The sequence below is a fragment of the Lissotriton helveticus genome, chromosome 6 (genome assembly GCF_964261635.1).
Source record: "Lissotriton helveticus chromosome 6, aLisHel1.1, whole genome shotgun sequence".
Classification (NCBI taxonomy): Eukaryota; Metazoa; Chordata; class Amphibia; order Caudata; family Salamandridae; genus Lissotriton; species Lissotriton helveticus.
In genome coordinates, this window is record NC_136067.1 from 1,131,915,765 (window position 1) to 1,131,987,853 (window position 72,089).

A 72,089-nucleotide genomic window follows, 5' to 3' on the forward strand; every position below is an offset into this window, starting at 1 on the left:
ATCATTGGGGACTCTGGTCTTACCTGGCAGCCTCACTGTTTTAAATATCTGGGGTTGGACTTCGATAAAGACCTGATTTCCACTCTGAAGATAAATGAGGAACTAACTTTAAAGAAGATAGCTACACTATTGGAAGGGTGGTCACCAAAGTTCATCTCCTGGTGGGGCAGAGCGGAGACGCTCAAGATGATGACTACTCCGTTGGTCAATTATCTGGCTAGCATGCTCCCTATGTCGTTTTCAGACAACTTTATTGCTAGAGTAGACAAACTGTTTGGTAACTTCCTGTGGCGTGGCAAGAAAGCCAGGATTGCGTTAAAAAAGCTGCAATTAGCGAAAGATAAAGGCGGCCTGGGCCTGCCCTCTTTCAGGAACTACCAGACAGCATTCCTTTGTAAACAAGGTGCCCAATGGTTGACAAAATCCCCAATCTATACACCGATATGGATCAATATTGAGGAATCATTAGTGGATCATGCCCCTCTTGCATCCTTACTCACTATGGACCTAAAACATTTACCACACTCCAAATATATAATCCTAAATACTAGACGGGCTCTACTTAGACTTGACCTCACACACAAAACAAGGTTAACATTCACTAAGTCATCTTTCATGTCCTTGTGGAGAAACCCCTATCTTAAGCATAACGTTGATAGACTATGCTGGGAATCATGGTCCGGGAAGGGCATTAACTTAGCAAAGGATCTGTATGACGGTAAAGATCCAATCCTGTTCTCGACCCTACAACAGAAATATGACCTTACTCCGATGGAATTTTATGAGTTCTTGAAAATCAAAGCTGCACTGACCGCTCGTAACTTCTCTCCCTATACCCCATGGTTATTAATCCATCTCCCTCGACTTATGTATGCGGGTCACTTCGTCTCTAGGGTTTATAAATTGTTGTTACCTCTACCCACGAAAGCTCATAGAAAGGTGGAATTGAAATGGGAAGCTGAACCGAACTCAACGGGAATATGTTTTGACTGGGAAATGATCCATAAGGCTGCTCTTACCCATAAAGTATCTCCCATCCTATTCCAAACAAAATACATGCTTATAAACCGGGCGTTCTGGACTCCGGATAAACTCTTCAAATGTAAATTAAGAGATTCACCAACATGCTGGAACTGCCAGTCAGGTCCGGGGGATCTTGCTCACATGTTATTTCACTGTCCCGCTCTAGGAGCATACTGGGGTAAAATATTTGACTGCATTTCTTACATTTTCAAGATCAAACCTGCACGGACCTTTGTATATGTAATCTTAGGAGCCCTTGACCCGCAGTTGTCGAATGATCAGGACCGCCTGCTTCTAGATTTAATGCTTACATTGGCCTGTAAGGTGGTTCTGTGCAAGTGGAAAAGTGCAAATGAGGTGAACTTCAAAATCTGGCAGGAGTGGTTATCATTCCTGAGGGGTGCTAACAATCCGGCACTTCAGGCATCTACATAGAGGCTGACAAATAAGAAGCTGTGGAAATCATTGGACGCCTGCTCATTTCACTATAAGCCTCCTTGAGGTAGTCACTGTTGATACTGTCACGTTCCCCCTGTAGTATTTGAAAATGCGCATGTTGTACTCCTATGATCCCTATGCCTCTACCTCCACACACTGAGCGTTATGTATGTACCTGTACTTCAACTTTGCAAGCATTATCTTACTTTATACTTTATATTCTTTGCTTTTGTGTAATTGTACATCGCTAACTGAATCAATCATTTATGTAACGGAAGAATTATTGTACTGTGTTTCTTTTGGTTTCTTTACTTCAATAAAAATGATTTGAAATAAAAAAAAAAATCTGATTTGCCACCAGGAATCAGACCACAGGTTAACAATAAGGACTATGGTTTTGTTAGCATGGAGCTTGGTAGTGTTGTGGCACATCCAGTGGGAAACTGTCAAATAATACTTTTGGAAACAAGTTTGAATTTCAGAAGATTGAAACTTCAAGTGTATGATTCTGCCTTGTGTCGCCTGCATAGGTGAAAAAGAAAAATCCAAAGCATATCAATCGTAGAAAAGAGGTGATATAATGTTAAAAAGTGTCAAGCTCGAGAAAGACAGTGAGCATTCTACAATTCAATTTCTTGAGCCTAGAGCAGTAGTAGGGCTTGGTTACTGTTCGCCTTTAGTCTTACAAGACTAATGGCAAAACACTGCAGAGTGTGGGCTTCTATATGGATCAAGTGAAAACACTCACTAAAAACGTTTTGGGAAACAACAGTGAAGGTGGCAGAGAAGTCCAACAATATAAGGGCAGCTCTTTGATCCACGAAGGGCCATACAAAGTTCACGAAATGCAGCAGCATAGGATCCATTTTAAGAGCCAAGGGGCAGATCCAAGCCCAAACAGCATACTAGGCAATGAAACATGATGAGACAAATAGAAGAAAATCCAGCCACTGTGCAAGCTGCTATTAGGAAAAGGAAACAAACCAATAATATGGATATATATATATATATATATATATATATATATATATATATATATGTATATGAACACCACAGTCCTGAAGTCGTGCTGGATGCGCAAAAATCAAAATATAGTAGACTATCCAACACCATCAAGAAAATTATTAACACACAATGACCCATAGGGGGAACATCCATTACGACGCTGTGTTTACACCGCACTACCATTACAACGCTGGTTTTACAACGCAAGTCGTTACCACGACTTGCGCTGGAGGGCGCTCTAGGCTAAGGAATAGTAGATTTACTATTCCAACACCTTCCCTACTGTACGTAGGCTGGTGTTGGAATAGTAAATCTTACTATTCCTAAGTCCAGCACCCTACAGCGCAAGTCGTGGTAACGACTTGCGTTGTAATACCAGCGGTGTAATGGTAGTGCGGTGTAAACACCTCGTTGTATTGACATACAACCGCCCATAGTCCTTACTGACTTGATTCTCCAGCAAATACTCCCCAGTAAACCGAATTTTATCTACCGCAAAGGACACTCTATGCGCAGTGATTTAGTGAAAACTAGTCCGGACCTTTCCATCAAAAGCAGTTGGCTTTCCCCCCAAAAAAAGCTTCTTTAAGTGTAGCACGTGTCGGGCGTGTAAGTTTGGGGTCAATACCTCTTCATACACCACTGCTTTTTACGATGTACCCATCAAATTGACAGGGCATTTCACTTGTCACACTGAATACGCAGTGTATGTCCTTCAATGTGTATGCGGACTCAGATACATAGGGAGTACTAAACTTCAGGTTCACGCACGTATTTTGCAACATTTGAGGGCAACTGTCAACTCTGACTCGACTTACCCAATAGCGAGACACATCAGACTGTAGCACAGTAATAATCTTAGTGTGCTCCAGTATTTTGTGATAGATAGTGTCCCACTGAACAGCAAGGGGGGAACAGGGAAAGAATTTTGAGACAGTTAGAGACAAAATACATTATTGAGCTTGATACCAAATGTCCCAGGGGGCTCAATATTTGCGATGATTTGCACTACTACCTGTAATTTATCATTCATGGACAACCAGTCTTATTAACGTATTAGCCTTGCTGTATTGCCTTTCCATTTACTATACTCCTTAGTTTTTAATATGGGCCCATAGTGTGGCATATTTTCATGTTTCTTGGTTTTAGTCTCTGCTGTACGACCGATTTTTAGGCATTTTTCCATTTATTTATAGTTTTTATGGGTAGATGGTTTCATGCATTTTAATTGGCGTATTTTGCACAGACTTTTACAGTGTCCCGGTTTGACTGTTTTTTGATTCCTATTACCATTGCATAATTACAAATTGGGTAACATCTTGGCTTTGTTTGCCTATCTCCATTTCTTACAAGAGGGGTTTCTTGGGATCATTAGCTTGGGGGGCTATCCAGGTGGGGATTCATAGAATCCAGTAGTATTATAATGATTACCCAAATTGTTTTCTGTTTGAATAACATATCAATTCACAATGCTATGAATGAAATAACTTGCTGCCTTCTCTCTAGGAACATCTATCAGCACACCCATTTTTTTAGCCCAGTTTGGGTTTTGGTAATTCTTCATCACTTTGCACTTTATTCACTTCCTTTGGGCCGTTAACTGTAGGTAGGGCAAAGTTTGCTTAGCAAATGTATAGGGTGTATACTTATGACCAAGATGTCAAATGTAGTTATTTTATCCTGTGGCAGTGTTATATTGGGTATTGATCATCTCTGTATGTATATTGTAATTCATTGTTATGATTTCGAGTATTTATATATTTTATATTAATAATATATTCTTTAGATTATAATGAATTGGGTTACATAAGGAGAGTATTTGCACTGTCATTTACCTTATTGCTGCTGCTACCAATATAACTTGCTATGCTATGTGCGTTGCCAGTGCCTTATAGTGAACTACAAATAGGATTTCTTCTATGTTCACTATTAGTTGAGTGTCGGCCCATCACATGACCTTCTGGGGGGGTTTTAAATACTTGTTGTAGAGCACAATGGTGTTTATGTGAGCAAGGCGACTGGGATCGCCGAAACGGTCTTTACGAATTGCACTGATTAAAGAATAAAGAACTTTTCATTGCACCAGCAACCAGCGTATGAAAGTGTCTGTTACTCTCCGGACGGTGCTCGTCACAGCATTTGGAGCATTACCTGATATATATATATATATATATATATATATATATATATATATATGAACACCACAGTCCTGAAGTCGTGTTGGATCCGCAAAAATCAGGTACGGACCACAAGATGAAAAAGGTGCAATAAAGTGCTTTATTCCTACGAGGACAGCAGCATGACGCGTTTCAACCGGGTAAATCCGGTCTTGATCACATGACATGCCCAAAAAAAAACACAAGTTTAAATACTGTTTTATTCTCATGCAATGCTCCACCTACTTAGTCATAGACATAAAAAACATACTGCAGGTAAGATCGGCATAAAAGTGCAATTCAACACATTTGGCATACACTTTGTTTGTACAAAGCAACTCAAACAGAATAAAACCACCGAAACATTATTCATGCCGAGGCGTTCTGGATTCGTTGTAATCGTCTCAGGAGCTTGGTTGTTGTTCCTGAGTAGAGGGCGTTCCCGTAGTCGAGTCTGCTGGTGATGAGGGTCTGGGTGATGGTTTTTCCGATCCCAACAGATACCCGCAGTGGGCATTCTCTTCCCAACAGATGCCCCCCTCCCCAGGGGAACCTACCGGAAACCTTACTCCAGCGTCAGGGGAATCCGGTAGCAGGATCAGCAAAACCGGCAGGAAAGTTAATCTGCATTCCCATGATTCATTCCAGCTTTGTGCTCCGCTTTGAATACAAGCCTTGTTATGAGAAAGATCATCTCAGCAATTTGGGATTTTACCCTCCATTGCCATCATCCACTTGACTGGTTTGTGGTCTGCCTGGACTACAAACTGGGTACCACATAGGTACGGTTGGAACATCCTCAATAATTACACAATTCCAAAGAATTATTTTTCACTGGCCGCCAAGTTCTGTTCTCTAGGAAGTAGTCTACAAATAATAAAAGCCACTGGATACTTTCTAACTTTGTCACCAACTTGAGGCAGTACTGCTTAAACTAGTTTGTCTCATCAGCCTGTACAATGAAGGTGTGACCATAGTCAGGCACCACCAACACAGGTTCATTATAAATTACTGTCTTCAAATACGCTCTGCAGTCAACATCTTTTTCTTAGGCAGCTTCTTGGATGCCAAGGCTTTCAAGGGTGCAACTATTGCCCCATAGTTTGCCACAATCTTCCTGCAGTACCCAGTCAGTACTATGAATGTTTTTACTTTAGCCTGGTGTTGAAAGCATCCCGATCCAACACTCAGAAGATCTTGGCATCCTACAGAGGATTGCTTCACCTGGCACTTGGCTGTCTTGATGGTCTGTTTTTCCCCTGTGACATGATGGACACCTTTTCAAAAAGTTTTGGGCGGTCCCCTTATGAACTGTGAAAGTTGCCAATGTTACCAAGGTAGGCCATACAGAACACTCACATCCCTAAGATAACATGATTAGCCAGGCACTGAAAAATGGCAGAAGCATTCATAAGGCCATAAATCCTAAATACTAAACTGGTACAATCCCAAGGGTGTAAAGAATGCAATCTTCTCGTTGGAACTAGATGCCTATGCAATGTGCCAGGAGACAATTGTCAGATCAAAGGTACTCAAGAAGCGAGCAGCACTCAGCCGGTCCACTAACTCATCAGCTCTGGGACTAGGGTATACATCTGTCTTTATCACCTTATTGAGGCCGCAATAATGCACAGAAAACAGCACGCCTGTGGATTCACACTTGGGATTAATACTGCTGGACTGGCTCAAGGACTACGGAACAAACAGAGAAAGATGTCACCCCTGGAGAGTGAAAAGAGATGGGAATATTGTCCCAGTACCTCTTTATACTCGCTTTCAAGCTCAGGAGTCAGTCAGGGGCAAGTGGAACCACAATCACAGAACCATCCTTACATTACTGTGCAAAAAGGCAGGAAGTGGTTCACTATTTTCCGCAACCTCCTTTATCATTGCCCTGATGCTTACTGTGAAATCCCTCTGGAGATATGACTTCATCTAGTTCCGAAGGAACACACACTTTTGCTCCCTTTTGGCACCTGTGTCCACTTGGTAGTTTACCTCAGAAACCTCTTTTACTACGATGCATGACCCACACCACTTGGACAAATGGGCTTTTTTGTCAATACCTCCTGACTCTCATACCCTGTCAATATCACTTTCTGGTCATACCATGTCTTCATCAGCTCTTGCTTGAAGATTTTCTTTTACCAGACTCCTGTATTGAGCCATCAACTTCTGACGCCATTCACAGTCCACAACATGCATCTGAGGTGACTCTGAAGTTCCTTCTCACCTTTCTGCGAATCAAATAAGTAGGCCAGATACTGGGTACCCAAAGAGAAGTTTGAAGAGTCTGAACCCAACTCAATTCTGTGGAATTTACCTGTAGGCAAATATTAGGCATTCCAGAAGAAGATTCCGCTTCATCCTGAAGCTTCTCATGCTTTTAAGGGTCTTGTTATAATTTCCTATCAAACCATTAGTTTGAGGATGATCTGACATGGGAAGGGAAAGCTAACACCATCTTGCTCTCTAATCTCTATCATGTAAGAGGAGACACAGTTGGTTCCCTCCTGTTTAATCACTGTCATAGGAACTCCAACACTTAAGATTCCTAGGAGTGCCCTAGCTACTACCTTCACAGTCATGCTCCTCGGAGGTACTCCTGGGTACTTGATAGGATGATCTACTACAATCAAGATATACTTGTTGCCTAATGCTGGGTGGGTCAGATAGAATAATAATTTCAATGAAACAATTCACATCTACCTTACCTTTCAGAAACCTGATCCAGACCCCAATCTCAGGTATAACAGAGAGAAAGAAAGTTGGATCTGTCGACATTATTTCCACAGAAACTCAAAAAGGAATGTCCCCTGGGAGTAATTTTGAACCTAACCTCACCACAATACACCATACATGAAGTCCTATTAAACAACAAAAAATCTTAATTCAACCAGAGGGATCACTGTTCCAATCAATTGTAAATGTATTGCCACAGAAACCTACAAATTATACATTGATATAATCACTTTAGTAAAAAAAATACAAGATTTAAAAACGCGTTGAAGCCTGTTTGCCATAAACCCACCGCTCTTAATTTACCCCAAATGTGGATGAATTTTTAGACATCAGGGTGATGTTGAACAGCTTATGGTATTGGTTATGGCACCTGATTACAAAGATGAATGTCTTCATTAACTCTTGTGTTGTGTTTTTAAAATTTGTGGTATTGTGACTGATATTGTTGTTTTTTGGGGGGAAATGATTTTTCTTTTCCTTTTTGTAAGAAATGTTTTTTAATCTTGTATTATATTTTTAATAAAGTGATTATATCAATGTATAATGTGTAGGTTTCTGTGGCAATAAATTTACAATTGATTGGAACAGTGATTCCTCTGGTTGAATGAAGAATGTTTGTTGTTTGAAATAGGACTTCATGTATGGTGTATTGTGGTGAAGTTAGGTTCAAAATTACTCCCAGAGGACATTCCTTTTTGAGTGTATGCTTCAATCCTAGTCCTTTGGGTTCCAAAGGGTCCCTCTCTTTTCTAAGAAGTCATTATTTCCCATCCATGACGTTAGAGTCTCTCAGCGACCCTTAGCAAAGTCAAGTCAGGATCACCTTCAGACCCAGCCCCCCCATACATCTTAGCCAAAGTAACCGGCCTGAACCTGCCCACCGTACATAAAATAATAACTCTCTTTAGAGCCGAAGGAATTGTACCGGAAACATGCCATGGTAAAAGCACTCCTTGACTATAGACCTATCTCGCTTCTCCAGCCCTTTGTTAACCTTGTTAACTAAACACTTGTCTGACAACACTGCAAGCTTTGCTGGATGCTTCTTTGTCAAGGCAGTCAGGTATTGCCTAAGTGGCGTAGAGCATATGCTACATAAAACTCGTTGTCATTCATTCCTCTCACCCATTCATTCCAATCTTGCAAGACCCTATGAATCCAAGTTTCACATGTTGCCAGTCTGAAATTATCTTTCTCTTAGTCTGTTCACCATCTCAACATTTAGCTTCCCTTATCTTTTTTCCTTTCTCTTTTACACTGGGGCTTATACCTCCTGTATGTCCCACCACCTTTTTTCTTATTCCTCGTCAGCTAATGTCAATTTCTCCCTCTTAAACTTCCTGGCCTTCTCCTCTTCCTCAGATTTAGGTTTCTGGAGAGCAAACTGCTCTGGGTCTGAGTCAGACTGAACCCACCAAAAATAATAACTCCTGGAGTAAGTGGCGAAAGGACCCTTGAAATTAGAGTTGATGTCTTGGAGAAAGCACAGAAAACAAATGCAGAGTCACATCTGGGGAAAACCTGTGCTAAGTGGTTAAGAGAGCTTGACACTTTAGCACTCCCTCCCCGAATACCTAACATGGTATATTTACCAGAGCCCATCATAGTTTATTTCCTATCACCCACTTTCTATAACTGGTGCTTAATAAAACCCACAGACTTCTCTATCCTTGCTTCTGGGAGCCCTCCTCCCTCTCTTGAAACACAAATCCATTATGGGACCTAAGGACAGGTGTCAAGTCTGTTTTCGCCAATTTTGTAGCGGCCATTTTACTGCACAGGAATTGTTATGTTTAAGCTGAATGTATGCTCCTGTTTAAGAAGGTAGAACTGGAACTAGCAGATCTTACATTGCTTGTCACCAACTGTCGGACCACATTTATGGAGCCACAAGGCAAACCGGGGCAACACAGCCCCAACCATGATGGAGGAGTTTGTTTGCCACTGGTGTCCCGGGGTCCATCTACTATGCTCTGCAAACTGGGCATAGCACAACCCTTTCCACACTTGAATCTCCAGGCATCCATGGAAAGCAATCACCAGCTTGTCAGGGAGGAAGTGTCAGAGTTGAGAGCTCAGAACAACAATCCACCAACAGACACAGTAACGTAATGTACAGCCAAATGCGTTCACTTTTTCCGCAGGGACGTAAGTACTTACTGTAAAGTTAATTGAATAGACATACAGAGTTGAAAACTATTTTTTGTTAGGCTATGAGGCACTACAACCAGCTACCTACTACTTCCCTGCACCTTTGTATTATCCCACTCCTCCTCTCACCATGGTTGAGACCCCGTAACTATGGTCCTCAACACATTTTGGGTATTACGCAAAGACTAAGCAGGTGTAGATGGCTCCATTTTTCTGACATGTACATTGTGCGGCTTCAGTTTGATGTTTCTTTACCCCCATCCTGGCAAAAAAGTCTAAGAAAGCATGGCACACTTCTCTGAATGCATTTAGTCTCTAGTCACATTTGCAAGCTAGATCCTGCGTATTTGCCTGCTGAGATAAGTAGCAGTATTGTGGGTCCAGGTTGCCTCCTGCCCTCACAGCAGGAGCGCTTCCCAGGTCTTAGCCACACAGGCAGCCTTACTCAGGGCGATGGTCACAAAGGTAATCCGTGGGACAAGCCTGCACAGCAATGCCTGGTCTCCGCACCTCCAGCCCTTTTGACCAGCTATAGCAGCATCCTGGGGTTTCATTTGGGTAAACACCGTTTACCACACATGCGAGCCAATGCATACCTTTACAACGCAAGTCGGAACAACGACTTGCGTTAGGGGGCAGAAGGTGTTGGATTTAAAATCCAATACCTTCCCTACTGTTGCACAACTGGAGTTGGAATAGTAAATTATACTATTACAACATCCAGGGCCCCCTATACCGAGTCGTTGTTCTGACTTGCGTAGTAAAGGTATGCGATGTAACAACACGGGTGGGGCTGTAACGACCGCATTGTAAAGGCATGCGTACTAAGTGGCTTATCCTGCATTTGTGCCCTCCAGGCCGATTTCCTGGTGGTGTTATCCACTGGCAGTTGTATCCTCCGGGCTGATTAGGTTTTTTCCGCAGCAGTGGAGTATTCTTTCCTTACTTCATCAGCAGCATCAGCTCCCATCTCTCAGCCTGCAGCAATCTGTCAGAAGACATAAGGATTTGTTCTATTACAGCCTTAAATGTAGCGTACGAGGAAAGTACACAGAGTGACCGAGATGACCCAGTCACATCACAGGTCACTCTGGCTTCAAACTCTGGACAAACTCAGCTTTCTCTGGGTGCTGGTTATGCTTGGAACACAGGAGGCTTCTCCTACTGGGCAGTCTCTTTCGTCTGTCATCAGGCAGGCAGTTTGTATGAAAGTGAAGACGTTGTGATGTCCCCTTACCTCTGGAAGTCTGGCAGACACCAGGCCTGAATGCATAGCAGCTCTTTAAGGCTCTGTGGATTACTTCCTTCCTTGACCAAGAAGAACCTGGGTCTACAACCAAGTGGGCTGGTTTGCATCTCATTTGTATATACATTTTTCTGACAGGGCCCTTGGAACCACGGTCTAAGGCTTCAGAACCGGTTTGGATTGGTTATTTTAAGCTGCTCTCCAGATGCAGCCTTTGTGCAAAATAATGGTTCTCAAAGCAGGTAAGAATCTGGCTGGTTCCAAGCAGGACTATCCATAACCAGGGACACAATGAAGCAGGAGATCTCTACACGTGGCTGTCATCGCCTTCATGAAGCAGTATTTAGGAACAGATAAAGGAGAAGGTTCTGCCTACAAAATTTCTTATCCTCCAAAACAGCAACTGCAGTTCAATTCCACACCGCTACAATCTACCAAATGACAGTACTCTGGAAGAACTACAAACCAGGACTTCATGGAATTTCTAAAAGAAGCCCTGTCTGCATTCTCCCCACTTCAGTGTCTGAGACTCCACCTTCCGACAACAGGAACTACACTTCCCATCTGGGAAAACTATCTTCATCGTGTGCCATGCTAACCCAGGGCATTCAAAATGGATCTAACTAGAATCAGTACTCAAACTCACACAACACACACAGTCCTACTACCATACACGTCCTTCATCTGGACTGCATACGTGCACTCAACATGTACGTAGATGTTGGCAAAGGTCTTGGGTTCACATAACAGCAGAACTTTACAGGATAGGGGTCAGTAGACCAACCTCTCCCTGACACAGAGAACATACATTGGCAAAGCCAATAGAGCTCACCTACAAGAGATATTGGCTATGGCAATATTTTGCAGCCATGCTGTACAGCACAATGTCTGCCGTGCAGAATGGGTAAGATTCATAAAAAGCAAAAGGGCTATAACGGAGACAGTGCTAATCAGTTTTTTTTAAAGCACATCAAAGCTAGGCCCCTTGCATGCTTTTTTTTTAGCAATCTGCTCCCTCAAGGCAACACGGAAGGAAGCAAAGAAGCACAGTCAATTGGAGAGCACACAGACAATGGAGGGCAGGAGGGATTGGGTGCAAGCAGACAGACAACGGAAGGTGGGCGAGAGGGGCTGGAAGCAAGCAGAGAGAAATGGACTGTGGGTGGGAGGAGCTGGGGGCAAGCAGGCGGACAACGGTGGTTTGGGTGGGGGGCTGTGGCAAGCATATGGACAACGGATGGAATTAGAGTAGGGGCACAGAGGGGGGTGAAGCACATGAAAGAACAGGTGAAAAACCCAGACTCTCACAGAGTGCATAAACATAAAGCAAAAAAAGTTCCTGAAAAAACATGCAGTGAAAGGACATAAGTAATGTGTTAATGCTCAAGGGGAAGGAAAAACACTCAAAGAGAAGGACGCTTACAGAAGCTGACGAATAAGAAGCAAGCACATGAGAGTGTCCATGAAGCTAACCAATGGTAATCAATGAGCTACCACTTAGGCCGTTGTAAAATATTTGTGGTAACCTGATTATATAAATTTATCAGTTTTTGCTTGTGTACATATCATTCTAATTACTTCAGTATTTCAATTTATTTTCAATATACATCTCTAGTACCTCTTTCCCAGAGTGGAAACAGTTTACTTATATTTATGAATGTAGTGTCTGTACAGCACTCTCTGGCACATTTTCCCAGGGTTAAGTCTGCGCCTTGGGAGACCTTTAAATAAATAAATAAATAAACCTATATGAGTATAAAATGCTATATTGCACTATAAAAATGGGATAATACCAGTGGTTTTCCTTCAGATTTTATTGAACCACAGACCTTTGGAAATCACCTGCAGTTGTTCTCTACAGGCACATAATCATTATTTAAAAGAATGTTGCTGCCTCTCAGTCACAGATACACCCTTTTTACACTCACAGTTTATTAGACTAAAGTAACATATGTTTATCAATTAGGGATCAATCTTGGTAAACTGTGAAAGTTCTTTTTATTTTTATTGACTCTTCACATGTTCTCTCTGGTATGTATTTGTTTATGTCGCTTCAGGGTTGATGAGTCAATGAACCTTCTCTCACACACATGACAAATATAGGGGTTTCTCGCCGGTGTGCATTCGCTGATGTTTTATACAGTGTGATACCTGCCTGAAAGTCTTCCAACATTTATCACAAGAATATGGTTTCTCTCCAGTGTGTAGTCGTTGATGAATCACCAGGGCATGTGACTCTCGGAAAGTCTTTCCACATTCATTGCATGTGTACGGCCTCTCCCCTGTATGTATTCGTTGATGTCTCATTAGAGCCTATGACTTTCTGAAACTCTTCCCGTATTGGTTACATGTGTGGGTTTTACCTTCCAAATCTTCCACTGCATCTTTGGGGAGGTAGGCTGACTGGCATAGAGCATGCTCACATTCACAGCATGTATATTTCTTTGCTCCTCCATGCTTGCTGACTGATTGAAAATGTTTCCGCACTGCCTACACATACAAATTTTCAATGCAGGGTCTATTTCGTCTTGAGGAATAGTGGCTGCAGAACTGTTGAAATTCTTCCCATCTTCAGGCCTTGCACATGTTCTTTGTGCTCTGATGGCTCCTTGGGGACTAACAATGTTTGATCCTTGATTGAACCTGCTGTCGGTAAAGGCGTATTCATTCCTGCCAGGATGGATAACAGGATGATTAAAATAATCTGACTTCTGGCTGAAACTTGTCCCAAGTTCACCAAAGTCGTATGTTCGCTCCCAGTTAGTGGAATGATGCTGTTCGCCAGCGTTCATGGATGATTTGTTGACACCTTAAACAGTCACAAAATGTAACAATTGAGCAATCACCATATAAGAAAAACTTTAAAACCACAAAACATTAAGTTGTTAGGCTCAAAGTCTGCCATTAAATTCACTAATCTTCATTTATGAAACACCAATCATGTCAGACATTTTCGTCATTACATATATTTGTTAACCAAAATTGTGATGCGCAGAACTGAGAAATAAAATAATTTAAGAGACGTATTTCAAGGTTATTTATTTCTGAAAAAAGAACCAGGAATGTACTAATTTATATGTGTTTTAAGCATCCCCGGAGAATGATATTCAGGCATATACCCTTCATCACTGTTACATTAGCTTTTGATCGGGTCAACTGGTCTTTTTTGTTTAAAGTAATTCAACATCTTGACTTAGGTGAAAATCTTTTGTCAGCAATCAAAGCCATTCATAAAAATCCCACCGCTAAAATCATGATCAATGGGAAATTAACTAGGTCAATACAAATAGGAAGGGGTACAAGACAGGGGTGTCCCCTGTCCCCTTTACTTTTTAACATTTATATTGAACCTTTAGAGTGCATATTGAGAGCCTGCCAGAACATTATCCCCTTCTGGTGTAATGGATGGGAAAAAAAAATTGGGTTATATGCAGATGACCTTATAATCTACAACAGCAATCTAGAAAGATCGCTTCCAGAGATATGGGCAAAATTAGAGAGTTTTGGAAAGTTTCCGGGTACAGTATTAACCAACAAAAAACCGAACTAATGAAATGGAATATCAATTTTAGGAGCACATATATAAAGAAGGAGATTAGATATCTTGGCATCTAAATAGTCCAAAACATCGACAAAATAGCTATGGTTAATTTTGAAAAAGTTACAAAAAAAGTTAGAACACAATTACAAACATGGGGGGGCTCTCACTTTCATTATTAGGTAAATCAAATTTATTGAAAATGTCAATTTTGCCAAGGTATACGTTCTTATTTAATTCTATTCCATTAGATTTTCTAAAAATGTGGTTTAAAAAGGTGCAGGGGCTTTTTTCAAGTTTGATCTGGGGAAACAAAAATCCTAGAATTTTCCTAAAGAAACTTAGAAAGAAAACAGCTTATGGAGGCATAGCAACCCCGACTTATTTTTATATTTCTGCGCTTTCCACTTAAAAGATTTTCGACCATTATTATTGGAAAGCAAATTCTCTCCACTATATAAGGCTCTAACAACAGAGTTCTCTAAACAAGCGGGATGTTTTCTTTTAAAATTTGGACGCCCAAAATATTTTAAGAACGTTAAATTAAAGATACTGGTCTCAGCTATGAAGCTTTGGGTTCAGGTTAGAAGCCTTCTAAAGATACCTTATTACAACGAGGTAGCACCCGTCTGGGATTCACCAGGAATGCCTTTGTGCTTGGAAGATGCCCTTGCAATTCCCCTCTGCACCAGTGACATCACTACTTGGGGGCAATTGATTGTCGAAGCGGAATTGATTTCCTGGCCCCATTTTTCGGCGGTTTGTGAGAACTCAGTCTCAAAGTTTAAATATTATCAGTTGAGCAGTTGGGAAAGATCTGTAGGTATAGAGTTAAAAAGGGAATTCGGGACTGGCGTTGAAAATCTGTTCTTACAAAACAAAGCCAAAATAAGTATCAGAGTGGTACTGGTTATTAGCCCAAAATGGAGAAGATATGCAGGCCTCATTCAATGAGAAATGAAAGAAGGACCTTCTGCATGAAGACCTCGAAAAAATTGGGCATGTATCTATGTCTTTTTTATGGTCTTATGTAAATGCTGCACCTTTAAAAAAACACCTCTTCACAGTACACAAAGCCTACTGGACACCCCAGAAATGATCGAAAATGGGAAGTCAAGAGTTTAAGAAGTGTCCAAAATGTGGAGAAGATAAAGCAAACGAGGTGCGCATGTTCTAGAGTTGCCCGGTAATACACTCTTATTGGCAAAAAGTAGGTAAGACTATTTCAAATGTTATGGGGTTTGAAATACAATTAATAACGGTGGCTATAATATTTGGGATACTTCCGAGGGATTTAATCAGTGGTTTTTTAACAAAAAAACATAAAGCATTTTTCTTTACTCTGATACTTCTTGCTCGAAGAGAACTGTATATCAAATGGATTTTTAGCATGCCCACCTACAGAAGATGAGTGGTTACACTCCATTCAGAGGGTATCAAATCTGGACCAATCTGGTACAAAGTTGAAAAAAACAAATTTTGGGAAATCTGGGATAAGTGGGTGGAGAGGAGTTCTTTGGTTTAGATTTAAAAAAAATTGGGTCGGGGTTGATTGAAATTTTGTTGATATTCAGACTAATTGTTTTCCCTACACATATATTTTGGTCACTATGTGGGACATGGATATAGTTTACTTTTTGTACTGTGTGGTCCAATGATTAAATAATATGCTATAAACAGACCCCATTGGTTGGGGAAGACACTGGAGCACTTCATTTTAAGAATCAAGATTAGGGTTGGACCCACCATAATGAAGCTGAAGGGGTAGTTTTCCGGAGATCTATGGTATACCTTCTCTCCATATGGAGTGACCGGAAACCCCCCAAATATTTGGCTATCTGTGTTGGGTGGAAAATTTCCATCCTTGAATTTAAAGCATATTTGAAGATAAATGAGGACTAAAAAAAAGAAAAAAAAAGAAATCACTGTGACATTTCCGATTGAGTGTGAATTGTAACAGAGTAAGGCAGTGCTCTCATGTCTGTGTGCCTTTGTACCTATGCTGGCTATACACTGCATGAGGCACCTTTCTTTTAGACAAACTTTGGCCTTTGTTAGGTCGAGCCTAGACGAAAGCAAAGCGAAGCTTTGCTGTCTAGAGCGAGACAACTTATGTGATCACTTTTGGGGGAATGTGGACAGCAGACTGCCACGCGCTTCTCCTGCCGGAGATTTTACCTCGTGGGCGCGCTTTGGCGCCCTGGCTGCTTGTAACGTGAATGGCTTGAAATAGTTGCTGTTTTATTTATGTGGAACGTGCACTGCCGGGCGCTTGCTACATAGTCAGTTTCAGTTTTAAAGGGGCTGGCGTCAACGCGTCTGGAAGTTAGTGATTCATGTAGAACGTGCAGTGCCAGGCGCGCGCTACATAGTCAGTTTCTTTTCTTGGGTCGGTGTTCAAAGGGGCTGGCGTCAGCGCGTCTAGAAGTTACTGAGAAGCCTTGAATAAAACGGGCTGTTAAACTGTTGCTAAATAGTGTAACGCTGTGATACTTTGCGCCATGCCATACCTATTGTTTTGTGTTAAAAAGGGCTGGCGTTGTGGGGTGCTCTCTACATGGTCAGTTGTAAGTTAACTTAGAATGAAAGTGGCTGGCGGCAATGCGTCTAGAAGTTATTAAAAGCCTTGACGAAAAGCTATGAGTTTTTAATGCAATTAAAAAGACCGTGTGGCGTGTTTGTACATTCAGTTAATTACGTGCAAAATCATATTTTTTGTACATTCAGTTAATTACGTGCAAAATCATATTAAACTAGGAAAGTGTAGCCCTTTAATGTACGTGCACATTTGAATTACAGTGTTGCTACATTTAAATTACTGCGGCGTGGTGCGTTCTACATTTAGTTAATTTAAAGAAACAAAGTTCAAGAAGTTGAATTTCAGTGCCACTTCCCGTGCCTCCCGACAAAGAATGTACATTTAGAGTGATGCAAAGATATGGACAAGGCTGCCTACTACTTAAAAGCGAAGGCGCTATATCTTGACTGTCTCAGGTGTAGTATTGTTGGAAACTAAGTTACGAACAAAGGCTGTTGTTTAATATTTTTGCCTACGTACTGCTGCTTAAACATGCATAAGTGATAAATGAACTGAAATTAATTCTTATACAGCTAGGCACACAATGTAGGGACTGACAGCTGCACGCAAAGTGCTAGTTTGAGATGCAACGTGATCATATGCAAATTTACATTAAACTAGCCAAGTGTACTCCTTTAATAGGATTTTCAAGTTATGCTATCAATTCAAGGAGTACTATAACATGCTTAAAGAATAGGCCTCATGAAAGCTGCAATGGATGCTTGTGGGCTTCGTGGTGCTTTGTTTGTGTCAGTCAAGTAAAACATGCAGTGTGTTCGCGGTGTGCGTAGCTAGTTAATGAAATAGCAAAATAATAATAGCAATAGGCAGCAAGAAAAAAAGACGGCACTTTAGCATAATAAGGCGCTTTTGTGATTCACATATACTTTACGCTGCCCCATGCCCTATGTATTGTGTTTTGCTTAGTGAGAAGCCTTGAATAAAACGGGCTGTTAAACTGTTGCTAAATAGTGTAACGCTGTGATACTTTGCGCCATGGCATACCTATTGTTTTGTGTTAAAAAGGGCTGGCGTTGTGGGGCGCTCTCTACATGGTCAGTTGTAAGTTAACTTAGAATGAAGGTGGCTGGCGGCAATGCGTCTAGAAGTTATTAAAAGCCTTGACGAAAAGCTATGAGTTTCTAATGCAATTAAAAAGACCGTGTGGCGTGTTTGTACATTCAGTTAATTACGTGCAAAATCATATTGTTTGTACATTCAGTTAATTACGTGCAAAATCATATTAAACTAGGAAAGTGTAGCCCTTTAATGTACGTGCACATTTGAATTACAGTGTTGCTTAATGACGTGCACATTTAAATTACTGCGGCGTGGTGCGTTCTACATTTAGTTAATTTAAAGAAACAAAGTTCAAGAAGTTGAATTTCAGTGATGGCACGTGTGGCGTGTTTGTACATTTAGTTAATTACGTGCAAAATCATATTAAATTTTCATGTACGTGCACATTTGAATTACAGTGTTGCTTAATGACGTGCACATTTAAATTACTGCGGCGTGGTGCGTTCTACATTTAGTTAATTTAAAGAAACAAAGTTCAAGAAGTTGAATTTCAGTGCCACTTCCCGTGCCTCCCGACAAAGAATGTACATTTAGAGTGATGCAAAGATATGGATAAGGCTGCCTACTACTTAAAAGCGAAGGCGCTATATCTTGACTGTCTCAGGTGTAGTATTGTTGGAAACTAAGTTACGAACAAAGGCTGTTGTTTAATATTTTTGCCTACGTTCTTCTGCTTAAACATGCATAAGTGATAAATGAACTAAAATGAATTCTTATACAGCTAGGCACACAATGTAGGGACTGACAGCTGCACGCAAAGTGCTAGTTTGAGATGCAACGTGATCATATGCAAATTTACATTAAACTAGCCAAGTGTACTCCTTTAATAGAATTTTCAAGTTATGCTATCAATTCAAGGAGTACTATAACATGCTTAAAGAATAGGCCGCATGAAAGCTGCAATGGATGCTTGCGCGCTTCGTGGTGCTTTGTTTGTGTCAGTCAAGTAAAACATGCAGTGTGTTAGCGGTGTGCGTAGCTAGTTAATGAAATAGCAAAATAATAATAGCAATAGGCAGCAAGAAAAAAAGACGGCACTTTAGCATAATAAGGCGCTTTTGTGATTCACATATACTTTACGCTGCGTTACACTGCAGCTAGAAGTTTATAATACGATTTTAAAAAACGGGCGTCGTTGTTCGTTCTACATTTAGTTAATTACGTGCACATTTAAATAACAGTTTGCTTTTTTAGGCTGCAACTTTGCTTTTTTCGGCTGCTCTACGTTTCAAAGCATTTTCAGAACATTTTAAGAAACAAAACTAAACACTTTGGATACTATAGTTGACCTTTGGTCTTTCGTTTACATTGATGTTTAGCAGACCACTTCCTGTCACACGTTGACATTTTCACACTAACCCTATGCATTTCTTCGCTTTTTTTTGCATTTTATTGCCCCTAAGGTCTTATCTGATGCCAAAGAAACGTACTTAACTAGGGTCATTTCCCCATTTCTAAACACATCGCTTTTTGGCCGCCGCTGAACTTTTCACTGTTTGCCATCTATTTGCAATAGGTAAGTTTCTTTGCCTTTTTCTACTAAATTTTGTTCAACATTTTATTTTACTTATTTTAAAATTTATCTAAAACCATTGATGGGATGTTTTTAATTTTACCATCACATCATGTTATGTTGAAAAAACTCACATAATGTTTACATTTATATTGTTGTTATATGTACAAACAATAATATTTTGCTGCTTTTCCCACAGAGTTAATTATTCGTGCACACTTCTGAAAAGCGTTTACTGAAAAAAATGAGAAATACATAGGAGTTTGCAGTTAACGTTTGCACTAACAACGTAAGTACAGTGTGGAATTCACAAATGTACTTTGTAATTTGATAACATGCTTATTATCTGTACATTTGTTTTTCGTGTATTAGCAAATACGTGCGCAGATAATTTCAGGCAACATTCATGCACATTACCTTTTACATTGTTAGCTTACGTTTTATTGCAATCATTTAAATTACATTAAGGGCTGCCTTTGCATTATTGCTAAGCTTCTTTTCGTGAAATAAACACCTGGGGCCTCATTTATGAAAGCCTTGCGCCACCGATGCGTCACTTTTTCCCATGTTAAAAGTGACGCACCGGTGGCGCAAGGCCTTCATAAATAAGGCCCCAGTTATATAGAAAAGCGCCTTTTGCACTACATTTTTCCTTTATGCTCTGCTACTGCAGCGTAAAAGTACGCTCTATATTCACTTGATCACGTACTTGCTGCATTTATTTATTTTATATTTAACACTGTCTTACTATTATTATTAAGCCTTTTTTTTTTCTTGTACATCTGATACAGTTGGCCAAAAAAGTCATGCTGCTTACGTGCACACTTAAAATTAAAGCCGCCATTTTACGAGCTTGTCACGTACATCTGTTTTTCGTGTTTTGCCAAATGCGTGCGCACATGAATTCTGGCAAAAATGGTGTACAATATTTTTTAAATTGCTATCTTACGTTTTGCTCCAATTTTTTCCATTACATGAAGGGCTAACTTTGCATTATCGCTAAGCTTCTTTTCGTAAAATAAACTGCAGTTATATATAAAAGCGCCTTTTGCAGTACACGTTTCCTTTACGCTCTGCTACTGCATCGTGAAAGTTCGGTCTATATTCACTTGCTCACGGACTTGCTGCAATAATTTTTTTTATATTAAAGACTGTCTTAGTATTATTACTAAGCCTTCTTTTTGTACTTGCACATCTGATTATGTTGCCCCAAAAAAGTCTGGCTGCTTACGTGCACACTTTAAAGTAAACACGCCATTTACGAGCTTCTTACTAGCCGCTACAACAACACTTCAATGATTTATATTATATCAAGCATTGTAATAGTAATATTACTACGCCTTCTTTTAGTACTTTTCTGTCTAACTGTATACGCTCAAACAGCATTGCTACTTTCAGGCACACTTCATAAAGCCGCCATTTTACAGCTCGCTTGGTGTCCGCTATAAAAATTAGTTATTACGTTATATTTTAATTAACAGCAAGAAATAACAATCGTATAAAATACGCTTGTGTATGTTAACATTTGCTGTGGTGTCAAACTATTTGTATTTGTACTTGTAAATGCGTGCGCAAATGAGTTGCCAACATTCATGTACATTCAACTTTCGGGCGCCATCTTATGCTTTCTTGCTAGCTTTTCAATTACATTAGATACTGCCTTTGCATTATCACAATATTTTTTATCGTAAAATAAGCAACAGTTATATAAAAAAGAGTCTTTTGTACTAACGTTTTTTTGGAGCTCTGCTACACTAAACAACGTGCAGTGCAGCATAAAATGCGCTATACATACACTTACTCGCGTATTTACAGCAAGAATATATATTTTATTAAACACTGTCTAAGTATTAGGACAATGATTTCTTTAAGTACTTTTACATCAAATTAAGTTGGCAAAATTAGTATTACTGCTTACATGCACACGTTAAAATACATCCGCCATTTTTACAGCCTGCTTACTAGGCGCTACAACAATTAGTTATCAAGCTGTTTTTAAAATTAATTGTGTACAAAAGCCACAAACAATTTTGGAATAAAGTACCAAATATACTAGCCGCAGCAGTCGTACAAAAAACGTATTTCAGCTTTTAGCATTTACATGCCATGTACTACGCTTATTTAATTGACGTATTATTTTGCATACTTTGAGTTAATCGCACCATATAACGCCTCGCTACAATAATTATTCAGAAAGCTCTCTTCTAATTAAAAGTACATAACAGCCGCATATTAATTAAATTCAATTATACAAAAAAAGAACATTAGGCAACAGTCGCATTAAAAGGCACGTTTTGTATTCATGTTTTCGTTAGTCTGCTACAGTAAATGCATTCATAAATAAGGGCTTTCGTTGCATATCTAATTTGGCATGAACAAAAAGTAAAACAACAATGCAGTTTGTTATTCGCTTACAAATAGCTGCTTACTAAACAACGCACTTTCTTAAAAAACATTGAGCCTTATTTATGAAGGCCTTGCGCCGCCAGTGCGTCACTTTTACCATGAGAAAAAGTGGCGCATCGGAGGTGCAAGTCCTTCATAAATAAGACCCATTGTTTGTACCGCTAATCAAATGTGCCATCTACTTGTTTTCATAACATAAACTGCACTTAAATGCAAAAGCGCCTTTTGCACTACACTTTTCCTTTATGCTCTGCTACTGCCGCGTAAAAGTACGCTCTATATTCACTTGATCACGTACTTGCTGCATTAATTTATTTTATATTTAACACTGTCTTGCTATTAATATTAAGCCTTCTTTTTGTACTTGTACATCTTATTCAGTTGCCCAAAAAAGTCGTGCTGCTTACGTGCACACTTAAAAATAAAGCCGCCATTTTACGAGCTTGTCACGTACATCTGTTTTTCGTGTTTTGCCAAATGCGTGCGCACATGAATTCTGGCAAAAATGGTGTACAATAATTTTGAAATTGCTATCTTACGTTTTGCTGCAATCATTTCAATTACATTAAGGGCTGACTTGGCATTATCGCTAAGCTTCTTTTCGTGAAAAAAACGCCAGTTATATGGAAAAGCGCCTTTTGCACTACACTTTTCCTTTATGCTCTGCTACTGCAGCGTAAAAGTACGCTCTATATTCACTTGATCACGTACTTGCTGCATTAATTTATTTTATATTTAACACTGTCTTACTATTATTATTAAGCCTTTTTTTTGTACTTGTACATCTGATACAGTTGGCCAAAAAAGTCATGCTGCTTACGTGCACACTTAAAATTAAAGCCGCCATTTTACGAGCTTGTCACGTACATCTGTTTTTCGTGTTTTGCCAAATGCGTGCGCACATGAATTCTTGCAAAATTCGTGTACAATAATTTTTAAATTGCCATCTGACGTTTTGCTGCAATTTTTTCCATTACATGAAGGGCTAACTTTGCATTATCGCTAAGCTTCTTTTCGTAAAATAAACTGCAGTTATATATAAAAGCGCCTTTTGCAGTACACGTTTCCTTTACGCTCTGCTACTGCATCGTGAAAGTGCGGTCTATATTCACTTGCTCACGGACTTGCTGCAATGATTTTTTTTATATTAAAAACTGTCTTAGTATTATTACTAAGCCTTCTTTTTGTACTTGCACATCTGATTATGTTGCCCCAAAAAAGTCTGGCTGCTTACGTGCACACTTTAAAGTAAACACGCCATTTACGAGCTTCTTACTAGCCGCTACAACAAAACTTCAATGATTTATATTATATCAAGCATTGTAATAGTAATATTACTACGCCTTCTTTTAGTACTTTTCTGTCTAACTGTATACGCTCAAACAGCATTGCTACTTTCAGGCACACTTCATAAAGCTGCCATTTTACAGCTCGCTTGGTGCCCGCTATAAAAATTAGTTATTACGTTATATATTAATTAACAGCAAGGAATAACAATCGTATAAAATATGCTTGTGTATGTTAACATTTGCTGTGGTGTCAAACTATTTCTATTTGTACTTGTAAATGCGTGCGCAAATGAGTTGCCAACATTCATGTACATTCAACTTTCGGGCGCCATCTTACGCTTTCTTGCTAGCGTTTCAATTACATTAGATACTGCCTTTGCATTATCACAATATTTCTTATCGTAAAATAAGCAACAGTTATATAAAAAAGAGTCTTTTGTACTAACGTTTTTTTGGACCTCTGCTACACTAAACAACGTGCAGTGCAGTGTAAAATGCGCTATACATACACTTACTCACGTACTTCTAGCAAAAAATTATATTATATTGAATACTATCTAAGTATTAGTACAAATATTTCTTTACGTACTTTTACATCAAATTCATTTACCGAAACAAGTATTAGTGCTCACATGCACACATTAAAATAAAGCTGCCATTTTACCGCCTGCTTACTAGGCGCTACAACAAGAACTTTTTAAGTTGTTTTTAAAATTCATTGTGTACAAAAGCCACATGTACTACAATCATTTTATTAAAATCTGTATTTGTAGATATGCTATAAAAAAATACTACGCCTATGTAGTATGTTTTCGTTTATGCAATAAAAGTAAAAGCATCTTTACAATTCGACGTACCACTTAATGAAATAAATATATTATTATTACAACTTTGCCTAAAATAATCATCGTTGCCAGCATCCGAACTCCTTTTTGCGAACTACTTTTCACAAACACTCCCAAACACTATATGCTTCTTACATACACCAATTACTAAGTTACGTTGCGTCATACAAATACTGCAATGTACTAGTTGCAAAAAAACAGCTAGACTAACATTCATACACAGTTGTTAACTCATTTCATGCTGAAAAAAAAACTAACGCACCTACGCAGTTAGTTATTTATAAAAACGTTTATTTTCTGCCATCGCTTACTGTTCTTCTTACTTCACCTACAACAACAATCATCGCCAGCATTCAAACTCCTTCACAAAAAAAATAACGCACAGGCGCGCTTTGTTATTTGTTAAAACTCCTTTTTTAATATCCTTTGCTATTATTTCTAATTTACCTTCAGAAGCCATCCTTGCCACTACGCGAACTCCTTTTACAATCACTAGCAAACACCATATGCTTCGGGCGTACACCAAGCATTCGGTTACGCTCCGTCATACAAATACTGCATTCTTATTGGTTCCAAAGAAACGCCTATCCTGACACAAGTATTAACCATTTCCTGGAACAAAAAAAAGTAACGCACGTAAGCGCTCAGTTATATGTGAACACATGCCTTATTCAACATTCACTTAATGTTTATTTTACTTTACATACAACAACAATCACCGTCAGCACGCGAAGTCCTTTTACAAAGAGTACCGTACAGCACACACTTCCTATGTACATTCATTATCCAGTTACATAAGGTCACGGAATACTGCACCATTATTGGGTTCATAGAAATGCCTACCTTAACAATGCTATACAATTGTGTACAAAATCATGCAAAATAACTAACGCACCCACGCGCTTACTTATTTGCTAAAAAAGCTCTTTTTTTCGCTCTCGTTTACTGTTATTTTGACTTTGCCGACACAAACAATCATTGCCAGCACGCACACATTTCTTTGCTATCCTTTGTTGTTATTTGACATTTACTTACAAAACCTATCCTTGACAGTACGCGAACTGCTTTTATAATAACAACTAAAACACTATACGCTTCATACATACACCACTTATTGAGGTCATTTCTCTCATGCAAATAATGCATTATTATTGGTGCACTTAAAAACAAAAGTGCAATAGCTTGACTATCTTAACTCAGGTATTGGTGAAAATAAGTTACGAACACAGGCTGTTGTTTAATATTTTAAGCTGAGTTCCGCTGCACGAACATGTAAATGTAATAAATAAACGGAAAATAATTTGTTTAGCTAAGCACACACGGTACAGGCTGCTTATTCAAAATAACTATGCTTTCGCAAGTGAACTTTGAACACAAAAGATAAGGACATACATTTAACAAAATAATGTACACATACATACAACTGCACACAAAGTGCTACAAAATTTGGAAATACAAAGTCTTTAAGTAGTCAAAAACATAAGTGTGATCTGTGATTTTTCATTCTGTGTTTCTACCAATGCTTCATTCTACAGGCTCTTTATCTAATCTCTCTACCACTCTTTCTAATCTCAATCACGCTTCTCACTTCACACCATTTCCTATACCAATCTGTCACACTCTTACTTTCTACCACCATCCTACTTTTTACAAGCAAACTTTGTCTCTCCCACCTACTGTCTATCACTACTTTTACTCAAGCTCTTGCTCTTATATACTCTAGCACACTTTTCACTTTCTTACATATTGTCCCTTTTGTTTCTCACTTACTTCATTTATTTTGCTTACCTCTCAATACCATTGCTTTTTCACTCTGTTTTTCTCTTAAACTATTCTCTCATCTCCCTGCTCTCGGTCTCTTTCATTGCTTACACTCTCATATCTATCCACACCTTTTCATTACAGCTTACAAGCCCTCTTTATGCACATATAATATACCTGTCTTTCAGTAACAATAACTATTTTAAGTAAAAGTCAATACCATTAACTAAAGCACTAGATTTTAAAAGCACAAACTTTTATCTATCTCTTGTAATGTGCAAGTAGCATTCTTATTGCTGCCTTGCAAGCAAAAGCACTCTATTTTTCAATGCATATATTTTAAAAACGTCCTGTAAAGTGAAACTAATTTCTGCCATCATCACGTATCACCATCTACAAGCCAGATTTCAAACCTCACACCCTATCATCCTCACTCATCCTTATCCACCATCACTCATCCTTACACCTCCATACCATCAAACACCTTCACATGTTCACATTTCACATCTTCACTGTCACTCACATCCTTACCTTCACTCACATCCTTACACAGCCTCACACACTTTCCCAGCCTCACTCTCTCACCCTTCCACTCTTACACCCTTATCGTCATACACTCTCACTCACAGTAACACCTCTCACACTCTCACTCACATTCACCCCTCACACACACTTACCTCTTTACTCTTCCATACTATAACTCACCCACACCCTCTCACCCTCACCTACACTCACTCACCATCCCTCACACCCTCTCGCTCACTCACATTCACACCTTCAACTATCCTCACACTCACACATTTTCACTTACTCTCACACTTCCTTGCGCATCCTTACCATCTCACATTCTCACATGCTCACTTACACCTTCACCCACCTTCACACTCTCACCCCTTATCCTCACTCACCCTCACACCTCCTCACCCTCATTCACCCACATGTTCTTACTCACCCATCCACACACACACTTACACTCAGAATCATCTTAACTCACCCTTCCTCATCTTCACACCTTCATCCACTTTCACACTCTCACTCACCCTTACATATCTTCACTCACATTCACATCACCACATCCTTAATACGTCATCCTCACTCACCTTCAAAACTTCTCATCATAACATACTCTTACATCCTCATATTGTGAATTGCCCCTTCACACCTTCACCCACACATCACTCACCTTCACACCTCTACACACCCTCAAATTCACCCCTTATACTCACACTCCTTCATTCATACACCCCTAATACACTCTCATTCTTACACAGCATCACTCGCCTTCACGCACATCACTCACCCTTACACACTCACTCACCTTTTCACTCTCACCTACTCTCACTTACCCACACACCTCCTCACCCACACACCTCTTCACTCGTACACATTTTCACCATCACACACTAGCAATCACACTATCACTTACACCCTCACTCTCATCTACCTTCACATCCTCACACACTTTCACTCACTTCCACACTCTCACACCCTAAACTCTTATCTTCATACACCCTCACTCACCTTCACTCAATTTCACTCACCATCACACCCTTACTTATTTTCATCACTCACACACCATCATTCTCACTTAGCCTTACCCTTACTCACCATTACACCCTCACTCACCTTCACCTCTCAACATTTACGTCTCACACACCAACAACCACGAACGCACTTTGACCTACCATAACTAACATTCACACCTTATCAACATCACCTCTTCATCTTCACACACCCTCACATTCACACCTATTACACAACTTCATTTACTCTCACCTCCTCACATGCAATCACTCAGTCTTACACTTCCTCACTCACCACCTCGCCATCATACATCTTCACACCCTCACCCTGACCCACCATCACACCTTCACACACTTTCATCTCTCACACACCCACACCCACCCTCACACTTTCACTCACCATCACTTACTTTCACATCTTCTCAACATCACCTCTTCATCCTCATACACGCTACATCTCACAACTAACACACGCCTTCACTTACCTTCATCCCTCACACGCAATCACTCACACTCGTATTTCCACACTCACCCCCTCACCTTCATACACCTTCACACCCTCACCTACGCTCACTCACCCTCAGACCTCCTTATTATCACACAAAATCACTTACGTCTTCACTCACACCATCATCCTTACCCACCCTCACATCCTCATACACCCTCATGCATCTTTACACCATCACACCCCTCATTGCCTTACCTTCATGTATCCTTACTCAACGTCACACTAATACTCACACTGTCACTCACCTTCACCCCTTACACACCATCATCCTCACTCAGCTTCACCCTCACTCACTTTCACCCCGTGCATGAACACCTTCACACTCTCACCCACTATCATTCACCTTCACACTCTCTAATTTTCACCCCTTCATCTTCACACACCTTCACTCTCACACTCCTCACACAATCTCACTCACTTTTGCCTCCTCGCACACAATCACTCACCCTCACACACTCTCACTCACTCCCCTCACCTTCATACATCGTCACACCCACACCCACCCTCACTCACCCTCATACCTCCTCACCATCACATATCATCACATTCTCACATTTGTTTATCTGTTGTTTGCTTTATGTCAACATCTCAATACCATTTATTTTCTTTTTTGCCTTTCTCTTCAACTCTTCTCTCATCTTCCTGCTCTTGCTCTCCTTACCTACTGTAATAAAACACACTTGTTTTTTTGGTGCCATTTAATGCGACAACAAATTATAGCAACAATGTCATTATATAAAAGCTCTGATATTATCTCTCTAATTATGCCATAGCCTATACAATAAAATTATTTCAATACTTGCCATCTATTTACGATTCGGCATTTCTGCTGATGTAAATTCTAAGGCTAAATGTAGTAGTAAGCAATACATTCAAGATTAAAATTCTCTTTTCAAAGTCTACGAACTAACAAGCATGCTTTATTGTACTTTGCCCGAATACATTAAATATATTGCTGTCACATTTACAACACATTATATAAATATATGCATAAATACAAAAATTTAATATACATTATTTTCTATTACAGGTTATTGAAAAAGAAGAAGCTAACAGCAAGGTAATATACTTACTATTTTTTTATATAAGTGTCACTTACAAGTCATTGTATGCATACATTGTTGAAATTGCTTACAATAGTATGTTACAATAGTTCATAGGAAACATTACTAGTAAAAAAGTACTTTTTATAACAATTACAACAAACCATTAGTATAATGTATGCATAACTATATCATAAAATTAGCAAAATTACATATAAAAAGTAATAAAATACACTTAAGCAAATAATTACATAGAAATATTTTACTACAGTGTCACATAAAAAGGTACATAATGTATACTAGCATACAAGCTCATTACCATCAAGCACATGAGAAATTTTCACTAAGTTCTAGAGGTAGGCAATGCTTACCAAGTAGTCTATTTGCTATAATACACAATTACAATAAACTAGCAAATATATGGGATGCACAAGATTTGCATTATATAATGGATCTTGGAAATGCATTATATTTACATATGCATTCTATTAATAAACAAGATTTTATGCATCCTGATGAACTACCAAAATATATAATGCATGAAAATAATGTATATTCAATTCGTCTTGGCCAACCATACTATGGTAATATATTTACACATTTTGATTTATCATATCCAGACATTCAAGAAGCATTAAATATATCAATAACACATTCTGGAGTCTTAATATGCATGGATGTGTATGTAATTTCTATATTTAAAAATGAAGATACATACTTTGTTTTTGATTCACATAGTCGAGATCACACTGGTATGCCACATCCAAATGGCACATGTGTAGTTATCTTAAAAAAATGTTTTCAAGATGTAATACATTATATTGGTAGTTTAGCAAGTTATATAAAGCCAATTAATGCAGTAGATATACAGTTTGAATTAACACCAATAGATGTTAAAAAAATACAACCAACATCATTTAAACAAGCATTACAAAAACTACACAAAGTTGCAAAAGATAAAACTACATTTTTAGTACATGATGCAAACATTTTAGAACAAGCACATAACAATAGTAGCAAACTTGAAGCAGCAACAACATCAAACTTACAAGCAGGACAAACTAGTACCATTACATACACACAAGTAGCAAGCTCGTTAACACATACACTACCTCAAACTGTAACAAAAAATAAATTAGATAAGAAAAGATGTAACACAGATAAAAGTAATTCTAAAACTGCTAAAAAAGCAAAAAAAGTACTTTATTAGAAACAAAGGTAATTAATGAAACAAACATAGACAAGCAAACATATGTAAACACACTTACCACAAACTTACCACTCACTGAAGAATTGGAAGTTGTTACAAAATGTAAAGAGAAAGTACTCAAAAAAAATAGAAAACATAAAATAATTCAAAAGCCATTAACAGCAAGTCCACTAACAAACAGTACTAGTCAAAAAACAGAAAACAGTAATAAACAAAAACTTGATAACAATGCATTAGTACAATGTACTACACATAAATTAGATACAGATAAAACAAACAGTATTGATAGTAAAGATGAATATACTAATATAGTAATAGAAGTTAACTGTAATGTAATAAATACACAATTGCAAGGAAAAAAAATAGATAACACATACATTTGCAATCTGGTATTTGCTATTATTTATAGTCAAAGTACAGATACAAGAAAATGGACTGCACAAGATATGCATAAGATAATGCAACTTGGCAAAAAAATTTATGATGATATGATAACTTTCTATAAGAAACGAAACATACATTTTGAAAATGTACCTACTTATATTGAGTACAATAATAAAATATATTCAATTAAGATGCAAAAACAGCAGTTCCATAGCATAGTAAGAAATAATACAGTACAAAAAAACATACACGTAATTATAAAGAATGCTTTAGCTATACATAATTGTACTATAATATTTTTACATTCAATAGTAATTATTATTATTAAAAGACATGAAAATTATTGCATTTATTACTCACATACATCACAAAGTAAGCATAAATATACTACTGATTGCATTCCAATCAGTATAGAAATAAAAACATATACAAATTTAATGCAGTATATAACAATGCTAACTAACAAAATGCTAGCCCTTAATGAAGATTTAATAATACTCAAAGTAATACCTTTAACAGTGAGTAAAATTCTTAAGTCTTCTTTTAAAAAAACACAAAAAAGATTAGCATTAAAAAAAATGTTGAAACTGCTAAACAAAAAATGCTTATACACTATAGCAAACAATTAACTTGTTCACCTATCACTTTCCAATCTGCAGTAATTAAAAAAAATGTTACAAACATAAAAAATGATACAAATGAACAATTAACTTGTTCACTCATATCTATTCAACCTGCAGTTATTAAGAAAAATGTGACAGATATAAAAACAACAAATAAAATACAAATAACTACTAACAATGAAAATAGCATAGTTCCAGAAATAGCAATTACTAATTTGCAGACTATACCATTTGCTAAAAACACTGCAAAGCAAAATATTATCCCAATTGAATATATTAATACAAGTGCAATACAAAATAAAGATGCAAATATGTTCACAATATTAGAAATAATACATGCTTTTCATAGTGAAATTCAATATGGGCCAGAATATATATGTACTGTTTGTAACCAAATGTGGCATAAGCAGACAGTTAAAAATATAGGTCACATTAGCAAACAAAAAACATTTTTGTTATGTAACATTAGTGATTACCAAACAGATTATATATGTGATACATGCTATCACTGCATACGTAAAAATAAAATACCACCATGTTCTGTTTACAATGGAATGAGTTTTCCTAATATACCATCTGAGCTATATTTACATAATTTAGAAGAAAGATTAATATCTCCAAGAATACCTTTTTTGCAAATTAGAACATTACCACGTGGATTTCAAAAAGCATTAACAGGTGCTGTTGTTAATGTCCCAGCTGATGTTATGACAACGATTACAATGTTGCCAAGACAAATTAGTGATAGTATGACAATTCCCATTAAATTAAAAAGGAAGTTACGTTACAAATCATACACACATTATGAAAATGTAAGACCTAATAAAGTAAAAATTGCAGCTGTATATTTAGCTTGCAATAGTGAATTGTTTAAAGAATGTGGAATAACTATAAACGCAGATTGGCAATACACATCCAATCAAGAAACTAATGATAAAAATACATCTGAAACTAACAATACTTCAAGTAGCACAGATGAACTACCTGTAGGTAATTTAGATACATTATTAACAAATGAAACTATTCCAACTGAAAACATTAATGTATTAAGTTTAGCTCCTGCTGAACATAATACACCACGTGGATTATATGAAGACAAAGATTCTGAATACTTAGCATTCCCAACAATTTTTTGTGGTAAACGTAGAACAGCTAATGAAGATAGACATGTAGCAGTACATTATAGTACAATATGTAAATGGGAATTAAGAAGTTATGACAAAAGAGTAGCTAATTGTGTTACAAATCTGTTTTTTAAATTAAAAAGATTGCAAATTAAACAAATACAAGACAAAATTTTTATATCATTAAGGAAGTATTTTACTAATGGCAAAGTTATTACAGTGAAAGATATAAAAGAAAACTTAGAAAGCATACTACAATACAACAAAGGTTACAAAATATTAAAAACAATACGGAGTTCTCCTCCATATTTGGAAAATTGTAAAAGAGATTTGTTTGCAATGATAAGGCAATTAGGTATCCCAACTTTTTTTTTAACTCTATCAGCAGCAGAAACAAAATGGTACCATTTAATTAATATACTATTACGTATAAAAAATAAAAAAGAATGTACCAGAGATGAATTCAAAAGTATGTCATGGGAAACAAAATGCAGTTTAATACAGCAAGACCCAATAACATGTGCACGACACTTTGATTATCAAGTCAGAAAATTATTCAATTGTATTATACTTCACAAATCAAACCCACTGGGTAAAGTAATAGATTACTTTTACAGAGTTGAATTTCAACAGAGAGGATCCCACATATACATGCATTGCTCTGGATTGATAATGCACCACAATATAGCATACACAAAGATGACAAAGTCATTAGTTGTATTGATAAACACATAACATGTGCAAAAACAGAAGACATACCTCTAGACAGTTTACTTTTACTACAAAAACGTGGACATACTAAAAATTGCCGCATTAAACATAAAAAAACATGCAAATATCAATTCCCAAGATATCCAATGGCATGCACAATGATATTAAAGCCATTAAAATTAGAAAATACAAATACTATGTTTAAGCAACACATAGATGTTATTCATGCAACAATGAATACAGAGCAATTTGCAACTTACACATATGAAGAGTTTTTACAACATATGCAATTAACAGAAGAACAATATATAACATGCATACAATTACGAATAAGCAAAACAACTATTGTTTTAAAAAGAACACCAGCTGAATGTTTTATTAATAATTACAATAAAGTACTTTTAAGAGCATGGCAAGCTAACATAGATATACAGTATGTTTTAGATGCATATGCTTGTGCTGTATATATTGTATCATATATTAGTAAATCTCAGCGTGGCCTAAGTAAAATATTAGCACAAGCTGCAAAAGAAGTTAGTCATAATGCAAACATGAAAGAGCAATTAAAATACATTGGTAATAAATTCTTAAATTGCACTGAAATTAGTGCACAAGAAGCTGCTTACCTTATATTGCAAATACCCTTAAGAAAAGGTTCAAGAGCATTTGTATTTATCAATACAAGTATGCCAGAGCAGCGAACATATTTAATGAAAGACATTAATACAATCAATATGTTGCCAGAAACATCAACAAAAGTACAATTTGACAATGTTATTAACAAGTATAGTAAACGGCCAATAACATTAGAACAATGTACTTTAGCTGATTATGCATCAAACTTTAATAGTAAACAGAAAGCTAACAAAAAAGATGACAAAAATGCCTATGATAACTTACTTTTAGAAACTGACTTTTATAGTTCAGATGAAGAAGAAGTTCAAATAGATGACTTAATCACTAACATAAACAGCAAAATTTACACTCAACGTAGAAAAAAAAAGTAATTAGATATCGACGTTTTGATAAGATCAACGACCCTGAAAACTATTACAGAGAATTACTTATGCTATACTACCCTTGGAGAATAGAAAGCAATATAATTTCACCAAAAAGTACATACTATGAAAGATACCTACAAGTACAAATAGAAGTAGATACTAACTATAACTTATATAATAAGCAAGACATAATAATTAATACTGAAGAAACACATAATGATGATGAAATGCTAACATCACCAGCATCACCTACAATACCAATAGCAATAGATAATCAAGAAACAACAACACACGCATATCAAAAAGATGCACAATATGATCTAGCACTAGATTTAGGAATTAGAACAATTGCAGAAGAAGAACTATTAGTAAACAATATACTTCCACAAGAAGAGTACAATAATATTATGCAAGACTTCACAATGGAACAACTAAATTTTGTCTACCATCATTTGAATTGGCTGAAAATAAAAACAACATGTTTTTTTACTTTTTGTACTGGTGGTGCTGGAGTAGGCAAAAGTTTTCTAATTACTGCACTATATCAAACTTTGCTACGATACTATAATACAAAAGCAGGAGAAAATCCTGACAACATTTATATATTACTTACAGCACCAACAGGCCAAGCAGCACATAATATAAATGGACAAACTTTACATAGCACATTTAAAATTCCAATCTCACACGCGTTAGCATATAAGCAATTAACACACGAAAATAGAAGTACACTACAAAGTAAATTAATGCATTTAAAAGTACTCATAATAGATGAAATATCAATGGTTGGAACAAATATGTTAAACTTCATACACAATAGATTGCAAGAAATAAAAGCATCTAATGAACCATTTGGAGGGATATCAATATTAGCAATTGGAGACTTTTACCAATTAAAACCAGTTTTTGATACATATATATTTGAAAACTCAAAACATATGTATAGACCATTAAGTACAAACTTATGGCAAACACATTTTCAAATATTTGAACTTGCAAAAATTATAAGGCAAATAAATGATATACCATTTGCAGAACTGCTCAATAGACTAAGAATAGGTGAGCAAACAAATGATGATATTCAAACTTTGAAATCACGAGAAATAGAACCAGACTCAAGTATAATACAGTCTATACCATATATAATGTTTACTAACAATGAAGTTAATTAAATAAATCACAATGTTTTGATGCAACATATCAAACACTATCCAATGTATACTACAATAGCTATAGATACAGTACCAGGAGATTTAAGTGCAGAAGTAAAAGAAGTAATATTACAAAATTTACCAACCAATACAACACAAACAATGTCATTAGCAAAGATATTACATATTGCCATTAAATTACGTTATGATGTAACTTCGAATATTAATGTAAATGATGGTTTAACTAATGGTGCAACAGGTATAGTTGAATATGTAGAAACTACAAATAATATCCCAATTATTGTTTAGATGCATTTTGATAATCACAAAATAGGCACACAAACAAGACAACAAAACAAACACCTTTACAAAATAAATATTTCTAACAATTGGACACCAATATTACCTATTTCTCGTAATTTCCAATACAGCAAAAAATTCATAACTATAGTACGAAAACAGTTTCCATTACGGCAATCATCTGCACGCACTATACATAGAACTCAAGGTCAAACAATAGAACCATTATATATACATTTTAGTAATACGAAAACACACCACTTACATTATGTAGCAATTAGCAGAGCAAAGTCTTTAAAAAACATATATATTAAAAACTTTAAAGAAGATAAAATATTAACACACTTTAAAGTACACGAAGAGATGTTTCGCATGAAAACACATATGTTATTACAAATTTCTATACCACAAATACATCACTATAACAAAAGTTTCACACTTATAGCACATAACATAAGATCACTACAAAAACATTTTACAGCAATGAAAACTGATGCTAATATGTTAAATGCTGACATGTTATGTTTAACTGAAATAAATGTTACACACAGAACACCTAACGGAACATATAATATTGATCATTACAATTGTTTGTTATTTGACAAATTTTATAACACACAGACAAAACATGGAATAGCTATATATTACAACAAACAACATGTTATATATCCCATTTTGACAACAGAACAACAAATTGACATTTTACAATTCACACAAACAATTAACAACACACAATACTTAATAGTAATTATATACAAACCACCAAAAGTTCCAATACAAACATTGTTAACAATTTTAAGTTCTACATTAAATGCACATCCACACCATAAATATGTCATAATGGGTGATTTTAATATTGATCTACAACAAACAACATACAATAGCAAAGTACTAAAAAGTTACATGGAAATTTTTTTTGCTTGTGAACAAAAAATAAACACACCTACAACAGATTACAACTCTTTACTAGACCACATTTTTACAAATGCACATCTTACAAATTACGGAACATTAGAATCATATTACAGTGATCACAAACCAATATGGATAGCTATTTGATTAACTGTTCAAAAATGTTACAGTAAGAAAGTACTGACTTTGCATAATTGACTATAATGTTTCTTAATGGTTGCATTATATTTTACAGATGATTTCCATTGAAGAATTAAAGAACATCAAAGAAGTTGATTCAAAGCCATACCAGAAAGCACTACGTGTCAACATCATCAAATGTTCACCCAAAACTTATTATCGGAATTCCAAACAAGAAAATAAAGTTTTGTACCATATGGCTTTAGCTGATGAAACTAGCACTATAAAAGCTACATGTTATAATGAAGATTACTATATGCAAACAAAAGAACAAAATGGATTAATAATTCGCAATTACATTTTCAAAAATAATATATTGTTATTAACAAAGCAAACGAAAATAGCAAGAATGCCACCACTTACAATTTCAACAGGTATTATCCAAGAAGCTGAATGCATTCTACAGCCACAAGCACCACCAGTGTCTCCGATAAAAGCTGTACGTGGAGCTGCTGTGAGGACACTACTGACTGTGTCAGGAACAATAACAGAAGTAAGTTGTTTTCATTATTATTTTACCTACAGCTATTTGCCTTTCTCACTCATTCTCATAAAAAATTGTTTGCAATTGTACAGTTATAACTAAATGTCTCTTTTAAAAAGTAACTTGCAATGTTCATAATATGTATCTTATTCTACAACTTATAACATTCATATGATCATATTTTAAAAAACTGTTTTATGATATCACTACAGCTTGCATGACAATATTCTTTTTAATATTAAATCAACATCTTATCACATCCAAAAAAGCAATTAACTACTATTAAAAAGTAAGTAACATTCTTTATATATATGGCAAAAAAAAAAATACTATGCCCGATCCAACTTACCTCCAAATCATTTACTTGTTTCAGATAAGTACTTGTACAACAAAATAAGTTGTACAATGCTATTTGCAACAAGTAATTACGATACAATTGTTTTTTACATTTATTTTTGATAACAAAACTGTTTGATAATATTTACTATAGCCACCACAACAAGCAATCACCTACTAATACAAAGTAAGTAAATGGCTTTATATATGTTATTAAAAGCAAAATAATTACACTGCGCAATACAACTTAACCTGCACAGCATTTACTTGTTTCAGATAAGTATTTGTACAACAAAAAAAATTGTATTGTACTATCTGCACCAAGTAATTACTATCCAATTCATTTTTAAAATATTACTCTACCATACTTATTTTGAATTTGCTAACTTATAAATATTGCCTAATTCTATTCTTTCTTTTCTAACATACCTTCTATTTTGTTGCACACCATTACATTTTATACTAGTACAGCCAAAAAGTTTTTACAAAAATTACAGTCAATGTAAAATATTGCTATCAAAAATACAACTTATGTAAACAGTACTTACTTGTTTCAAATAGGTACTTGTACAACAACAAAAATTACTATATGTTACATTCTTGCTGGGATGTAAAGTGTTGCAAATACTATGATAAAGCACAAAGACTAACTCAAAGAAGATAAAGTTTTATTTTTAATAATGTGTTTTTAATTCTTTGAGTTATTTCTCACGATACTACAGACATGTTATTTCCTCCTGTTGTGGTGACTTTTACTCTTACTCTTCTAGAGACCTACTCTTCCTGCTGTTCCATTCCTGTTGCTCCTCCAAAGGACATGCATAGAAAAATAAAAGCTCACATTAATACTTTTCCTGTATAAATTTCAGCCTATATAAAAAGAACAGTATGAAAAGTCACTGTGTACACTACTCAAAGTACAGGTGTAGTAAGAAAAAAAGGAGAGCTTTACAAAAAGCACAACTATGTGCCTAAAAACTACACACTCTCAACAGCAAGTCACTCTTTTTTGGCTACTTAAGCATAACTCTTCTACAGGTCCTGCTCCCCCGCATCCCTAACAAGATAGAAATGTACTGCCGTACATGTCTGAGCAATTTTACAATAAACAGTACAAAAAGTCATCTCCCATACTTTTTGGGAATTTGTTAACTTATAAATATTGGAAAAGTGAGAGTTATTGGCATTGTAAATGACAAAATGTGTATTTATGTGTTCGTTTTGAAAACAGATAAATAAATGGCACTCATTTACATTGCCATTAGCTTAATATCTGCAGTCACTCTGCACTCTCTAGCACTCCCTAGCACTCCCTACTCACTCTGCAATATCTAACACTCCCTACAACTCCCTACTCACTCTGCACTCTCTAGCACTCCCTACTCACTCTGCACTCTCTAGCACTCCCTACTAACTCTACACTCTCTAGCACTCTCTACACACTCTGCACTCTCGAGCACTCCCTAGCATTCCCTACTCACTCTGCACTCCCTATGCACTCTGCATTCCCTATGCACTTTGCATTCCCTATACACTCTGCATTCCCTATGTACTCTGCACTCTCTATGCACTGTGCACTCTTCACTCCCTATGCACTGTGCACTCTTCACTCCCTATGCACTATGCACTCTTCACTCCCTATGCACTATGCACTCCCTATGCACTCTGCACTATGCACTCCCTATGCAATCTGCACTATGCACTCCCTATGCACTTTGCACTCCTTATGCACTCTACACTCCCTATGCACTCTGCTCTCCCTATGCACTCTGCACTCCCTATGCACTCTGCACTCCCTATGCACTCTGCACGCCCTATGCACTCTGCACTCTGCACTCCCTATGCACTCTGCACTCCCTATGCACTCTGCACTCCCTATGCACTCTGCATTCCCTATACACTCTGCACTCTCTATGTACTGTGCACTCTTCACTCCCTATGCACTGTGCACTCTTCACTCCCTATGCACTTTGCACTCCCTATGCACTATGCACTCCCTATGCACTCTGCACTATGCACTCCCTATGCATTCTGCACTACCTATGCACTCTGCACTATGCACTCCCTATGCACTTTGCACCACTTATGCACTCTGCACTCCCTATGCACTCTGCACTCCCTATGCACTCTGCACTCCCTATGCACTCTGCACTCCCTATGCACTCTGCACTCCCTATGCACTCTGCACTATGCACTCTGCACTACCTATGCACTCTGCACTATGCACTCCCTATGCACTTTGCACCACTTATGCACTCTGCACTCCCTATGCACTCTGCACTCCCTATGCACTCTGCACTCCCTATGCACTCTGCACTCCCTATGCACTCTGCACTCCCTATGCACTCTGCACTCCCTATGCACTCTGCACCCTGCACTCCCTATGCACTCTGCACTCCCTATGCACTCTGCACTCCCTATGCACTTTCTATGCACTCTGCACTCCCTATGCACTCTGCACGCTCTGTGTCTTCATCCTTCTTGGGTCTGCAAGCAGCCGCTGCCTGGCACTGAAGCCTGATCTGTGATGAAGTAATATGCAGGGCTGCTCTGTATCTTCATCCTTCTTGGGTCTGCAAGCAGCCACTGCCTGGCACTAGGCCTGATCTGTGCTCATTTAATATGCAGGGCTGCTCTGTGTCTTCATCCTTCTTGGGTCTGAGAGCAGCCGCTGCCTGGCACTGAAGCCTGATCTGTGCTAATATAATATGCAGGGCTGCTCTGTGTCTTCATCCTTCTTGGGTCTGCAAGCAGCCGCTGCATGGCACTGAAGCCTAATCTGTGCTGATCTAATCTGCAAGGCTGCTCTGTGTCTTTATCCTTCTTGGGTCTGCAAGTACCGCTGCCTGGCACTGAAGCCTGATCTGTGCTGATCTAATCTGCAGGGCTGCTCTGTGTCTTCATCCTTCTTGGGTCTGCAAGCAGCTATGTACTTATATTACTACTAGTGCTATTCAAATTTAATAAAAATCACTTAAAGAATTTATGCCAATGCGAATATACATATGTAAACTAAAAACAGCAATACAAAGTAAGTAACAAAATTTATATACTTTAGCATTTGTTAAAAAATTCAAAAGTGGAGCAACAGTTGCATACAAACTGCATTAATTTTTATATTACTTTGATTTTTACATAAAAAGTCTAACAAAACTGTCTTTAAAATATTTTCAAACAATTTTCTAACTATACATATACCAACAAGCACAAAACATATTGTTTAGCATTAATGTGACTATATAAAACTTCAACAAATGCCTACTTTATGTACTACAGGCAGAAGATACTAAAAATATCCTCGTCGGAGGCCAAGATACTAAAATAAGGAGCATTACAATTAAAGATGCTACAGATTCAGTGAAGATTAGTCTCTGGAGAGAGGCCACTGATTTTACAATTGAAATTGGAAGATATGTACAGCTCACACATATGACTGTACGCGAGTTCAATGGACAGAAGATATTGAACACAACTAGACACACTACAATACAAGTAAGGTAATATTTATAGCAATATCATAATGCAAAAAAAAAAAAAAAAAACAGTACTAAAACACTATCTCTATAGGTCATTCAACCACCGAAAGAAAATATAACAGTAACATTATTTGGAATGGAAAAAACTTACCAGGAGAAAAGCACAATGACCGTGCAAATACAAGATAATGAATACTTGCAATCAATGGACATCAATAATACACCTTTAATGGACTTCTTAGGCATTGAAGCTGACGCAGAAGTATTTGAAGATGCTTTAATGCCATATTTGCCGATAACACTCAGTGTACTGTTTTGCAATGGTTGCATTACAGACATAATTAAAGAAATGTAACTGCAGCATAAATTTTTTTTACCATACTCGCTACAAAAAATAGTTCGAAGTAACGTAAAAAATTTGCAAGATACTACTGGTTAATTGTGTTTGATTTTTCAATATACTCTTCTATATGTAACGTTTCATTTGTTGTTTATCTAACAGTGCTAATACACATATTTTCGTTTGCTCAACTGTGAATTTCTTTATTGATTGAATACATTACTTAAAAGACACTACTGGTTCATTATGTTTGATTTTTCAATATACTCTTCTGTATGTAACATTTCATTACTTGTTTATCTAACAATGCTAATACACATTTTATTCGTTTTCTTAACTGGAAATTTCTTTATTGATTGTGTACATTACTTAAAATACTGCACTTTATCTTTGTTGTGCCTTATCAAATAGTAAGTAAAGTGTATATTACAAAATACAAACAAATATTGCACTATTCCTTACTATACCTCTTATGCCTATTTACTTTATATGCTGCCAAATATATTGTTCGGTAAAATTGTTACTACTTACTTTGACAAAACAATGTACATACAGTTTCCTATATTATTTACAAAAACATTTTTCATATACAACAAATTTGTAACAAAAAAAATATTTGCCACACTGCATTTAAAACTTTGTGTTCCAGAATAATAGCAATTCGATGTAAATTTAAGTATTTTTATGTTTATGTCATAAAAAATGTAACTTTTTATACAAAATTATAGTTTGCCTGATTCTTTTATACAAACAGTTCAAAATTGCTTCAGTAATGTCGTTTAAATATTGCATGTTTTACTGTACGTGTGACTGTCAAGTGCAACGTTTTGGGATACTACTGCACTCAACACAACATACACTCCAAATACCACTTAGTACCACATACCCTCACTCTATCTATCGCCCACACTCTATCTAAAATATCACTCTATCTATCGCCTCAATATATCTATCTATCACGCTCACTCTATCTATCTATCACACTAACTATATCAATTTATCACCCTCCCTCTATCTAACTATCGCCCGCACACTATCAATATATCCTCCACACTCTATCTATCAATAACACTCACTATATCACATAACGACAGCATTACTCAAAGAGACTACAACATCACTATGCACTACAACAGCATCACTAAATATCGCAACATCACTGGTCACCACCACATCACTTAACTCATCACAACAGCAATTTATGCAACTATTCAACAACAACTACTTTAAATATGTTCTCTAAATAATTAAAAATGTATTACAAATGTGCCAAAAAAGTATTAATGTTTCACTGTTGTTCTTACAATTTCGCTTACAAAACATATAGCTATTATGCATTACAATAACTTTTATGGAAATATTACTTACTTAAATATTAAGTCATTTTTATTTGGGATATTAATATATCTAAGTCACATAAATACAACACATAGTGCATTACAAACACAATGTGTCACATTCGCAAATATTACATTTAATGCCATTGTGAACAACTAACATATTAATTTACCTATTTCCTAAAGCATCACATAAATTAAAAAAAAGGTCATTTACAATTCAAATTGCTCAAGCTTTCCTAATGCGAGACCTATTGCATTGCAAATGCTTGTGTTTTTCTTATCTAATTCTTTTTAAGAGGTTAAGGAGATGAAGAATGTGTCTGTGAAGCAGAGATACACACGTTATTGGGGAGTAGCTGAAGGTCGCGGAGAATAAAATGGTTCATATCAAAAAGGATGACAATGAAGAGACAGAATGTGGAGAATCAATCTGGAATAGACAGAGTAGGAGGATTTAAAGAATACTTTTGCAATCTACATGTGTGGCAGGAAAATATAGCGAAGAGCTGCAAGTCGCACTGGTCCACTATTCAGAATTTTGTGTCATGGAAGTGGGGCTGCTATGGTGTCCTGAGTAGGGACCTGCTAAAATGCTATGAAGGTGATGTGTAAACACTTACCGAACAATTAAGGGTGGACACTAAGGGGGCTATTCACAAAGGTAACTTTTCCCATGAGTAGATTTACATGTGTAACAATAATCTTACACTGTGTAGTAACTGTAGTACTTTAAAATATTCAGCATTTCAGAGTGTAAAGTTACTGCAAACTGTAAACTTACATGTCTCCACCCCTGAAATAGGGGTCAGAGTCAGTAAAAACATCATATACAACCATAAAATTGCTATTATTAGTGACTTTATACCAATAATTTTATGTTCTGCACACTTGGCTGAGGCCCATCACAATCGGGGCAGAGTACTCCCTATGGTAAAGTATAGGGAAGCTTGTAAAGATTTAAGTTACCCCAAAAATATTTTCATATGAAAAGTTTTTGTAAAATTATTTTATATATGTATTTTAAATGTAATATAATGCTTTAAAAAACTACAGCACTATTAACTAAAGTTTAAATTAAATATTTATTTGAAGCATATTAAATTAGAATTATTTTTAAAAGATGTATTCAAAAACGCGCCTAGAGTAATTTTGTTATATTTATTATGTATTCAAAGTTATTAAAATGTATGAATAGATTACATTGAAATGAATAATACTTTTTTTTTTTTAAATCAAAGTTATATTTAATTTTAATAAGACAAAATGTTCTTAAAATATTTTATAATGAAATATTTACCTATAAATAATATTGAATTTTTTTTTTTTTTAAGTTTGAAAGCTTTATTGAGATAAAATTGTTAATACCGTAAGGTGACATCAGTAAAACAAAATGCAAAAGGGGCAATCATGGGAGAAATAAAACATAGGTAGCTGGCGACACATTGAAAAATTCAAAGCATTTTTAGAGAAGATTTTTTGGTTTTTGGGGTGGGGGAGGAGAGGAAGGGAAGGGATGAGAAACAATGCTAATACAGTTAAGAATAAAATGAAGATATGCATGTTAATGGTGGCAATAAAGTACAGTAGATGCACAAATACTTAGAAAAAATGTGGAATAAGAACCTTATCAAAAAACACAAGTAAAGAAAAGAAACTACATTAGTGAAATCTAAAAACCTGAAACTACAAGCAGGAGTACAACTGCTCAAGGAGGCCTAAAATTGTCACAGGAAAGCGGGGTGTATGATTTTTGGCGAATTGATCTAAATATAGGGTAAGAGGCAACCAATAGAGTTCAACATTGCGAGAAGGTTTACAGCTAGAGGCAAATGCAACATCCAATCTATGAGAGTGACATAGGAGATTCCACCAACAAATTATAGAGAGTTTGGTCAAAGATTTCCAATTGGAAGCGATATGTTGGAGTGCAAGAGCTAGCATAAGGTCAAAAAGACCATGTGAATGTGGGGGAAGGTCAAAAGATTCTGAAAGGCTACCCAAAAACACTAAAGAAGTAGAAAAAGAAATAGAAAGATTAAAAATACGGGAAATGCGAGACCAGACCTGCGTCCAGAAAAGACGGACTGAAGGACAGAGAAAGAAGAGATGAAAAAGATCAGCGTTGGGAGCATTACAGGTCCAACAGTTAGCAGTAGAAGAAGAGAGAAAACGAGAAAGAGAGAGGGGAGAGAGGTATAATCTGTGATAGAAGAAAAATAAGGATTGAGTGAGAGAGGCAGTACGGGAGGTCTTCAAGGATTTAGCCCAAAGTTTGTCCCACAGAGAGGTTGGCCAGGAGCAACCAAAGTCCTTTTCCCAAGAGAGTTCCAATTTTGATTTGGGACGAGCAGGATCAGGAGCTGAGAAATATCGATAAATAAGAGAAGCCTTAGGAATAGTAGAAAGAATGGTGAGTAGAGAAGAAGGTGAAGTGGGTGTTACATCTGAAGGTAGAGAATAGTATCGTTCAAGAATGGTTTCCATAAGGAGATAGTATTTTTTTGCAAAAGGGGAAGGACATCGAAAGTGGGATTGAAATTGAGGAAAGGAACAAGGAGTGGATCCGTCAAAAAGATGGTGAACCCAGATGATACCTTTCGATCTCCATGAAGTCCAAGCAAGAGGTCTATTTCGTATGAGGATGAGTGAGTTATACCAAATGGGTGATAATAAAAAGGATTCGCGAGAAACCGAGACTGTGTATACCAAGGGCCTCAAAAGAGAAGAAGTGTGTTTGAATAATGGAGGATTGAGACAAGGAGCCTTAGCAGTGAAGCGAATTGCATCTTGAAAAGAGTAAGGAAACAATAATTCACGCTCCACAGAGAGCCAAAGGGGAGAAAAAGGGTCTATGTTGTGCGATAGCCAGCGAGAAGCCTAGCGAAGAGAGAAAGACTTATGAGAAAGTCGGAAATCTGGAAAATTAACCCCACCATTAGATTTTGATTGACGAAGGGCTAAGAGAGAAATACGAGCTTTCTTCTGTTTCCAGATAAACTTAGACAAAACTGAGTCAATACGACGGAAGTAGAGAGCCGGGATATGGATTGGAAGCATGGAGAGTAAATAAATCAGGATCGGAGCAATCATCATCTTGATCGAGTCAAGACGACCCCACCAGGAGAGGTATAGGGGGTTCCAAGAAGAGAGCAAAGAATCAATTCTAGAGATGACTGCAGACATGTTAAGTTGGATAGAGGATGAAAGAGAGTTAGAGAAGAGAACGCCAAGATATTTTATTTTCTTACTGTTCCAAGTAAAGCCAGTAGAGTCAAAGAAGTGGGGAAGGCAAAATTTAGTTAAAGGAAGAATCTCCGTCTTATCCGAATTTATTTTATATCCGGAAACCAAGGAAAATTTCCAAAATTCATCTAATAAGGAAGGAACAGAGGTAACCGGATCTGAAATGAATAAAAGTATGTCATCTGCATAGGCAGATAGCTTCAGTTGATGAGCACCATACGGAAGACCAGAAATGGAAGAATTGTTACGAATAGAGGATATGAAGGGTTCCAGTGCTAAAATAAAAAGAAGGGGGGAAAGAGGGCAGCCTTGACGCACTCCACGTTTAAGTGTGAAAGGGGAGGTAAGTTGACCGTTGACGAGGACTGATGCTTTGGGCATAGAGTAAATTAAAGAGATGTAAGAAATAAATTTCGGACCAAAGCCATGCCATTTCAGGGAAGCTATCAGAAAGGACCAATCAACCCGATCAAAGGCTTTTTCAGCATCAACCGAGATAGCTGCAAGGGGAATAGAAAGGGAGGGGGCCTTATTGAGGACATTGAGAAGGAGTCTGGAATTATCTGAGGTAAGACGGCCCTTAACAAAACCACATTGTTCTTTCCCAATGAGATGTGGCATGAATGGATCAAGACGAAGAGCCAACAATTTCGCAAAAATTTTATAATCCACGTTAACTAAAGATATTGGCCGGTAATTCTTACAAAATTTGGGATCCCGTCCCTCTTTAGGGATGAGGCATATGGTAGCGTCTTGAAATGAGCCTTGAGCTAAACCAGCGGAACAGAAAGATTGAAAAAGGAAGAGAAGTTTAGGTAAGAGTAGATCGGAAAAGTGTAAGTAAAATTCAACTGGAAATCCGTCAGGTCCTGGAGTCTTACCTTTGGTTAGAGAAGATAGAGCAGTGGATAACTCAGAAAGGGTAAGGTCTGAGTCAATGTTCGAGAAATTAAGTTGGGAGGTGTCTGGCTTGGGCAAATTCTCAAAATATGTTTGGAGGAGTTCTGGGTTAGGGGGGTTCTCAGGGGAGTACAAAGACTCATGAAAGGATTGGAATTGCTCCAAAATTTCTCTATCTGTATGTAAGAGGGTATTAGTCGGAGAATAGATAGAGTCAATGAGAGTTCGCTCTTTACGCGATTTCAGATAGTTAGCAAGTAATTTACCCAATTTATTACGGCCTCCATAGTACCGCGCACTACCCCGAAGAAGGAAGGAAGAGGCGGAGTCCGTAGTAAGTTTGTTAAATGCAATTTTCGCTTGAAGAAGTTCAGGGGACATATGATTTGGAGAGGAGGTATAAAATTGGTGTTCTAATGATTTAATATGTGCAATAGCAACTTTACGTTTGTGGATACATTTTTTCTTTTTTTTGGAGACAAAGTCAATAATAAATCCGCGAGCTGTGGCCTTGAAGGAATCCCAAAGAACATGGGGGGGAGTATCAGGATCAGAGTTAATTTGGAAGAATTCAGAGGTGAAAGAGCGAAAAGAGGAAGAGAAGAAAGGATCTATGAGAAGAGAAGAATTAAAGCACCAGCGAGAGGATTTAGGAAGAGGGGGAAGAAGATCGAAATCAGTGATGATAGGGGCATGATCAGAGATGACAATAGGTTCAATAGAAGAAGATATAAGGGTTTGAGATAAAGAGGGAGAAAGAAAGATATAGTCTAAACGAGAAAAAGAGGCATGGGGAGGAGAGAAAAAAGAAAAATCTACAGTGTCCGGGTGGGTAAGCCTCCATGAATCCACAAGATGAGCCTGTGTAATAGTATCAAGAAACTGTTTGTGAAGTTTGTGAGGGGTAAAACGAACAGAGGATTTAAGATCTAAAAAGGGATCAATGATCTGATTACAATCTCCACCCAATAGGAAGGAATCATCTTTATGTTGAATACATTTTGCAGTAATGGAGGGCCAAAAAGAGGAATCAAAACATGTAGGACCATAAACATTGAACAATGTAATTGGGATGGCATTAATAAGTAACTTGGCAAGAATCCAACAACCTTGATCATCCTTTTCCTCAAGAATTACCTTACACTTGAGACGTTTGTGGATCAAAATGGCAACACCATTCTTTTTATGAGAGGCCGGAGAAAACAAGACAGTACCAACCCATAATCTTTTTAGTTTCAAGGATTCAATATCTGAAAGATGGGTTTCCTGAATGAGAACAATATCAGGATTATAGGAGGAGAGGTGGGAAAGTACTCTCTGCCGCTTAATCGGATGATTTAATCCTTTCACATTCCATGAAACAACTTTGAAAGTCAAAACATATTAAACTGTTCAAAATTGAAAAGTGCAAAAACATACTGTACAAGCAATAAGCCAAACATTAAAGAATTAGAAAAAAAAACAACCATTAAAAGAACAGAAGGAAGAATAGTGGAAAAGAGAAGAAGAAAAGGAGAAAGGAGAAGGAATAGGAAAAAGGGAAGGAGAGAGAATAAAGGATAAGGAAAAGGTTCTGCAAAGGGAAGAGAAGGAAGAAAAGAGAGAATGTAGAGAAGACAGTACAAATCCAGAAGGATGACTGCAAAAAACATACCTGAAGGGGAAGAAACACAAAGGGAGATGGGGAAGCGGTGATGCGTAACAAGACGGGTAGACTAGGATCAGAAGCACAATCGCACCGAAACCTCACAGAATTACAAAGGATGATACATGGTGAGGGGGTAACCGAGACACATCTGTATAAGGGAAGAAAGAAAACAGTTAATTAGGAGTACATGACATACCGCAATTACCATGAAACAGGACATAAATATTGCAAGAGTCAAATACCGAAAAGTCAATTGAGAACCTGTTTCAACAACATAGAGGGAACAAAGAAAGAGAGAGAAGAGTCGAGTTAACAATGGGAAGCAGTGACAAGGAACAAGAAAAATTAAGAACAAGATACAACAAGGTATATCGGAAAGAAAACAAATAAAGGAGAAAACATCGAAAGACCGTTCCTAGAGAAAACAAGAACAGTTACTCAAGAGATATAACAGTATTCATCAGCCACTATTTGAAGGCGAAGAATCCATTCCATCGTTGTTGTGCAGAAGAAGGAAATTACGGAGTTTGCCAGGTTCTTGAAAAGACCAAGACTTGTTTTGGTGGGTGACTCTGAAGGTACATGGATGGAACAAGCCATATCGGGATCCAAGAGAGCGCAGAGAGGGGCGAAGAGCCAGGAATTCCTTACGTCTAGAAGCGGTGGCATTAGAAACATCCTGGGAGATATAAACACGTTGACCTTGCCAAGATAGTTGTCGTTTGGCTCTAGCTGCAGAAAGAATGGACAACAGGTCCGTGAATCTCAAAAAAAGGATGATAACACCACGAGGTTTTGTAGAGGTTGACGAGCGTGACCCAAGCCTATGTGCCCTTTGAATGCTGAGGGATGTGGAGGTGGCATGTCCAATAATTTCGGAAGGAAAGATGAAAAGAAAGTGACTGGGTCATCCCCCTCAAGAGTTTCCGGCAAGCCATAAACACGTAGGTTGTTCACGTCTATTTCGATTTTCCAAGTCCTCTGTGTGGCGCTGTAAAGAAAGAACAGTCTTTTCTAAAGAGTCAATGCGTCGTGAGTTGGACTGAACCTCAGGAATCTGCTGTTCTATGGAGGAGATACGAGTATCCATGACCTCCCATTTGTCCTTCAAGAGTTGCATATCCTTGCTTGTTTCCTCAATAAATGGGCGCAACGCACAGATTTCTTCTAAAATTAAATCAATGGAGTGCGAAGGAGGAGAATCTGGGGTAGGAGAGTTCTGCTTCAGCCGTTTGGGAGTCGATGCAGAAGGTGATGTTTTATTTGATGGCGGTTGACCTGAAGAGGTGTGCTGAGAAGAGGAGGTCGCCATCTCGACGGACCGTGAGGAGGCACCCAAGGTCGAGGAACTCACAGGAGTATCTGTAGAGGCTGCGAACACAAATTTGGGCTTGCGCAAATTCCCCATAGGAGAAAGTAAGTCAATAAAAATAGCACTTTTGGCAGAGGTATATGTGGAGAAGTTAGCGCATTAGAGAGCTGAGCCACTGGCAACGAGAGTGGTCTGGTGTCGCTGAGTGCTCGCCTAGAACGTTCTGCACATTACTGTTGAGGAGTCACTACAAAATTACTGCAATTGTAACTGATACTTGGAAGGACGGTATCACGGTTGCGTGAGCACTGTATTCCGTTGTGCCTGTTTGGATTAAACTACCATTCCAGAAATAGCCGATGAAGAAGTTCTTTACCATGGTACGAAAACTGCAATATCACACATTAATACCAGGAATATGACCAAGTCGATGGTGACGACAGTGCCATCATGCTGACAAGACTATGCTGGAGCCGACAGACGAGTATACATGCACTAGAATTGAAAATTGATAAATATGGCCCTTGAAGAAGAAAAAGTGTCATATCCTGAAGTGACAGCAGCTATGCCTCAGAAAGAACGTGTTCACGCTGTAAAAGCGCACACCATAAAGAGTAACATGTGGCAAGCCTGCACGTCAGAAGTAGATATCAGAGTAGGGCAGGAGGTGGTAGGCAGCATAAGGACAATGCAGAAGGCAGTAAGTTGTGAAGAACAGAAACCGCGGCTCGCAATCAGCCGCGGTGATCGTAAAATGGCGGCTGCATAATAGTCTGTCAGAGATATGACCTGCGGTGAAAGTGGGGCATAAATAGTCTTGAAGTAGCTCCAAAAGCTCACCTCCAAGGTCCGAGGGCGAAGGATAGGTGATGGTGTGAGGTAGGTGTCACCAAGAAGTGGAAGAGCAACAGGTCCGTGAAGAAACCGCTAGCACTGAGGCGAGTCCCAAAATGGCGGGTCCTGGCAGCTCGATGTTCAGAGTCGTGATAAAGTCTCTGAAGATGGTAAATGAAAGCCGGAAAGACACACCTTCTGCTCACGGCATGCTCCGGTTCCGAAATCCCGTGTTTTGCAGCAAGAACGGTCCCCCTCACATCGGGAAAAATATACGGAGGTGTTCCGGCGCTGAGGAGCTCTTCACCTAGCCGTCCATCTTGCGCGGCACCCAAGCCACGCCCCCCAAATATTGAATGTTTTTAACATCAAAATAAAATGTATAAATATATCTCAGAAGTTAAAAAAAATAATGAAAATGTAGTTTGTGAGTACACCTTTAAGTATGTGTCTTCTATTAGCTTACACACCTTTCCCTACCATCTGCAGATCAATCATCCGAAGAAATTACTCTCCTCACATGCCCCTGGCACTGCAGGAGTTAAAGGCCCCTACCACCTTAAATTTCAGGGCCCTGAAGAAGGGTCCGCAAGGATGGAAAATCCAACGGCTTTTACTGCAGCACCGACTGAACCTTGCCTTTCCTCTGTACTGAAGGTAATCAGTAGTAGTGAGACACTTTTGTGAATAGAGGCTTCCCAGGAGCATGGGGTCCTATGCCAAGACAAAACTGCTTTATGCATTTTGAGAAAAAGTCCACACCCTTGAGAAGCCCCAGGTTGTAGTGCAACACACACGATTGATGCACTGCTACAAGAAGTGACAAGCAAAATGTAAGGACATAAAATGGTATGGAAAATAAGAAATTAGCTTCCGGCAAAACAAGTGAGTACATATGGCCTGCCATCTTGATGCTTGCCTTTAACTATCAACATTGTCCGGCAAGGCGAAGGATGCTCACTCAACAAAGCGGGAGAAATAGGGTATGTGCACTAGAAACCCTTCCCTGCCACCATCTCACAACTTCACCACCTTCAAATACTGTACAAAAAGAACACAACAAAACACATAAAAGCATGTTTGATTCTGATGCAAAACAATACATGCTTTTCTGTGGGGGAAAAGAGGAATCCCTTTTCATGCTAGACTAGTTACCATACATCTAAGTATGCGTGGGTGTGGTATTTGTACAGCACGAACCTAGCCGGGAGTCAGCACAGCACTGTACAGGATCAAAGTCGAAGTGACCGTCAGTGTGCGACTGGAGGGGTGGTTGTTTAATGACAGCGAGCATACACTATTACTCCATCGCAATGTAGTGTTCTTTAAAGAGGACTGTCTTCAGTTCTTTCCTAAATTAGGGCAGGGTTGGGGAAGTCTGATGGATATGGAGATTATCATTCCAGATAGGCGAACTTAGATGCATAGACTTTGTTTCTTTCTTTTTTGCATTTCTTCAACTCCTGTCTGCAGAGGGCTGAGAAACACGGGTGGGGGGGTGCACTAGACATTCTGATAGGCTGGGGTACCAGGGGGTGACTGTTGTGAGATACTACAAGATGTTATCTTAAGGTATTGTGAGACAAGAAAGATGTATACAATTTCCCCAAAGCGTTGATGTAAACAATTCTCCATTAGAAGACTGGAGAGAACGCCCATGGCAGTGAAACATGTCTCTCTCTCTCTCTCTCTCTCTCTCCCTGTCTCATCTCTCTCTCTCTTTTATCTCCTTCTCTCTCTCACCCAATGCAACTGACCCAGTGCCTCTCGGTCCTGGTGTCCTCCTGATCAGGGGAGTTGAAGGAATGGAATGGAATCTTAGTTTTGTTGGAGAAGCCCAAAACCACTGATATCTCAGTGGATGAATTCTTCAGTCAGAAGAAGCACATCAACTTACCCATCTGACACGTCAAAGAGTGTGCCGGGTTCATAATGAGCCCACGGTTGCACACCAAAGAAGGTGAAGCAGGGGCATGCTCAATCTGATTTGCCACCAGGAATCAGACCACAGGTTAACAATAAGGACTATGGTTTTGTTAGCATGGAGCTTGGTAGTGTTGTGGCACATCCAGTGGGAAACTGTCAAATAATACTTTTGGAATCAAGGTTGAATTTCAGATGATTGAAACTTCAAGTGTATGATTCTGCCTTGTGTCGCCTGCATAGGTGAAAAAGAAAAATCCAAAGCATATCAATCGTAGAAAAGAGGTGATATAATGTTAAAAAGTGTCAAGCTCGAGGAAGACAGTGAGCATTCTACAATTCAATTTCTTGAGCCTAGAGCAGTAGTAGGGCTTGGTTACTGTTCGCCTTTAGTCTTACAAGACTAATGGCAAAACACTGCAGAGTGTGGGCTTCTATATGGATCAAGTGAAAACACTCACTAAAAACTTTTTGGGAAACAACAGTGAAGGTGGCAGAGAAGTCCAACAATATAAGGGCAGCTCTTTTATCCACGAAGGGCCATACAAAGTTCACGAAATGCAGCAGCATAAAATCCATTTTAAGGATCCTTGAGCACATGATCAAGGGAGAGCCAAGGGGCAGATCCAAGCCCAAACAGCATACTAGGCAATGAAACACGATGAGACAAATAGAAGAAAATCCAGCCACTGTGCAAGCTGCTATTAGGAAAAGAAAACAAACCAATAATATGGATATATATGTATATGAACACCACAGTCCTGAAGTCGTGCTGGATGCGCAAAAATCCACATATAGTAGACAATCCAACACCATCAAGAAAATTATTAACACACAATGGCCCATAGGGGGAACATCCATTATGACGCGGTGTTTACACCGCACTACCATTACAACGCTGGTTTTACAATGCAAGTCGTTACCACGACTTGCGCTGGAGGGCGCTCTAGGCTAAGGAATAGTAGATTTACTATTCCAACACCTTCCCTACTGTACGTAGGCTGGTGTTGGAATAGTAAATCTTACTATTCCTAAGTCCATCACCCTACAGCACAAGTCGTGGTAACGACTTGCGTTGTAATACCAGCGTTGTAATGGTAGTGCGGTGTAAACACCGCGTTGTATTGACATACAACCGCCCATAGTCCTTACTGACTTGATTCTCCAGCAAATACTCCCCAGTAAATCGAATTTTATCTACCGCAAAGGACACTCTATGCGCAGTGATTTAGTGAAAACTAGTCCGGATCTTTCCATCAAAAGCAGTTGGCTTTCCTCCCCAAAAAAGCTTTTTTAAGTGTAGCACGTGTCGGGCGTGTAAGTTTGGGGTCAATACCTCTTCATACACCACTGCTTTTTCCGATGTACCCATCAAATTGACAGGGCATTTCACTTGTCACACTGAATACGCAGTGTATGTCCTTCAATATGTATGCAGACTCCGATACGTAGGGAGTACTAAACTTCAGGTTCACGCACGTATTTTGCAACATTTGTGGGCAACTGTCAACTCTGACCCGACTTACCCAATAGCGAGACACATCAAACTGGAGCACAATAATAATCTTAGTGTGCTCCAGTATTTTGTGATAGATAGTGTCCCACTGAACAGCAAGGGGGGAACAGGGAAAGAATTTTGAGACAGTTAGAGACAAAATACATTATTGAGCTCGATACCAAATGTCCCAGGGGGCTCAATATTTGCGATGATTTGCACTACTACCTGTAATTTATCATTCATGGACAACCAGTCTTATTAACGTATTAGCCTTGCTGTATTGCCTTTCCATTTACTATACTCCTTAGTTTTTAATATGGGCCCATAGTGTGGCATATTTTCATGTTTCTTGGTTTTAGTCTCTGCTGTACGACCGATTTTTAGGCATTTTTCCATGTATTTATAGTTTTTATGGGTAGATGGTTTTATGCATTTTAATTGGCGTATTTTGCACAGACTTTTACAGTGTCCCGGTTTGACTGTTTTTTGATTCCTATTACCATTGCATAATTACAAATTGGGTAACATATTGGATTTGTTTGCCTATCTCCATTTCTTACAAGAGGGGTTTCTTGGGATCATTAGCTTGGGGGGCTATCCAGGTGGGGATTCATAGAATCCAGTAGTATTATAATGATTACCCAAATTGTTTTCTGTTTGAATAACATATCAATTCACAATGCTATGAATGAAATAACTTGCTGCTTTCTCTCTAGGAACATCTATCAGCACACCCATTTTTTTAGCCCAGTTTGGGTTTTGGTAATCAGCACTTTGCACTTTATTCACTTCCTTTGGGCCGTTAACCGTAGGTAGGGCAAAGTTTGCTTAGCAAATGTATGGGGTGTATACTTATGACCAAGATATCAAATGTAGTTATTTTATCCTGTGGCAGTGTTATATTGGGTATTGATCATCTCTGTATGTATATTGTAATTCATTGTTATGATTTCGAGTATTTATATATTTTATATTAATAATATATTCTTTAGATTATAATGAATTGGGTTACATGAGGAGAGTATTTGCACTGTCATTTACCTTATTGCTGCTGCTACCAATACAACTTGTTATGCTATGTGCGTTGCCAGTGCCTTATAGTGAACTACAAATAGGATTTCTTCTATGTTCACTATTAGTTGAGTGTCGGCCCATCACATGACCTTCGGGGGGGTTTTAAATACTTGTTGTAGAGCACAATGGTGTTTATGTGAGCAAGGCGACTGGGATCGCCGAAACGGTCTTTACGAATTGCACTGATTAAAGAATAAAGAACTTTGCATTGCACCAGCAACCAGCGTATGAAAGTGTCTGTTACTCTCCGGACGGTGCTCGTCGCAGCATTTGGAGCGTTACCTGATAGATATATATATATATATATATATATATATATATATATATATATATATATATATATATATACCTACTGGCGGTCGCCAGTAGGTAGTTATAGTTAGGATTGATTTCCATAGGGAAATCGCAACATTCTATTGGGAATACCTTTGGCGCCGGTTGAGGAATCTGCCTGAATTTTTCAGCAACTTTGCCTCGCGGCTCTCCGCTCCTTCCCTGAAAGTTTGGGGGGGATTTGTCAAGCGGGGGCCGAGATAAAAGTGGGGTCCCAAAACGTGTTTTCCCCATGTTAATTTCCATAGGGCGGTCTGTCGCACTTTTAGCTCGAACGACTGAATGGATTTTCACCAAACTTGGCAAAATTGTAGGGACTGGTAGCCCGATGTGCCTTTGCTATGTCTCAAGATATGTGCTCCAGAGGATTTTGAGTAATTTAGGTTCAAAAAAATTTATATATCTATGGCCGCGCCCCGGTACGCGCACCGGGGAGCGCTCCCGGCGCGCCATGCGACTTGCGCATGGAAAGCTGATTGGCTCTCGGGTGTCTGTAAACATTCGAAACAGTCCGCAGCGGCCGCCATCTTGTGTCTCGGTAGGATCGAGACACAAGAGGTGGCAGAAAACAAAGGGGGAAATAACCAAAAGGGGGCAGGGTAGACCCCCCCTGACCCCCTAGGTTTGATGTGGGGGCCATAAAAGGGTTCCTCGGGTAAAAAAAAAGAATATTTTTTTTTCTGGTTTTCGCGGGGGGGGCGCCCGGTACGCGCACCGGGGAGCGTACCAGGGAGCGTACTTTGGTGAAAAATAGTTAAAATAATAGTGTAAAATAATCATTTTGAGTGATTACAGGTAGGGTAGCTCTGAATAGAGCTTTTGGGTTCAAAAGAGCTTTTGGGTTCTGTGGCTGTTTTAGGTACCTACAAGTACGTCCCACACACACCCACACGCACACAACCCCACACCCCCACACCCACACACTCCCCACACACACCTCACACACGCACACCTCCACCCACACCTAAACACCCCACACCGACACCTTACACATCCACACCCACACACCCACACTCATACACACACCTCATCACCCCCCCCAACACACACACACACACACAGATACCTCACAGACACACCCCACACATCCCACAGACACACCTCCGCCCCCCACACATACACACATATCTTACACACATACCCCCCACACCCACACACCCCCCACACACACCCACATTTCCACCTACACTCAAACACCCCACACACCCAGACCCGCACACACACCTTACACACCCACACCCCCACCCACATCCACATACTCTATACACCTACATACACCTATACACCTCACCCCCCAGACACATACACACACACACCTCACAGACATACCCCACCATCCTCCACACACACCTTCCCCGCCCCCACACACATGGGGAAAACTCAGTGAAACAGTAAAATGATAATTTAAAGTGCTTAGAGGTAGGGTAGCTCTGAATAGAATTGTTGTGTTGTGTGGGTGACTTAAGTATCAACATGTAGGTACCAATGCAGAGTCATGTTGTTACAGAAGGTATTGTGGTATATGGAATCTATACTATAGTCTGTCAGGAAAGCAGAAAGAACATGGAGGCAGGAGATGAAAAAGAGATGTCAAATACACATTGGAGATAATATAGTGGGAGAAAGGAAGTAACTATGAGCAAAATTACAATGTAACATAAAAAAGTTGCACAGTATACTATAAGTCTGACTTTACATTATAATCAATTTGGTACTAGTTTAAGAATTACATCTAAAAATGAATGTCTCAAACAATTTTAGAATTATTAAATATAAATTTATTTTTCAGATTCTTTTTCCAAATTAAACAGAACTTCTAATATTTGACTGTCAGAAATGTCCTCATTTTGAATCAGCAAATCTACTGATTCTACACATTGAAGTAGTTCATAGTCCTGTGATTCATCCATGAATTCCAAGTTATCATTGGGTACAATAATTATCACTATCTCTACTTTAGTCTTCTTCCTCTCTCTTTTCCCTTCTTTCGCTCCTTTAGTCATTTTACTTTTCTCACTTTCACCCTATTACACCTTCTCTGTTTTTTACTATGTAATAAACAATCCCTCTGTGTTCATCCTGTAGCTCTCTTTATCTTAACATAACTCTCTTTGTGTTCTTCTCTCATGCTAACTGCTTCATTAAATTTTTTTTTTCTTTTTTTGGGGGGAGCGCCCCGGTACGCGTACCCTGAGGACAAAAAATTGACTGAGATCCTTTAAAAATATAGGTTTCATTTTATATATGAAAGGTAGTTCTAAAAAGAACTGTTTTTTTTCTTCTTTTTGTTGTTTTGTATTTTTTTTATTGTTTTTTGAACATTTTGTACTTTTTTTGGCTTTTCAAAACAGTTTTATATTTTTTTTGTATTTTTTATGGGAAGAAACAAAGAGAAAGGGAATTGAAAATGTCTCAACTGGAGCAAAAAACAAAAAACTGAAAAAATTACTTCTTTTTTTTGGGGCAATCGTGATTGTCACCAGCAATGACGATGAGCTTTACACTCTTTTCCTCATAGGCCATAAGCTTGCCACATCCAGTACAAGTGACTTTAAAATCACCAAATCGTTCCTGGATACAAGGCATCACCTCTGATGTTTCTGGTCCCGATTGAGTGGGTTGCTTTCTTTTGGAGCTGGTCCTTGAACACTGGGGGAGGTGACTGGCCAGTTCCCTGATCTCTGCACGAGAATAGTTAGAAGGATGCTTCCGGGTCATATGCCGAATCATGGTATTATTACCAAATGAATATTTTTTATCTGGATTGCCCCTTGAGAGTTCTGCACCACAGATTCGACATGTTACCTTGGCCGCATTAACTTTTTTCTTGCCCTCTGGAAGTGAAAAAAACTCCCATACAATGTGTTCTTTTGGCTTGTATGGGGTATTTTGTTCAGGCAGCCATCTGCTCCCCTTCTCCTCTTCCTCTTCCTCCTCCTCCTCTTCTTCACCACCAATGTATTGTTGTGGTGGTCCTCTTGGTGGTTGTGGTGGTGGTGGTGGTGCAGATGCTCCAGCTGTTGCTGCTACAGTAGCCATTTCAAAATGTCTCGCTGAGCACTCAAAATAAAGTATCCTTGTTTCAATATTCAACCATCAGTAATAGTAGATATTAGTCCATTGTCAGTCCTTCAAGTCAGACACCAGAGTTCATAGGTAAACGTAATGTAGATCCACTTTATTTTGGACTTCAGACTTCACAATTCAAAAGACTTCTTTAACACAATCCGCAGCCAACACGTGTTTCGTTGGGCATCTGTCTCATGCCTAGTCAACTTCCTCAGGGCTATAATCAGTGATTACTCATTTCAAATTCCAACATTTTCTTTGTAGTAAAGAGTTCTAAAGGCTTAACTATCATTAACAGCTGTTCTTATTATCCAATATTTAATATTAAGTTCGGTCAGTGTACACCTTAGAATAATAATAATTAGATAGTAGGCTTCTTACTCTTTCGACTTCTAGTTTCAAAGTATATTTGACTTCATCCGTAATCGCTGCTCACTAAAGAACGTTACCTGTCCTGATAGCCAGACCATCTAGTCTTCTTCACTTTTCTTTATTACGAATCCAGTTTAACCGATCTAATCTACTCCCAATTTAACAATATCCTTCGTTTCTCATAATCCACTCGAAATAATCCTTTAGTTTCCAGACATCCTTAAAGTTTCAAAGTAACGAATATCACAATATCACGGCACAGTCCTTCCGTGTTCGGTTCGCTGTCCTGCTGAGCGCCCGCTTCTATCCCTGTTACCTCACTTTCAATTTAGTAGCCATTTCAAAGTACAAAAGAATTGTCTCTGTAGATGAAACAGGTCTTCCTCAGTCAAAGGACAAAGTCAGAGTAAGGAAGAAAGGTGGGGTTTTTTATCATTTGGAAAAAAAACTGTGCTGAACCAATCAGAAGTGTTATTTTCAGGTCACAAGACCAAGGCTTTACTCATTTGGAAACCAAAACTGTTCTGCACCAATAGAAAGTGTTATTTTCAGGTCACAAGACCCAGGCTGGTCACAAGACCCAGGCATTACTCATTTAGAAACCAAAACTGTGCTGCACCAATAGAAAGTGTTATTTTCAAGTCACATGACCCGATGCGCTTACGCTACGCGCCCCGGGGCGCGCCCGTAGTCGCGCTCCGGGGCGCGCCCGCGGGTGCGTAGCGTAAGCGCGTCAGGACGTTTCGCGATCGTATGCGATCGCGTGCTTTCGGTTGCGATTACGCTGTGCATATGACGCATCACGCGTGTACACGATACGTCACGATGTTGTTTTCGTTCGCGGCAATAGCGCTCCCGGGACCCTCCCCGGTACGCGCCCAGGGCGCGCCGCGATCGTATGCGCACGCGTGCTTCTGGGTGCGCTTACACTGTGCGTCATATGACGCATCATGCGTCTACGCGATACGTCACGATGTTGTTTTCGTTCGCGAGAAAAGCGCTAACGGGACGCTCCCCGGTACGCGCCCCTGGGAGCGCCCCAAGTTAAAAATAAAAAAATAAAAAAAAAAATTTGACATAATTATACAATATAAAATTCGTTTTAACATTTATTATTTTTTATACCTATAAAGATTTGCTATTAAAAAAACATTGAAATTCACTGAAAAAACCATAGGTTTCACACCAGTTATAGTTAGGAATTAGCATTTAAAAAACCTATTAAATTCACTGAAAAAACCATAGGTTTTACACCAGTTATAGTTAGCTGGAAATTTTACTCGCATAAAACCATTGAAATTCCCACGTTATAGTTAGTTGGACTCACTATAACTTGCGCGTGCAATGCACTGCTGATGACGTCACTTATTACATCACTCATGACATGGTCAGTGACATCACTCATGACATCATTGATGACACCATCCTTGTGACAGAGTGACAGACCTCCTTTCACTGTAATGTAACCCTTGAAACAAATATTCAAAAATAGAAACTAAAATTTACAAAAAAATGGATAGCCATACCACTTACAACAACCAATTCAATAATTCCACCATCTATATACACATGCACTCATTCACCAACAGTTCAATATAGTCACTCATACATATACTGACTCATCATATGTAGTGATACACCTATACATCCTGTTACACACCGACAGTCATCCAAAAGTTACTCACACACATACTCACACATGCAAATTAACTATTCAACATCCATTTATTTGCATATACAGCTATACACACACTACCACTTTACTTCTAAGGAAACTTACACATACTTACTCTCTTAAACAATCACTTATAGAAACACATACTAATTTAAATAGGAACTCTTACAATCTCTTACTCTCAGATATACTCACTTATATACTTCAATATTCACATACACTAGAGTAAAATGTAGTTACTGATAAAGAAACTAGTGAGACACTCATTCACTCAGTAACACACACATATATACAGTCATCCACCCATACAGTCCTGCACATATGCTGTCTTCAAAACACATACAAAGAGAGAGTCAGTCATTCATGCATCTATGTGCTAAGTAATACCTCCACCAAACCATGCAAACATTCGTACTGATACTAAGAAAAACATCTAATAACCTAAATACATACACATGTACCTACCCACCCACCAACCCATGCAGCCACTTATACACAAAGTGAAACACTAATACATATATTTAAATATTTAAACATTACTCTCTAATATCTGTATTCACTAAGATACACTTAATAAACCAGTTAACCAATCAATTTTAAAAAAACAAAACATCCATATAAACACTTATTTAAACATTTATTCTTCCATCAACTTTTTCATATACATATATAGCACATATTTATTTTTCAGAAAGACACACATTCACTGGATGGTGTCATCAGTGATGTCATGAGTGATGTCACTGACCATGTCATGAGTGATGTAATATGTGACGTCATCAGCAGTGCATTGCACGCGCAAGTTATAGTGAGTCCAACTAACTATAACGTGGGAATTTCAATGGTTTTATGCGAGTAAAATTTCCAGCTAACTATAACTGGTGTAAAACCTATGGTTTTTTCAGTGAATATATATATATATATGAACACCACAGTCCTGAAGTCGTGCTGGATCCGCAAAAATCAGGTACGGACCACAAGATGAAAAAGGTGCAATAAAGTGCTTTATTCCTACGAGGACAGCAGCATGACACGTTTCGACCGGGTAAACCCGGTCTTGATCACATGACATGCCCAAAAAAAAACACAAGTTTAAATACTGTTTCATTCTCATGCACTGCTCCACCTACTTAGTCATAGACATAAAAAACATACTGCAGGTAAGATCGGCATAAAAGTGCAATTCAACACATTTGGCATACACTTTGTTTGTACAAAGCAACTCGGACAGAATAAAACCACCGAAACATTATTCGTGCCGAGGCGTTCTGGATTCGTTGTAATCGTCTCAGGAGCTTGGTTGTTGTTCCTGAGTAGAGGGCGTTCCCGTAGTCGAGTCTGCTGGTGATGAGGGTCTGGGTGATGGTTTTTCCGATCCCAACAGATACCCCCAGTGGGCATTCTCTTCCCAACAGATGCCCCCCTCCCCAGGGGAACCTACCAGAAACCTTACTCCAGCGTCAGGGGAATCCGGTAGCAGGATCAGCAAAACCGGCAGGAAAGTTAATCTGCATTCCCATGATTCATTCCAGCTTTGTGAAAATGAATATTTTTTATCTGGATTTCCCCTTGAGAGTTCTGCACCACAGATTCGACATGTTACCTTGGCCGCATTAACTTTTTTCTTGCCCTCTGGAAGTGAAAAAAACTCGGATACAATGTGTTCTTTTGGCTTGTATGGGGTATTCTGTTCAGACAGCCATCTGCTCCCCTCCTCCTCTTCCTCTTCCTCCTCCTCCTCTTCTTCACCACCAATGTATTGTTGTGGTGGTCCTCTTGGTGGTTGTGGTGGTGGTGGTGGTGCAGATGCTCCAGCTGTTGCTGCTACAATAGCCATTTCAAAATGTCTCGCTGAGCACTCAAAATAAAGTATCCTTGTTTCAATATTCAACTATCAGTAATAGTAGATATTAGTCCATTGTCAGTCCTTCAAGTCAGACACCAGAGTTCATAGGTAAACGTAATGTAGATCCACTTTATTTTGGACTTCAGACTTCACAATTCAAAAGACTTCTTTAACACAATCCGCAGCCAACACGTGTTTCGTTGGGCATCTGTCTCATGCCTAGTCAACTTCCTCAGGGCTATAATCAGTGATTACTCATTTCAAATTCCAACATTTTATTTGTAGTAAAGAGTTCTAAAGGCTTAACTATCATTAACAGCTGTTCTTATTATCCAATATTTAATATTAAGTTCGGTCAGTGTACACCTTAGAATAATAATAATTAGATAGTAGGCTTCTTACTCTTTCGACTTCTAGTTTCAAAGTATATTTGACTTCATCCGTAATCGCTGCTCACTAAAGAACGTTACCTGTCCTGATAGCCAGACCATCTAGTCTTCTTCACTTTTCTTTATTACGAATCCAGTTTAACCGATCTAATCTACTCCCAATTTAACAATATCCTTCGTTTCTCATAATCCACTCGAAATAATCCTTTAGTTTCCAGACATCCTTAAAGTTTCAAAGTAACGAATATCACAATATCACGGCACAGTCCTTCCGTGTTCGGTTCGCTGTCCTGCTGAGCGCCCGCTTCTATCCCTGTTACCTCACTTTCAATTTAGTAGCCATTTCAAAGTACAAATGAATTGTCTCTGTAGATGAAACAGGTCTTCCTCAGTCAAAGGACAAAGTCAGAGTAAGGAAGAAAGGTAGGGTTTTTTATCATTTGGAAAAAAAAAACTGTGCTTGATTGAAATTTTGTTGATATTCAGACTAATTGTTTTCCCTACACATATATTTTGGTCACTATGTGGGACATGGATATAGTTTACTTTTTGTACTGTGTGGTCCAATGATTAAATAATATGCTATAAACAGACCCCATTGGTTGGGGAAGACACTGGTGCACTTCCTTTTAAGAATCAAGATTAGGGTTGGACCCACCATAATGAAGCTGAAGGGGTAGTTTTCCGGAGATCTATGGTATACCTTCTCTCCATATGGAGTGACCGGAAACCCCCCAAATATTTGGCTATCTGTGTTGGGTGGAAAATTTCCATCCTTGAATTTAAAGCATATTTGAAGATAAATGAGGACTAAAAAAAAGAAAAAAAAAGAAATCACTGTGACATTTCGGATTGAGTGTGAATTGTAACAGAGTAAGGCAGTGCTCTCATGTCTGTGTGCCTTTGTACCTATGCTGGCTATACACTGCATGAGGCACCTTTCTTTTAGACAAACTTTGGCCTTTGTTAGGTCGAGCCTAGACGAAAGCAAAGCGAAGCTTTGCTGTCTAGAGCGAGACAACTTATGTGATCACTTTTGGTGGAATGTGGACAGCAGACTGCCACGCGCTTCTCCTGCCGGAGATTTTACCTCGTGGGCGCGCTTTGGCGCCCTGGCTGCTTGTAACGTGAATGGCTTGAAATAGTTGCTGTTTTATTTATGTGGAACGTGCACTGCCGGGCGCTTGCTACATAGTCAGTTTCAGTTTTAAAGGGGCTGGCGTCAACGCGTCTGGAAGTTAGTGATTCATGTAGAACGTGCAGTGCCAGGCGCGCGCTACATAGTCAGTTTCTTTTCTTGGGTCGGTGTTCAAAGGGGCTGGCGTCAGCGCGTCTAGAAGTTACTGAGAAGCCTTGAATAAAACGGCCTGTTAAACTGCTGTTAAATAGTGTAACGCTGTGATACTTGGCGCCATGCCCTATGTATTGTGTTTTGCTTAGTGAGAAGCCTTGAATAAAACGGGCTGTTAAACTGTTGCTAAATAGTGTAATGCTGTGATACTTTGCGCCATGCCATACCTATTGTTTTGTGTTAAAAAGGGCTGGCGTTGTGGGGCGCTCTCTACATGGTCAGTTGTAAGTTAACTTAGAATGAAAGTGGCTGGCGGCAATGCGTCTAGAAGTTATTAAAAGCCTTGACGAAAAGCTATGAGTTTTTAATGCAATTAAAAAGACCGTGTGGCGTGTTTGTACATTCAGTTAATTACGTGCAAAATCATATTGTTTGTACATTCAGTTAATTACGTGCAAAATCATATTAAACTAGGAAAGTGTAGCCCTTTAATGTACGTGCACATTTGAATTACAGTGTTGCTACATTTAAATTACTGCGGCGTGGTGCGTTCTACATTTAGTTAATTTAAAGAAACAAAGTTCAAGAAGTTGAATTTCAGTGCCACTTCCCGTGCCTCCCGACAAAGAATGTACATTTAGAGTGATGCAAAGATATGGACAAGGCTGCCTACTACTTAAAAGCGAAGGCGCTATATCTTGACTGTCTCAGGTGTAGTATTGTTGGAAACTAAGTTACGAACAAAGGCTGTTGTTTAATATTTTTGCCTACGTACTGCTGCTTAAACATGCATAAGTGATAAATGAACTGAAATTAATTCTTATACAGCTAGGCACACAATGTAGGGACTGACAGCTGCACGCAAAGTGCTAGTTTGAGATGCAACGTGATCATATGCAAATTTACATTAAACTAGCCAAGTGTACTCCTTTAATAGGATTTTCAAGTTATGCTATCAATTCAAGGAGTACTATAACATGCTTAAAGAATAGGCCTCATGAAAGCTGCAATGGATGCTTGCGCGCTTCGTGGTGCTTTGTTTGTGTCAGTCAAGTAAAACATGCAGTGTGTTAGCGGTGTGCGTAGCTAGTTAATGAAATAGCAAAATAATAATAGCAATAGGCAGCAAGAAAAAAAGACGGCACTTTAGCATAATAAGGCGCTTTTGTGATTCACATATACTTTACGCTGCGCCATGCCCTATGTATTGTGTTTTGCTTAGTGAGAAGCCTTGAATAAAACGGGCTGTTAAACTATTGCTAAATAGTGTAACGCTGTGATACTTTGCGCCATGGCATACCTATTGTTTTGTGTTAAAAAGGGCTGGCGTTGTGGGGCGCTCTCTACATGGTCAGTTGTAAGTTAACTTAGAATGAAAGTGGCTGGCGGCAATGCGTCTAGAAGTTATTAAAAGCCTTGACGAAAAGCTATGAGTTTCTAATGCAATTAAAAAGACCGTGTGGCGTGTTTGTACATTCAGTTAATTACGTGCAAAATCATATTGTTTGTACATTCAGTTAATTACGTGCAAAATCATATTAAACTAGGAAAGTGTAGCCCTTTAATGTACGTGCACATTTGAATTACAGTGTTGCTTAATGACGTGCACATTTAAATTACTGCGGCGTGGTGCGTTCTACATTTAGTTAATTTCAAGAAACAAAGTTCAAGAAGTTGAATTTCAGTGATGGCACGTGTGGCGTGTTTGTACATTTAGTTAATTACGTGCAAAATCATATTAAAGTAGGCAAGTGTAGTCCTTTAATGTACGTGCACATTTGAATTACAGTGTTGCTTAATGACGTGCACATTTAAATTACTGCGGCGTGGTGCGTTCTACATTTAGTTAATTTAAAGAAACAAAGTTCAAGAAGTTGAATTTCAGTGCCACTTCCCGTGCCTCCCGACAAAGAATGTACATTTAGAGTGATGCAAAGATATGGACAAGGCTGCCTACTACTTAAAAGCGAAGGCGCTATATCTTGACTGTCTCAGGTGTAGTATTGTTGGAAACTAAGTTACGAACAAAGGCTGTTGTTTAATATTTTTGCCTACGTTCTGCTGCTTAAACATGCATAAGTGATAAATGAACTAAAATTAATTCTTATACAGCTAGGCACACAATGTAGGGACTGACAGCTGCACGCAAAGTGCTAGTTTGAGATGCAACGTGATCATATGCAAATTTACATTAAACTAGCCAAGTGTACTCCTTTAATAGGATTTTCAAGTTATGCTATCAATTCAAGGAGTACTATAACATGCTTAAAGAATAGGCCTCATGAAAGCTGCAATGGATGCTTGCGCGCTTCGTGGTGCTTTGTTTGTGTCAGTCAAGTAAAACATGCAGTGTGTTCGCGGTGTGCGTAGCTAGTTAATGAAATAGCAAAATAATAGCAATAGGCAGCAAGAAAAAAAGACGGCACTTTAGCATAATAAGGCGCTTTTGTGATTCACATATACTTTACGCTGCGCCATGCCCTATGTATTGTGTTTTGCTTAGTGAGAAGCCTTGAATAAAACGGGCTGTTAAACTGTTGCTAAATAGTGTAACGCTGTGATACTTTGCGCCATGGCATACCTATTGTTTTGTGTTAAAAAGGGCTGGCGTTGTGGGGCGCTCTCTACATGGTCAGTTGTAAGTTAACTTAGAATGAAGGTGGCTGGCGGCAATGCGTCTAGAAGTTATTAAAAGCCTTGACGAAAAGCTATGAGTTTCTAATGCAATTAAAAAGACCGTGTGGCGTGTTTGTACATTCAGTTAATTACGTGCAAAATCATATTGTTTGTACATTCAGTTAATTACGTGCAAAATCATATTAAACTAGGAAAGTGTAGCCCTTTAATGTACGTGCACATTTGAATTACAGTGTTGCTACATTTAAATTACTGCGGCGTGGTGCGTTCTACATTTAGTTAATTTAAAGAAACAAAGTTCAAGAAGTTGAATTTCAGTGCCACTTCCCGTGCCTCCCGACAAAGAATGTACATTTAGAGTGATGCAAAGATATGGACAAGGCTGCCTACTACTTAAAAGCGAAGGCGCTATATCTTGACTGTCTCAGGTGTAGTATTGTTGGAAACTAAGTTACGAACAAAGGCTGTTGTTTAATATTTTTGCCTACGTACTGCTGCTTAAACATGCATAAGTGATAAATGAACTGAAATTAATTCTTATACAGCTAGGCACACAATGTAGGGACTGACAGCTGCACGCAAAGTGCTAGTTTGAGATGCAACGTGATCATATGCAAATTTACATTAAACTAGCCAAGTGTACTCCTTTAATAGGATTTTCAAGTTATGCTATCAATTCAAGGAGTACTATAACATGCTTAAAGAATAGGCCTCATGAAAGCTGCAATGGATGCTTGCGCGCTTCGTGGTGCTTTGTTTGTGTCAGTCAAGTAAAACATGCAGTGTGTTAGCGGTGTGCGTAGCTAGTTAATGAAATAGCAAAATAATAATAGCAATAGGCAGCAAGAAAAAAAGACGGCACTTTAGCATAATAAGGCGCTTTTGTGATTCACATATACTTTACGCTGCGCCATGCCCTATGTATTGTGTTTTGCTTAGTGAGAAGCCTTGAATAAAACGGGCTGTTAAACTGTTGCTAAATAGTGTAACGCTGTGATACTTTGCGCCATGGCATACCTATTGTTTTGTGTTAAAAAGGGCTGGCGTTGTGGGGCGCTCTCTACATGGTCAGTTGTAAGTTAACTTAGAATGAAAGTGGCTGGCGGCAATGCGTCTAGAAGTTATTAAAAGCCTTGACGAAAAGCTATGAGTTTCTAATGCAATTAAAAAGACCGTGTGGCGTGTTTGTACATTCAGTTAATTACGTGCAAAATCATATTGTTTGTACATTCAGTTAATTACGTGCGAAATCATATTAAACTAGGAAAGTGTAGCCCTTTAATGTACATGCACATTTGAATTACAGTGTTGCTTAATGACGTGCACATTTAAATTACTGCGGCGTGGTGCGTTCTACATTTAGTTAATTTAAAGAAACAAAGTTCAAGAAGTTGAATTTCAGTGATGGCACGTGTGGCGTGTTTGTACATTTAGTTAATTACGTGCAAAATCATATTAAAGTAGGCAAGTGTAGTCCTTTAATGTACGTGCACATTTGAATTACAGTGTTGCTTAATGACGTGCACATTTAAATTACTGCGGCGTGGTGCGTTCTACATTTAGTTAATTTAAAGAAACAAAGTTCAAGAAGTTGAATGTCAGTGCCACTTCCCGTGCCTCCCGACAAAGAATGTACATTTAGAGTGATGCAAAGATATGGACAAGGCTGCCTACGACTTAAAAGCGAAGGCGCTATATCTTTTTTTTATTTTATTTATTTATTGACGTAAGAAAGTTAATTACACTGTTCATCACATATAAAGAGATACATAGGAGTCGCCTACAACCCCAGCGGGCCGGCTACATGTACTCACAGCAAGGACAGCAAGTTGTAGTTGGACACAGCCCATCAGCCGACATCCAACGGACCGGCGGCGTATTATCAGATAAACCATATGCTGTCAACAGTGTCATACTCGCCTATTTGTTCGATAGTATTCTTACATTTTCACCATTTTTTATGTTTAAAAACTTAACAACCTATAACATAACAACACATTACCCAACATCTGATTTCCTCTTGCCACTAATACTCTGTATCACAGCATCCTTCCTCCTCGGTGCCAATATTAAACAGCAGTACGCTCTATGTGCACCTTCTGATGGATATATCACTCAGTGTCTGTTTCCGAGTCTGACGCGCCATGAGTTAGCAGATATGTGCGCAAAACCCCCCAATAGTCCTTAGGTCTAGATCCGATCGGCAGTTCCTCCTCGTATGTATTGAGAGTGTCACGACAATACACCAAATCCTCAATCCAGTGCTTTACCTCCGGGATTTTCCTGCTGTTCCAATGTAATGATACCCGTCTTTTGGCTAACAGTAATGCAACTACACAGAATTTGTGTTTTAAAGCCCTGAGCTGCGGAACTATACCCAACAGACAGATTTTAACGTCACACATCACAGACATTCCGAGCATTTCATTTAGGACTTGCACGACCTGTTCCCAGTATCCGGCTACTCTGCGACAGTGCCAAGCTAGATGCATGAAGTCTGCGTCATCCTGGTTACATCTGCAGCATTTGGAGTCTGCCCTCAAACCATATTTATACAGTCGCTGAGGTGTATGATACACTTGATGCAGATATTTGTAATGGATGATTTTCAGGTTACCATTAGGTGTTAACATGCCAGTAAGCAAACATGCGGATTCCCATTCATCGTCCGTTAGAGGTTCCACCAGCCCAGAGTTCCACCTATCCTTAGCTTTGTCTGAGTTACCCCCTATAGCTCCCTGTATGCTCGTGTATAGTTTAGATACTAGGTGAGACGCTGTGGGTGTGGTCAGGAGCAATTGCAGGGGTTCCAGTGTCTGTGGTTCTTCTGGATGTGAGGGGTAATGTTCCCGAAGCGCTCTCTGTAGTCGATTTTAATTAAAGCTGAAGAGCGGGGATGGGTTGCTGATGTATTGCAATTTGTCCAGGGTCTGGAATTCACCATTCCTGTACAGATCCCCTAGTGTGTCTAAGCCAGCCCTCTTAAGCAAATCCATACCTATCTGTTCCTGTGTTACCGAAAGTGCCGGGTGATGTGCTAGTGGAAGCCGTGGTGCATATAGTGGTAGGGTGTGTGCTGCCTTGCCCATCAATCTCCAAGCCTCCGTGGTCGCATTTACCGGGTTAATGTCGCGCTCGTGTATCCTAGGGCGTGGATGTGTCAGTATGCTAGACAGAGGAATCGGATCCGCATCTCCCGCCTCCACCGCCACATGCGTCATAAAGGGTACACTGTGGTGCCAGAAATGTGCGAATTGCGCTTGAGCGCATAAGTAGTATAGGTAGAAGTCTGGGACCTTAAAACCCCCCCTAGCGTATGGCAGGGTCATGGTGCGCATCTCCATCCTCACTTGTTTGCCCGCCAAAAGCAGACTAAGTACCAGCGTATTGATACTGCGGAATACCGCAGCAGGGGGTTTGATCGGAATATTATTAAACAAGTACAGGAACTTCGGTAGAAGTACCATTTTTACTATCGCGGCTCTATCTGCCAAGGATAAGGGAAGTCTGTTCCATCTTTTAACTTTATCTTCGAGGGCCGCTATGGTACATCCGTAGTTCGTCCGTACGACCAATTCCGGGTCTCTGTGGAACCATATACCCAAATATTTCGTCGGTTCCCCCTGCCATTCCAGTGGGTAGTCCAATTGTGTTGGGCTTGTGCTGTCCGTCAGCGATAGGATAAGGGATTTATCCCAATTTATCTGCAGACCGGACTGTTGGCCAAATTTTATGTATTCCCGCAAGAGCGGATTCAAATGCTGTTCAGGGTTTTTTACATAGAGCACCATGTCGTCCGCATAAAGCGAGATATGTATTGGACGGGAGGGCATTTGAAGTGCTGAGTAGTGATGATGTTGTCGGATTTTACAAGCCAGCGGCTCCAGGATTAATGCGAATAACATCGGTGAGAGTGGGCATCCCTGCCGGGTGCCCCTGCCTATGCGGATTGGTTCCGAAATGTACTTGTTTACTCTGATGCGTGCAGTCAAGTCAGTGTACAACATAGATATCCATCCCAGAAAAATCATTGGGAACCCCATACGCACCAACACCGGCTGAATAAAGGGCCAGCCGATGGTGTCAAACGCCTTAGCAGCGTCAAGCAACACCGCCACAGCCTTCGTTTCAGGAGCCAGGTAGTGAGCTAGTGCAAACAATGTGCGGGTGTTGTGTGTGGTGGCTCTATCAGGAATAAATCCGGACTGGTCGGGTCTTATTAACAGGGGCATAAGAGGTTTCAATCTATCTGCAAGCAGACTGGCTATTATTTTCGTATCTACGTTTAATAACGAGAGAGGGCAATATGAATCACATTTGTCTTCTTTTTTGCCCGGTTTCAGCAGTGTGACGAGTAAAGCCTCTCTCAGTGACGCTGGCAGCTTCTGGGCCTCATGGGCTGCCCCGTATAATCGTACCAAATGCGGGGCGAGTAGGTCAACGTACGTTTTATAAAATTCCGTCACGAAGCCATCTGGCCCGGGTGCCTTGTTATTTGGCAAGCGTTGGATGGTGTCTGTGACGTCCTCCACTGTTATCGGACGCTCTAAGTATTGCCTATGCCCATCCGCTAGCCATGCCAGTTCAATATCTTCCATATATGCCAGTAAGTCAGCCTGAGAGGGCGGCGGGCGCGCCTCGTATAGAGTGCCGTATGTGTGCATGAACTCCGTTAGTATCCCCTTCACATCAGTGATCACCTCCCCTGATTCCGTACAGATGGACTTAATATTTTGTGGAGGTTTACCTGAGCAAATTTTAGCGGCCAGTTCCCTGCCCGGTCTGCCCCCCTCGCCATATCTCCTAGCAGTTGCCCGTCGAGATACATATTGAAGCTCGTCCAGCGCGTATTTGTTATGTTCCGTTAGGAGTGCTTGAATGTCCCCCAATACCTTCGTGTCGCCAGTTTGGGTGTATGTCTGTTCCAGTTCTTGTATGGAGCGTTCTCGTGTGTGTAATTGTTGTCGAATGTCTTTGAGGATGCCCGAGGACGTACTGATACAGACTCCCCTAATGGTAGCCTTAAAAGCCTCCCATAGCAATCCCGGGTCCTCAGTTGACGGGCCATTTATGTCAAAGTATTCCACTATTGCCTTATGTATTGTGTCACTATATATCGGGTCTCGTAATGCTGCGGCATTGAAGCGCCATGTAAAGGGAGGTGGGTCATAATGTGGGATGGCTATTTCCAGCAGCACAGGGTTGTGGTCCGACAGCGTGCGTGGTAAGTGTTTGATATCTGAAACCCACGTTAGAACTTCTTGTGTGCCTAGCCAGTAGTCCAGCCTGGACCAACTGTTGTTTGCCGCATTAATGTGTGTCGACGTTGTGGCCCCTGGGTGACGTGTCCTCCACATATCTACCATATGAAGGTCTGCCATCGCGTCCTGCAGCATCAACCTGGCCTTCCCATGTTGTTCCGCTGTATGTGCAGCCCTGTCTATCGTATCCTGAAGTGTAACATTGAAATCACCCCCCCATAACATGTGATCTACCTGGAGGCCAGCCACAGTGTGCCATACAGTACTAAAGAATCCCGGGTCTTCTACATTAGGGCCATATACATTAACTAAGAGTACCTTTTGCCGCCTAATCGTGCCTGCCATAACAACGCTCCTTCCATCAGTG

At 38.9% G+C, this 72,089-nt stretch overlaps 1 pseudogene; it reads right to left on the reverse strand.

The window, feature by feature from the left end:
• Positions 1-12,684: 12,684 nt before the first annotated feature.
• On the reverse strand, positions 12,685-49,520 carry LOC144762625 (uncharacterized; annotated as a pseudogene).
• Between the last annotated feature and the right edge of the window lie 22,569 nt (positions 49,521-72,089).